Source organism: Frieseomelitta varia, unplaced genomic scaffold, assembly GCF_011392965.1.
Source record: "Frieseomelitta varia isolate USP_RPSP 00005682 unplaced genomic scaffold, Fvar_1.2 scaffold_244, whole genome shotgun sequence".
Taxonomy (NCBI): Eukaryota; Metazoa; Arthropoda; class Insecta; order Hymenoptera; family Apidae; genus Frieseomelitta; species Frieseomelitta varia.
Window position 1 is genome coordinate 717540 of NW_025109973.1, and position 71746 is coordinate 789285.

General features: G+C 27.6%; 2 protein-coding genes and 2 long non-coding RNA genes across 6 annotated transcripts; 3 read left to right on the forward strand and 1 right to left on the reverse strand.

The window, feature by feature from the left end:
- The first annotated feature begins 2263 nt into the window (after positions 1 to 2263).
- On the forward strand, positions 2264 to 4088 carry LOC122528069 (coiled-coil domain-containing protein 130 homolog). The gene is made up of 5 exons (XM_043652787.1): positions 2264 to 2641; positions 2758 to 3073; positions 3149 to 3409; positions 3487 to 3619; positions 3759 to 4088. Exons 2-5 carry the CDS (start codon positions 2762 to 2764, stop codon positions 3995 to 3997), a joined length of 945 nt encoding a protein of 314 aa, XP_043508722.1. The 5' UTR covers positions 2264 to 2641; positions 2758 to 2761; the 3' UTR covers positions 3998 to 4088.
- Positions 4089 to 11497: 7409 nt separating this feature from the next.
- Positions 11498 to 29280, forward strand: LOC122528080. The gene is made up of 9 exons (XM_043652810.1): positions 11498 to 11700; positions 12801 to 13008; positions 15894 to 16151; positions 20240 to 20603; positions 22821 to 23050; positions 23892 to 24215; positions 25190 to 25742; positions 29148 to 29149; positions 29268 to 29280. Exons 1-7 carry the CDS (start codon positions 11609 to 11611, stop codon positions 25502 to 25504), a joined length of 1791 nt encoding a protein of 596 aa, XP_043508745.1. The 5' UTR covers positions 11498 to 11608; the 3' UTR covers positions 25505 to 25742; positions 29148 to 29149; positions 29268 to 29280.
- LOC122528081 lies at positions 16908 to 29657 on the reverse strand. Of its 2 annotated transcripts, none has more exons than XR_006306485.1 (4): positions 29580 to 29657; positions 23878 to 24204; positions 20372 to 20651; positions 16908 to 17478 (listed from the first exon to the last, which is right to left on the reverse strand). It is a non-coding gene; the product is annotated as an uncharacterized LOC122528081 (long non-coding RNA). The 2 variants fall into 2 exon arrangements; XR_006306486.1 differs by lacking the exon at positions 29580 to 29657 and adding an exon at positions 26860 to 26980.
- Positions 29658 to 29740: 83 nt separating this feature from the next.
- On the forward strand, positions 29741 to 42780 carry LOC122528043. 2 transcript variants are annotated; one of them, XR_006306477.1, is made up of 4 exons: positions 29741 to 29957; positions 30215 to 30280; positions 31631 to 32501; positions 42567 to 42780. It is a non-coding gene; the product is annotated as an uncharacterized LOC122528043 (long non-coding RNA). The 2 variants fall into 2 exon arrangements; XR_006306476.1 differs by lacking the exon at positions 42567 to 42780 and adding an exon at positions 39197 to 39824.
- The last annotated feature ends 28966 nt before the right edge of the window (positions 42781 to 71746 follow it).

Genomic DNA, 71746 nt, shown 5'->3' on the forward strand with positions numbered 1-71746 from the left:
ATCATTGTATCTCCACATACAATATCAGCCACGGTACTCTTTTATTTAATTTTAAAAGATGACCGATTTCTCGATACGTTTTTCCTTTTTCTCGGTCAAAAATAACTAATTGTCATACGTCAATAAATCGAAAGACGAGTTAAAACAACGATTAATCGAAGAATGGAAGAATATCCCGCTCAATTACTTAAAGAAAATTACTGGAAATATGCCTAAACGTCTGCGATATGTAATTGAAGTTAAGGGCTACCCAACAAAATATTAATTATTGTTTATATTAACAATTTTCAAGTTTAAATATTATAGTTCTTTAAATGTCCGAATATTTATGCCACACTATATTTCATAATTTCATAATTCAATTTATTGTTTGATATTAAGAAAAATATGTGCAATAAATAAATAAACTTTATGTTACTATAAACTATAATGAATGTTCTAATATATTATTTAAAAAATTAATCCAAACTTACTATTATAAACAATCGAAGTCCACAACAATATTTTGAATAGCATGATGTCCAGATATTAATAAGAGTCACTGTATGTATTTCGCCGATGGTTTTAGTGCTAGAAATATAGACATTAGTTGGTGGAAATGCAATACAGCCAGATTTCCACTATTGTCTTTAGCTGCAAAAAATTTTCTTGCTCTACCTGCCACTCATACTACGAGTGAAAGATTATTTTCCTTATCCTGGAAATATAATAACACCGACTCGAGCGAAATTACTATCACAAAATGTAGAACAATTATCTTTTTTATATTGTCATTTAAAATAAATATTATTACATTTAAAGAAAAAAATATATATATGTTTATTAAATATTATGAATAATTGATTTCGATAACGCAATATAATGCATATCATATCCCATTTGAACTTTTTCCAACTCGATCCGAAATAGACGGACTATCTGAAATAGTTGGGCTACCCGCCCGACTTTGTGTAAGCCCAATCCGAAATTTCGGGTATTCGCACACCCCTATTAGTAATTAACATTTTATGATATATTTCGTTTGTGACTTCGCACGCAATATATTTTTTCGGCCTACGATTGGGGATACTCAGGACCCTCTTATCATTTTCGTGTTACATCCTGTTGTACCGATTCAGACAAGTTTTGCACTGCAGTGCTACTGGTGATGAGAATTAAAATCAAAAAATATGGACAGTGGCTAATCTTCAATGAAGGAATATAACTATATAAAACAGCGATTGATGGAAATTGGAATAAAAAATTTATATTTATTTATTTAAATTATATATTTGATTATTTTATTTATTTAAAAGATTATTTATATTTATTAGAAACAATATTTATTAGAAAGATTATTCATATTTATTTCAAATAAAAATAAAAGATTATTTAAATTTATTAGAAAAAATTGATTGAAATATGATATTTTGATGAGTAACATAATTAGATACAATGTTTTTTTATTTATAAATATATAAATTCACAGTCTAAATTAATTGCCTTTATTTCGCAAATTCGATTTTGTAAAAAATTGGACTTATCGAAATGTTTTTTAAAATGTTTTTATTGTTTGGAATAAAGGGACACATTGTGTACTGTAAATTATTTTTTGCAAATCGTCCGTTTCAAAATTTCGAATTCAAATTTATTTTCTTAAACGATATAATACACATATTTTCTTTTTTATAGTACAATGTTATTTATTAAGACGAATTCACTAAATTGCATTTGGAAGGACCGAGATCATTTATTGTTATAAATAGTTAATAAAAATGATAACAAAATATAAATGACTTAATGATATATAGTAATAAGATTTTATGAGTTTAAACATACAAAATCATCGAAATCGGTGAAAGAGTAGTTTGTTTACACATTCACCCAATTACCTTCTTTGATAAATGAAATGACAATATAATTGCATAATTATAATAAAATTGTTAAAAATTAAAAATAAATTTGAACATATAATATAAGTAAATGAGGAAATATAATAATTTTAATATTTTAATGTTAATTTGGTTGGTTAAAAAGTTTTTAAGAATATTTAATAAAATATAAATCATTTAAACCTAAAACCATGTACTAATAATTTAAAAATTTTAATTTACTATATATTTTAAAAAATGTATATAATCGTATATGTAAAACATGGATAGAGTTTTTTTTTGACATATATATAATAAAGATTTTGATTAGTTACTGTAATGTTGACAACACTGTAATGGGTTCTTTTGAAAGTTGACAACACTGTAATGGGCTAGTTCCAAAAATCATATTCTAGCGCATTCAGTACTTGACCAACTTCTGTCGTTGATCTGTGACTTGGTGTGTTTCCCCAGTTCATCGTTGTTTGAACGTAGAATGTGCTACCAGTGATTTTTTACTATATCGGTATTTCAAGTCATGGCCCACGAAACACCGTAAGATACTTGGTGTGTTCATATGTTCTCGTCTGTGACTGAATCAATAACCTCTCATGTAATATGAGAATGGTGAGGTTCCGTGGAACGTGAAAAAGTTCTATCTGTCCTTTATTTTGTATTTAATCAGTGGTATAATATAAGAAACTGATTCAGTTTTATAGAGGACTGACTTCTGCTTAGCTTTTAAATAAATAAGTGAAGATTTGTTTCTTGAAGACAGTTTAAAAATCAAGGTATGTAGTAATAATAATGTTTTAAATATAATATAAAAATAACATCTTTAAATACTTTGTAAAACATTTAATAGAAACGATGTAATAAACAATTATATTTAATTTTTATTCTTTAGAATAATGGGGGAACGCAAAGGAACAAATTTATATTATCCACCTGACTATGATCCCCGCGTTGGTGGACTCAATAAATTTCTTGGTACTCATGCATTACGTGAAAGAGCAAGAAAATTGCACATGGGGATCCTCATAGTCAGATTTGAAATGCCATATAATATATGGTGTGATGGCTGTGGTAATCATATAGGAATGGGTGTTCGTTATAATGCAGAGAAAAAGAAAATTGGAATGTATTATAGTACACCTTTGTATCAGTTTCGTATGAAATGTCATCTGTGTGAAAATCATTTTGAAATAAAGACTGATCCAGCAGTGAGTATTATCTTTTTATTACTTTATTCATTACATTTTGTTATTCAGAATTTAATATAGTATGTTTTGGCATAGAATTTAGATTATGTAATAGTGAGTGGTGCAAGACGTCAAGAAAATCGGTGGGATCCTAAAGAAAATGAACAAGTAATACCAGAAACAAAAGAAGTATCCTGTAGATTATATGATGATGCTATGTATAAGTTGGAACATGGTGTAGAAGATAAGAAAGTAGCAAAGTTAAGAGAATCTTCTTTGGAAAGTGCAATAGCATTAAATAATGCTACATGGAAAGATGATTATACGTCAAATTCTGTATTACGCTCTGCATTTAGAGTATGTTTAGTTATTTTTTGGTAGTTTGATGTCATGTGTATATTATATTGATTACTAACAACTATTTTGCATTATAGACTCAGAAAAAAGAGTTACAAAAGAAACAAGGTCTGGATTCAGTATTGCTTAAAAAAAATGGATTGAATATTGATTTAGTTAATGAACATGAAGATGATATAAAATTAGCTAAGCTATTGATGCATAAAAGAGGTAAATTTAGACAATACATTACTAACAACTAATGTTTCTATAATAAATTGTAGTATAATGTTTCTATAATAGATTGCAGTATAATGTTTCTATAATAGATTGCAGTATAATGTTTCTATAATAGATTGTTTTGTTTCAGATAAGAAAAAGAATGGGCATAATCCTTTGAAACGATTGATTACTATTGCACGATCTAGAGATAAACTGAAAAGTTCATCACATTCTGTATCAAGCAATATCTCTAGAAATCAGACAGATCAAATGCGTACACTTTGTAAGCTTACTCAACCAGAACCTTCAACATCGAAAACTGTTACCAGCACGTTAAATACATCGTTAGTGACTTACGATAGTTCTGATACAGATAATGATTTATAACACTTTGTATTTATAATGTGTATATACGTACGTGTATGTAATGAATAGAGTTTATATTATTTTGTATATAATATGTAATGTACAATTTTTACAAAAATATTAACATCTTTACTTTTATTTACATTAGTTTAGTATCGTTACAAAAATTTGCAAACAATTTAACTGGTTTGTTTTACATTTTTATTAAATTGTTTTATTGTTTTAATTTTATTTTGATACAAATGGATAGTATTTATTTGTACATCAATAAGAGACTGCTCTACAGTTGCAATTGTCGATGATAACAATCTTTTCTTGATTACATGAATTTTTTTAAAAAACAAATGTAACAATACTCTAAATTTATATTATTGATATTTTATTAAAAGCCTCATTGTTAGGAAATGTTTTGGGATCAGTTTTATTAGTTAGTGTAAACCTAAAATAAAGCAGTTTTAAGATATACAAAGCAGTTTTATTCATATAATTTATAGAGCAAAAGATATTACTATTAATACACCTCTGTCAAATTTGACTTTGGCTAAATTCCAGTGAAAGCACATTTTTTTCCTTAATTCAAATATTAATTTAATCTTTAATATAAAATTTACAAATGGTATCCTCTTATTTTGATTATATTTTAAAATGAAATAAAACATTTTATGGATCTTATTAATTTAATAAGTAAGTAAATAAGTAAGAAAATAGTTTGATATATTTAGTACAAGAAAACATAAAATAGTTAGGAAAGGACATTTATTGTTATTAAATATTCTGACATTCTCAAAATATTTAGATATTAGAATTTGAATAATTCAGATATTATTGTAATATATATTATATTATTATATACTTTTCATATTGTTTTTTATGTAGATATAATTACACTATTATTATATAATTATATTTTGTTAAAAAAATTCTATATACATTTGTTTTTAATTTTAACTGTTCAATACTTGAATTTTGTATTGATGTATGACATGATGTTTTATTAAACGATAGAAATTTAAGAAATTTTAATTTCGTCGAATTTTCATAACTCTAATATTCAAAGTTCTATAAAATAGCGGAAAAAAATCATATGACAAATTTTAAAGGAAAAACTTTAATTTTCAAGACTGTGATGGATTTAGTTTCTAAAAAAGTTTTTTCGTGTTTTTACAGACGTTTGAATTTTTATAATTGTTTTGGACAAAAGTACTTCCATTCACTGTATGTTAAAATATCTTTGAAGAAAGCGAATTCAAGATTGTCAAAGTAGAGGTTTTCTAGTTTAAAATTAGCCCATGTGGATTTTTCGAACGAAGTTATAATAATTTAAAATATCAACAAGCTCCCACAAGTGTATTAACTTTATTTCTCAAAAAATGTTCATGTTTCACATATCTTAATGTTAACGATAATCAACAAAAATTTATGTAAAAGGTATGCTCTTCAGTGTATTAGTCTCTTTTCCTCTCCTTTTTCGAATGAAAGAAAATATGATGAAGCGGTTGAAAAAGGTAACATCTTTGATGAGACTAACGAATCGGATTCTGCGAAAACTTATCCGAGGGCATGATATCGGAGGCAGCAAACCATCAAACTACTTGCAGAGGGTGAGGAATCTGGCTGGCGGCCAATGCAACGATTTCATTCTGAGAGAGCTTTTCATGGATCTGTTTCTTGAGAATATACAGGCGACTTTGGCCATGAATGAAAATACTTATCTAAATAAATTAGCATATAAAGCGAATAAAATTTATGAAATGGCCACTCTGAATATAATAGTGAAACATAAATAAAACAGTTACGTATTGTAGAGAACGTGAAGCAATTATAGATATTGAAGATTACTGCTAATCTAGCAATTCACGTAGTTAGTTCAATTTAAAAGAAAATTGCATTTTTTTTTTTGTTTTTGATAATTTCCGCGAGAAAAAAAATTTGCTTTACCACCTGTTATAGATAAATTTCTTTTCAGATATATTAAAAAATATCAAACATTGATCCTTTTTACTTTGAATATTGTTTAAATCATTGTAAAAATGTATATTATTATATTTGGGTGGGTCATATTAAATAAGAAATATTTGTGTAACTTTGCAATTTAACAATGTTTAAAAAAAGTTTTTCCCAAAATTCAACGATTTTAATATTATTCTGTAAGAATCGTTTATTGAAATATAAAAAAAAAGAAATTAAATATTACTAGACTTTTACTAATATTATCAAAAAATATGATTCACAATGAACGAAGACACTACTGATTAATTATTTATTGAGCCTGTTAACGTGCAATGATTCACAAAAAACAAACTCGCTGATTTTATTACTACATTAAGAAAGGTTTATTAAATGTTAATTTTCTATTAAAAAGTGCTTTGAATTATTCTTCTTTCAAGGATATGCGTAACGACTGTAATTAATCTATAACACTACTAGTACTTACATGACGACCTTTTGGGCACTATAATGTATTTATTTTCCTTTTGGTTATACATGTATTTCTGTTGTATTTTTATCAAATGATGACGTTTTCAACGAACTATCATTATGATCTTGAAGTATAAACATCGTCAATTTTTGATTTCCGCTTTCCTATGGTGATAACTGTTAAATTTCTTTCATGTCTTACATTTCACATTAACCGATTCTTCATTGCATTAATCTTGTTTACGTTTCTTTTACTTATTTCGTATTATCCTTTCTGTCTGTTTTATTACAGCGTCTTAGATATTTTAACTTTAATTTTGTAAAAATCTATCGAATGAAAAACGAGGAAAGATATAAGTTGTATTCTCTTGTTTTTTTATACAATAAATTTTATAATATAAAGGTGAACTTAACAACGTACAACTATGTACAATTTTGTAAGATATAATGAATCTAGATTAGTGTATTAAAAATTATACAGTTTTACTTGAGAAAACATTTATACGATCCCTGTGCGTTTATTTACAGAAAAATTAATTACACCAGATTGTAAATGTCTCGAAACTATTCATTTCTTGTCTAAACTATCTTTTTATACACTTTTTATTGACATAAAATTCACATAAAATATATATATGTAATATGTATATGCAAAAAAGCATCTAAGTAGTTTTTTAATGATTTAAACGATTTAAAGAAGATTGTCAATTACTTAGAGATGACAAAAGAAAAGGACGACCTCTGACAAGATGACAAAAGAGAAATTGCATCAAGATAAACGAATGAATCTGTTCGTTCTCTGTTGTTGAGATGTAATCTCCTACTATCGAGACGGGACATTACATCTCGGATAATGGATAGACTTTTGAAACGAATTCGACGCGTGAGACCGAAGCTTTAACGATGGTTCTTGCACGATAACGCAGCCGCACATTCGTCAATCATCGTCACAGAATTTTCAGCAAAAACGTGTGTTATCAACCACCCATCGTATTCGCCAGATCTAGCATTTGTTGACTTTTTCTTATTCCCGAAAATCAAGTTACCAATTTGGGACCTATTGTGAAGAGGTAAACGCGATAAAGGAGATAGTGATCAAGCAATTGAATACGAGAGAAACTCTCCAAGACTTTCAAAGCACTCTATGAACATTGTACTGAACGTGTAACTAGAGGATGGATGTATGTAGGAAACTGAAAAATGAAAACTCCTCGATTAACACACATTTAATTCTTTATTACATTAGTCTTGGAACTTTTTAAACATACCGTGTATGTGTATCTTGAATAATAGTAATAATAATTTAATTTTAAGCGGAAGAAAACTAATACGAAAAAATACGAAAGGGAAAAGTCGATATAAGTTATAAAAAGATTTATTTCACAAGCAAGATCAATGAGAATTATATATAGAATAGCAATAGAATATAATAGAATATAAAATGTATATAAAATATATATTATTTATATATTATATTATATGTATTATAAAATATATATTTATAGAATATATTATTATTTATATATGTTATATATTTATAGAATATATTATTATTTATATATGTTATATATTTATAGAATATATTATATATATTATTAATAGAATATAAATAATCGATATAAGAGTAGCAAGTATTTTGTTATTGTTAAGAGTAATTACCAATAATAGAAGAGAAGAAAAAAGGACCGTGTAAAATGAATTCACGTAAATTGAAATCGTGTATAAATTAGTATCACATAAAAAGAAACTTGCGTAAAAAAAAGTATTGCGTAAATCGAGAAGTGTCTTCAGTCATATATAAGTCTCAAACTATCATCTATTAAGATATTGATCGTGTCTATTAACAAATAAAGGAAAGTGATGAAAATTTATCTTGTAGAGACATTTAAGTGATTTCATGTGTATTTATTCTCTATATTGAGATATTGTTATGTCTATTTATAAGTAGTCATATTCTTCATAAAAGTTTCCACAAATTCCATGTTAAGTATTTATTACAAATTCACAGGGAACTTAAATAATGCAAATATATTGTTTGTTTCACTTTCAATTTAGAATATCATTTCCTAAGCATTGTAAGAAATGAAGGATTAACAATAAAACATGACTGCATCATAAAAATTAAAAGAATAATAAAAATATTAATCTTCTTATCAATTGTTTAAATATTTATGGGTGATGTATAAATTCGTTAAAAATATGGGAATGAAGAAATACGAATGAGAAATAAAAATATTTCTTCTCGTTTGAGAAAGAGGGAAGAGAGAGAGAGAGAAAGAAAGAGAGAGAGAGTTTACACTTATTTATTTTTTAAAAATTTAATATACTTGGAAGTAATTACCTAGTATGTAAATGTTATATTATAAATGCTATTATAAATAGTATGCTTATACATTTTGTAGTTATGTACGAAGTAGTCTACAATTGCTTTAAGTAACTCTGTTACCAGTCCAGTTAAAGAAAAATATTGAGAAAGATGATACTACATCTTTCTTTTTAAATATCTCGTTAACTTTTTATCATTGTATTCCAATACTTCTTTATTTAGAGAAATTTATCTATGCAAAAAAAAGTATAGATTTAAAAATGCAAATGTTGATTACACATCCACATTGTACTTTTTTTTTTTTAAAGTAGTTCGAATATAATATTCTTTGAATCATTCATCTTTCTCCTTCGATATTTTTTTATAACTACACTAATAATAACTGTAACCTGAAACAATTGTATGTGTTTATATTGAGTCATGAGACTTGTACAACCGTAAATAAATTAATATTACTGATTAAATGATATCATTGATTAAAAGTTCACAAATGTAACGTCCCTTAAAAATATTATAGAAATATGTACATTTCGTTTCCTGTACATTACTTTATACTTTTATTTTTATATTTTTCAATATATCTGCTATTGTTCAATTGTATTTGGAATTATTTGTTATTATAAATATATACAAGAATATTAAAAATAATATATAAGAATAATTATATATAATCTTTATTTGTAAATCTGATATTTGTAATAAATATTAATCTATTATTTATTAAATTATTATAAATAGATATTACAATAATTAATAATAATAAATAATAATAAATAGATATTAATCTATTATTTGTTAAATTATTATAAATAATATATAAGAATAATTATATATAATCTTTATTTGTAAATCTGATATTTGTAATAAATATTAATCTATTATTTATTAAATTATTATAAATAGATTACAATAATTAATAATAATAAATAATAATAAATAGATATTAATCTATTATTTATTAAATTATTATAAATAATATATAAGAATAATTATATATAATCTTTATTTGATATTTATAATAGATATTACTCTGTAAGACTTTTTACGATCTTGTCTGTTTCAATAATATTAAAGGATTGAAGCTTTGATCAATTAACTAACTATACCTTTGATATCAATGATGAACTTCTAGAAATACAACGCGCATGCCAAACAATTCCAGTTGACAACCGCTTATCTACGAAACGTCATCTTGTTGAAAGCGTGGTGATATCTGTTAAAAAGGAAACTGTCAGGTTATCGAACTTTTTTCATACAGCATTTTGTTCCTTCGTTTTTTTTTTTCAACGTCCAACGTCCAACTGTGGTTATCATCAGCAACGGGAGGAGGTTTCGTGCTTCTGTTTTACAAAGTAAGCCTTAGGGGATCAACTTTTCACTGGATTGCTCGAGGATGTATTCAATTTTTACACTTTACTGCTTTGCGACAGACAGACAGGAATCTGTAATTTATTAATTTTTATAAAATACCTGTTTGTAATAGATTAGATAGAGAAGAAAAGGTAAATTACTTTTTTGTTTCAATATTATGTTAATAAATGTTGATTTAATAGATATTATAAATTGTTTCATCAATTTTTACATTTGGCATTTAATATTATGATCGATTGAACGATTGATGAAATTAATGTAACTCTGATACATTAAAAATAAATTTCTAACAAATTTTTTCTAAATATCCCAACATTTTTGCAAATGTATTTATAAAAATTTCAGATTTTTTTAAAAATTCGCTGTCTATTAATAATTAATTTCAGCTAACGTTGTACTATTAATTTTAGTAGTATTATTGTTTTTAATAGTATGAACTTTACTATTGGGGAGGCTGTTTATTGCAACATCCATCATTATTTATCCACAAATTATTTCGTGGGAATTTTAGAAATTTTATTTAAAAAACAAACTTTGTTCATACAAAAATTATTTTAATGTTTGTTTTGTATTTCGCTTGTTGTTCGTTTAATGCATCCGTGAATTTGTCATTAACAATATATATATATCAATAGTAATGTTCAATTAATTTTTTCGATCTAGAAATTAAAATAAATTAATTAGCATATTAGTAATATAGTACTTAGAAAAATGCTCGCTAATTTTTGTTGATTAGAATTCTAGGGATTTTTCTGATTGACAACGAGTTTTTAGAAATGGCAAAAAGCTAAGATCTATTATGATAAAAAAGCCAGCGTTAGTAAACAGGAAAAAGGTTTTGTTTCTTGAAGATAACGCTCTCATGTTACATGTCAAAAATGACTCATGACAAAATAGTGAAACTTGAATAGTAAATTTTTTTTCTATTCTTTAACAGATTTTCACTTGTTTTTGAGTCTGGATAATCATATAAACAGAGATCAATAATAAAAGTGATTTGAAAGAAATTTTTCCGCGGCAAAATAAAAAACGGCATTTATAAGTTGTTAAACCGTTGAAAGAAAAGTTTAAAATGTAAATGTGTTCATATTTTGAATAAATTTATCTTTTTTGTGTGAAAAAACGGCAGAACTTTCCTGGATATTATCCATTAATTTATTTATATTTCGCTATTTATTTATATACGTTTTTAAACTGAACTAATAAGATTTTAATTTTATTAAAAAAAAAAAAAAAATGTATCAACTCCGATAAAATATTAAGAACTACAAAAATTTAGTTCTTCCATTTAACAAAATTTATTATACCTTGTTCTTTAATAGTAGTCTTGGAAATTCAATTTTTTTTCAGACACTTGAGAGAAAGAAAGTTTTAATCAAATGCAAGTGGTCTCTGTTGGCGCTTCTCTTTGATCAAGACGACCAGATGAGGAGACGAGCTTCTTCTACAGCGACGCAGGTGAATGACCGACAGGTGAAAAGGGAGTTTGAATAAAGCACGAGCTGAATTACGCGAGGATGACCGATGCAACCTCGAGATCTCCTAAACGCTGTCAGATCGTCTGGAAGAAACCAGCCTCTACCAAAAAGTTTCAAAAAGACTTCCATAGGTAAGAATCCCTATAAAATGACAAACGTTTAACCTTTTGCGTTAGTAACTGGTTCACGGACCATAACGAGTGACCAAATCAATATACAATAATTCGTCTTCTTTCTGAATTCATCGGGATGTCACTGGATAGAAATGACTAAGAAGTAATAAATTTATTATTTGTTTCGCCTGGGTTATGTCTCAATATACTTAAAACTAAGAAAATATTGCAATTTTGGGCCAAATATTCTCGACGTGCGATGCACGTCATTCCAGCGTAAGAGGTTAACTCCTTGCGCTGGCAACTGATTGCGGACCATAACGAGTGACAGAACTATATACAATAATTCGCCGCATTCTTTTTCTTTTGAACTCGTCGGTATGATATCACTGGATAAAAATTATTAAGAAGTAATCAACTTATCGTTTGTTTTGCCTGGGTTACATTTAAATATACTTAAAACTGAGAAAATGTTGCAATTTGGGACAAAAAAATTCTTCGACGTGCGTGGCACGTCATTCCAGCGCAAGAGGTTAAGAACTTCATATTTAAATTCTTTATACAGAATGTTTTACGCGGACGATTTAAAAAACGTATTAAATATATAATTTAATCTATTCTTATACGCGTTATTGTATGTTACCGCTAAAAAATAAACGTATTTATTTTTAATAAAGCTGCTCTTGAGTTTTACTGTATTTGATTAGTGATTCATAAAAAATAATTTTTTTTTATTAGTTACAACGATTAATATCAAGAAAACAAAAACTTTCGTTTTTAATTTTTTTCTTAAAATTTAATTTAAATTTAAAGAGAACGACAAATTTGATGTAGAATATTAATATGAATAATTTTTATAATTAATAAAATTATATCGGGGCTTTTGATAAATGTAATTCTATCTTTCATTGAGATAGAAATATTATGTTATAGATATGAAATATTTCTTTATTTTGATATCACTTTATTTGTAATTTGATGCATTTTGTGCACTTACATTTTTACATTTTTACTTTTTCATAAATATATGAATGTAGTTTAATTATTATAAAAAATAGTTGGTTCAAATCCAATTGTTTAATGTAATCTTTTACATTATGATCTTTGAATGTTTCTAGATCACAGTATTATTTTACCAAAGGTCATGAACATTTGGGAGAATCTAGAAATGTCCTTCAGGAACAATCTCCGTTTGTTTATCCTCCTTGTTCGCTTATGTTCTCTTATTTTCAATACTGGAAGGCGAAAAAGCGTACTTCAGATAAAGAACGAAGAAAGGGTGTCTTAAAAACGACAGATTCGCATGATCTTTTACGGAGACTTCGTGTAAGTATCACAACTCTAATATTAAAACATACAGTGAGTTACGAAGCTATTTGAATTTTTGTAATTATCAAATACGACGATTTCTTTATACAATATATTCACTCACAATTTTTTTTTTTTAATTTAATATTTGCAAGTGTATGAATATTCTTATGAGCAGCAGAATTCATTTTGATTGAGACTTATTCAGAGTTGGGCATTATAAAATTTCGAATAAATTCTTCGAATAAAATTTTATTCGAATAACGCCCAACTGTTTGTTCGAATAAAATCGTTATTCGTAAATAACAAATAATTTTCCCTCGTTATTCGTTATTCGAATAAAATATGCCCAACTCTGTTCTAATTAAACAGAAAAATTGAAAATTTTAAAGTTGTCAGATCGTGAATATTTATTTATTATTACACATTTTATAGAATACTGTTTGAAATGTTAGTAAGTGGATGAATCTGACGAAGTTAGGAAACTGTTAGGATTATCGTAGCAAATACATGGGGTCTCATGTAGATTTTCCATAATCCAGACAATAGAAAGGCCCAAAAGCAAAACTCTTTATAGTATAGAATAGAATTCTAGCAATGTCTTCGATCTGGCGAGAGCAAACGATATGCAAAAGTTGACATTTATAATAATTTCTCTCGAATCCGCTGTTCCTTGATAGACGCGAGTAAGGTACAAGAAGAGCTAGAGCTTGGAAATATGTCACAAAAACGAGATACTTTACTGACTAATGAGTCATCTGTGTCTGTTGATATTTGCAACGAAGACAAATCTCACGAAATTAGGGAATTTTTAGAATGAAGACACGTGAAATCTGACGTGATAGTTGTAGGAAGGATTTAGTTTGCTCGAATGAACCTGATACGAAATCAGAGAGTTGCTATTACGATTAGACAAAAATTCAAGAGATCCTAACATTTCGTCAGCTAATGTTCAATTATTCTAATATTCAAAGTTAAATAAAAAAATTTTTAAGAACCTTCATGGATCTAGTTGAAAACTTATGCTTTAAAATTAGATCAAGTGGATTGTTACATAGTTTTTCTCTACGAAATCGATAATTTTTCATTATTTTCATTATTCATATCAATTATGATCTTTACTGATATATATTTCTACTGCTTGACGTTACTTTTTTGAAATATTCACAAAAAATATCAGCTAAATTTCCAAAAATGTATCACTTCCGATTTGATTGAAATTTTGAAGATACTTTCATTTTATACTTTACATTCCTTATGATACCTCCTTCATTTTATATTTTAGTAAATGTTTATGAAAAGATACTACTCTCTGATTACAGTGACTTTGATAAATATTTTTTATATATTTTATATAAAATTTATTTTATATATATATATATTTTTTTTTCTCTTTTGAAGAAATGTCAATTTCAAATATTTCATATAAGCCAAAAAGTTTTTGTCATTCAAAGTTGTCGAATGTCTGAGGAATAAGATACTAAACTTTTCTTGTTCATTCATATATTCACGAATTATTAAACTTAACCGGAAGTCGAGAGATTTTATAAAATGTATTATCCTTTACACCATGATAAAATAATCGTTCATTTATTAATAATTTGTATATTTTTTTAAAAAATCGTGTAAGTTCTTGAATATTTTTTAGGTAAGTATGCATTACATTTCTGTTTTTATTTCTTTATCATACTTATCTATATTGTTATCAATATTTATAGATAATCAAGTTTAGTAATTCTTTTACGATTATATAAATTCATTAACGATTTTATTATATTTCTATGTGAATTCTGATTTTTTTTTGGTTTTATTATATTTCGTAGAGATTTTTGATTATAATTCAACAAAATTTAATTCCGAATTTGTCCAGATTGAAGTTTTATAGCTAATTTAGTATTTAGATATAATTTTTATAATTTAAATGAAAATTGACGTTGGTAATAGAAAAATGATCTTAAAATATAAATTTTGTCATTATAAAATCAACATTTACATATTTTGTATTAAAATGATAATTTAAATCATTTAAACATAATTTACATACAAAAATCATATTTTTCAACTTTTCAGTGCAAGCACTCATTAATCGTAGCAATTTTTCGAATCGAGTCGAGTTCACGAAAATATCTTATAACAACAATGCCAGGATTCCTGAAATTTTGGGACTAATTTTGTTGAATAACTCTAATGCATGCAGTATTCTTGAACGATTTACGAAAACAGTTGCAGTAGAAAGAATAATAATTATTACTAAAAAATATAAAAGAATTATTTTTTCTGCATGATAACTTGACAGAAAATATTACATCGTTTATTTACACATTATTTGTATTTATTCTGTATTTTTATATTTCATAATTTTATGGCATGTAATAGAATTTGAAAAGTGATTCAATAATTAGACAATCACAGCTCACAATTCAATTCAAGAAAGTTTAAAATTAAAATATTATTTGAATTCTCGAAAATTCGTTACTCCTTATATTCTTATTAGGATTATATTTTCTCGAATTTGTTACAATATATATAAATATATATAGAGTTTATTACAATATATATATACAATATAGTATATAGAGATACTATAAAATATTTTTGAATTTTGGCATATTTTTAATATTATGAAAATTCAAAAATTACTGCAGTGTGATAGACTGTAAGTTTATCGTACAACACATGTGTCAATTTGAACGTATAAAAAATAACATCTTACGGTTTTTTAACGTTTTCAAAAAATGATATCTTCGTGATAATTTCTACATGAGTAGAAAACTTAACTATTATCTAATTCCATTACGGTGGTGTCTTTCCCAATTATTCTTTTGAAAGAATTTTGGAAAAAGATATTCTTCATTCGCAACATTGATTAAACTTTGATTATTCGACTTTGATTATGTTGCAAGGTGGACGTGGACATCGAGGCTTTAGAGGCGAAGAAGCACAAAGATTTGGAGGAAGCTATAGCCATTACTGACATAGATCCACAATATTTCTCGGAATTAGACGACAGACTGGTCAGAGAAAAATTTTCCATACGCAATTATATAGAAGACACTCGTGAGATTTTAAAGGCTCGCTTATTAGCTGGACAAGAAATGGACGACTGTATTCGTATAGATCAACAATTTGTTGAGGAGCAAAAACGACTCGATCAGATCAGGGTTTGTTTTGATGAATCTAAAATTTTCAATTTGTTATTAAATAAGAAAATAACATTCACCTTAAACACCTCTGTTGTTTTTAGAAATATAAAAAGCTTTGTTTATTCGATACAAAGATGGCTCTAACATAGCAGTAATGATTTCTTTTGTAGAGGGAGGGACTGGAGATTTCAAGGTCACTTTTATTTCTTTAAACAGAATCATATATTTTTTGATCTTGACTATTAATCGATGCAGCTTGATATTCTCTATAAAAAAATGTTATCTATATATATAAAAAAATTGTTAGTTTAATAAATGTTTTAATTTTAATTTTGTAAAATGTATTGTATATGAAAGACGAGGAGTAGTATTCTGAAATTCATTCACTCTCATAAAATGAAAAATAAAATATCTACTAAACTTGACACAGATTATGCAGATTAATATTTTTTATAGAGAATCTATTTAAAAAAGTAACTTTGAAATTTCCTACTGAATAATTTGCGTTAATCAAATTTTTCCATACTAAAAAACAACAGAGATATTTAAGGCGAAGAAAGTTATTAGGACATCCTGTTTTATAATTATATTACTTAGTTTTATTATACATATTATACAAATAATCTCCATCATATTGAAATAGTTGGTATATTATATTTTTCATTCATTTTTTTCAATTTTGTAGAACAATACAAATCTTTTTTATTTATACTTTTAAATATTCTAAATATGAAACTGAACATGTTTTTTTCAATCATTTACATTCTTATTTTCATAATTGGTATATAAAGTTTTAAATTATAGCGATAAAAGAGTTATATACAGGATATCTCAGGGGTTAACTATATAACTTTCTCTTAAATTATTCACTATAGAGAAAAATGTTTCAAATAAAATTTATGTTGTTTCAAGAGAATATCTTAAGGCCTGCACACACGTTGAAACATGTGGCGATGCATGCATCGATTTCATGAAACTTGCATTACAGAGTTAGTCTGCCTCCAAACTACCGATTCTTCAGTTTTTTGATGCCAACGTGTTTTAAAATATCGGATCGTCTTTCAGCTCCAATATTACTGTTGGTAATAGAAGGTTTATTATTACTTACAAAAAATAAGAAACTAAATACTAAAAAGAAATAGACAAAAAGATAGTTAAAGACCTAAAAATAGATTTTCCAAATCCGTGTTATTAAAAGAGTTAAATAAGACAAATAAACCTTGTGATTATAGAAATTGTCAAATTTATAATTCTCTTCTCTTTTTTGTTATGCATTATTATCTGTAATTGAGTTTTCTAAAACTTGTTCTGTATTTTCTGTATTTTCCGTAGTATGTTGTATTTTCTAAAACGAAAAATTTAATACATATTAAGAAAAAGTATCCAGTTCATTTTTTCTTATGTGTATATATATATATATATATAATCTTATATATCTATTCTCTCTTCTTATCTAGTCTTATATATCTTATATATATAAATAGCAATTAAACAAACTGAATGAAATGAAATATATATCGTATTATATTATATATCATTGATATATCTTTTATAAATATTTATGACAAATTTTATTGCGATATCTTTCACGAGTCAAGAATTATTTAAAAATGTCGCAAAAATTCTCGATTCGACCCGTTGTGTGTTACGACAGTTGTAGCGACCAGGATAGCGAAATCCGAAACGGATATTCTTTGTTCAACTAATGCTAGGAGTCTCATTCTTGCATCGCTAACAGTTGCTTCTAATGCCGATTCACCGGTGCCAGAATTGAGCATTAGTCGAATAACATTTCGAATAAATTCTTCGAATAATGACCAACTGTGGCTGCAGAGAAGAGGCCGTGAAGCCGTTTCGTGTAAAACCTCGAAATAATCAATTCGGTATACGGCTACATTTACTCATTGAAGTCCGTATAATGAATAAAGTCATATTCGAATAATTTTTCCTCGACTAAAATCGTTATTCGTTATTTACGAATAAATTTGATAGATTTATTCGTTATTCGTTGTTCGAATAAAATATGCCCAAACTCTGGCCGAGCTACATACATTGTAACATGCATCATGAAACCTAGAAGTCGATGCATGCATCGCTGCATGTTTCAACGTGTGTGGGGTCTTTTACGGTAGCCACAAATCTTATTTAAATGGTCATGCTTTCGAGATTTCAAGATAATCTTTGTTATATATTATTATATGTAGTATATACAGGATGGGTGAAAAATTGTAATACAACCGGACAGGGGGTAATTCTACGTAAAAAAAAATAAGGAAAAAATATGGTATACAATTTTTTCATCCGAGGCTTCGTTTTCGAAAAAATTCAGTACGAAAAAATGTTTCAAACAAAGATTGCAACATATAATATGTAATTGTTTTGTTATTTTGTTTCTTTTGAGCTAGATATTTTTTTGAACGTAAATAACTTACGAGTTATTTCAAGTTATCATATTATAAGACTCACTTTCTCTCTCTCTCTCTCTATATATATATATATATATATATATATATATATTTTTTTTTTTTTTCATTTCATTGATGAATAAAACTATTTAAAAAGAAACAAATAAAAGAAAATCATAGCGAACATTTACTGTTTTATAAGATCTCGCATAATTTTGTCCTACAGAGATTACAAGTAATATAACAGAATATCATCTATTTTTGTTCACGCATGATTAGAAACACAAAAATATGCCATATTCTTTATATAGTGCTACCGAAAGTTTACAAGCAGATACAAAATGATTCCTTATAACAAAATACGAAAAAATGTAGAAAAAAATCTTTTCGTTAAAAGTTTAAGAAAATTTATCAAGTATAATTACTGGCTAATTTTAGATTGGACATTATTTTGTGCATAATAAACATAATGAAAAATACAAACAATATGAAAAATATGGAATAATATTTTTCCATTTAAAGTTTTATTTTCAAGAAAAATAATAAATTTTGAAATTTTAAATCAAGAATTGACTTGGTACACGTGTATTTTTCGTAAATTTTCGAATTTAGTTTTCTCAAAAATGCTTGCATTTAATGAGAAAATTTTATCTCGTCTATTATTCACTGTTTTCCAAAGTCGATTTTCTCAAAAACTAAGCCACCAAAGAAAAAATTTTATTTTTCATCTTTTTCTTTTTTATTTTTTCATAAGAAATTACCTTGTCTGCTTATAAAATTATTTATAAAAATTATTTATAAAGATCATCATAGCGTGATGATTCTGTGTCTCCGGAGATTTGTAAAAACAAGCGAAATTAACCTTGAACAGGATTTTCAAAACCGATTTTTTTTTTGTTGTATTATATTTCACTTATTATGAAAATAAATACTCTAAAAAAAATCATAGATTTTTAACTCAACCGTTCTCTTGGAAAAAGATGTTGAAATTTTAATTTAATTTTAATTTTCGATCTTAATTTATTTGTAAAATACCCACATTTATTGTAAAATGCAGGAAAAATGGTATTTATTGTCGTACTTAAATATCTCTAGATTCTCCATTATATAACATATCCCATGTTTTTCTTTCTTTCTTTTTTGTTATTTAAACAATTGACATTTCTATATTTCATCGAAAATTCTGTACTAATGATGTAATTGATTATTAATTGTTTATTGGATGCAATATATTCATTTGGACATTTCGAGACTTTTCCTCTTCATAATGAGCAGAATACAAGTAATAAAAAATTTAAAAAAAAATTTGGACCTTGAAAGTATGACTATGTAAGTGTTAAGTATGTAAATATTGACCTTTAAAGTATTGAGCGTTTAATAAAAAAATTTGACCTTGAAAGTATGACTATGTAAGTGTTAAATATGTAAGTATTAACCTTGAAAGTATTGAGTATTTAATAAAAAAATTTGACCGTGAAAATCATAGTCAAGATAAATTTTGTATGATTTTGTAAATCTCCACCAATCTAGAGGTGCGGAATTACAGAAGATTCACAGCCTTATGTATAATTTTTGGTCACACTCTGTTCGTTGAACGAACTTCGTTCAACGTAGCTTAACTTCTTAAGGAAAACCAAGACGAAACAGAGAAATATGAAAATGTCGCAAATATTTCAATTTTACATCTTTCAATTATATCAGCGACGATATCGTCAGTACGTGAATGGTTTCGAAGAGTTCCTTTCGAAGGACCATGAGGAAAGCATGACCATTCTACAATTGGCCGAGGACGAGATAAAAAAAACTAGAGACATCACAGACAGGAGGAACTACCTTTCCACAGAGTATGGTAAGGTCAGATTGGAAGTATATCACTGGGAGGAGAGCTGGAGGATGGTGAAGATGTGCCAAAGGTTCCTCTATCAGGTGTCGCCGATTGCTTGGCGCGCGGATTACGACTGGATTCATCGGACTGATTCCGGAGAAAGCATTCTTCACCATGCTGATGATTTATTCGGTCGATATAGAATGGTCGAGGAAGTTGCTTCATTGGACGTTCTCATAGGTGATTTTACATCTTTATTTCTTTTTCTGATCAAAAGATAGTAGAGATCTGTAGAGAAATAAACAATTTGTATTAGGAAATGTACGGAGTGTCCCACTGTTGAAGGCACAACTGAGAGGGGAGTGATTTTTGACATGAAAAAATATATAAAAGAAAAGAAAAGAATAAAATTTTTTTACTCAAGTCATTTTCGAAAAATCAAAGTTTGAAAATGTATCAGATACGTTTGAATTTTACTAGTTCTGGACTGAACAAAATTGATCGATAAGAGGTTATTTTTTGCGAAAATGAATGAAAAAATATAAAAAATGATTTTTTTCGTTCAAGGTCTCACTTTCAAGAAAATAGAGTTTGAATATATGTTTAGCGAAAAATTAATTTAATGAACGTGTTTCATAAGGTTTTAAAATTGAGTTTTCTCAAAAACGAAATGTCTTGTAAAAAAATTGTATTCTACAATTTTGATTTATTTTCACAAATTAATTTTCTATTCATTACTTATTCATGACTAGTTCAGAATTAGCTAGATTCAAGTACAATTAATAAATTTTTGAACTTGATGTTCTTGAAAACAAAGTCTTAAATATTACTAAAAATTTATTTTTTATTTTCGACTTATATTTTCATGCAATATCGTTTCCTCCTTTGCTATATCTTTAATACTAAGACACTCTGTACAATATTATTAATTTACAAATAGTCAATCATAAATAGCTATTTATACAGTTCCATATTAAATTTTCATCTTAGCTGTATATTATGAAATTACTTTTTAAATATTAAATCTCATTTAAAAATAATTGAAAAATATAAATATTTTATAATTGTATTATACTATTATGTTTATGTTGAATCAAAGAAATCTACCGTTGGCTAAGCAAGGATTAATGTTTTGCATAGAACTTTTATTAATTATTTTACATGAATAGTTTATTCTTTCAAGATTTATTTTAATTCATTAATATAAAAGAAGATTTGAAATAATCTTAATTCTAGCTAGATTATAGATGTTTATGCAGTTAAATTTTTAGCTGTAAAAATACGATACATAAATAAGAAACAGGATATGAAAAAATATTCGAAAATAATTTTTAACTTTCTAAGTATTAATTATAATATGTATTTAGTAAAAAATCTAGTAAATGATATGATATTTAACATTTTGCGATTGGTGCATATGGAATATCACTTCGCTACAGTTTTATGAAATAATTATAATAATTTAATAGATGATATTTATTAAATTTTTTTTATTATGCATTATCACATCAAAAAAAGAATGTACTGTATAAATCATGTATAATATATTTAATTTGAAAAAGATTTATGGTATTAATATTAAAACTTCAATGACCATAACGAATAATCAAAATATCTTCATATGATTTTATCAAAATAATGTCATGAAAGTTATTGTATATGGATATAGAAAAAATTAGTAGTATTTTTTATACTGTGTAGATAATTTCTTGTTTAATGGAAATTAATTAAATTTAACGAATTGCTTATGAAAAAAACTGTAACAGCTCCATTTGAAAAGTTTTCAGTTAGAAAAATGACAATTAACTGGAGCAGCAAAACTAATTTGTTAGAAATATACACAGTGTTATACGAAAAAATTTATCTATAAAAGTGCTATATGTAACGACAAGTACTGTGAGTAAAAATATTTATTTTTATTTATTTTCACAGTAAAATGAAAGTTACTTTGGATTATACATAGAACTGTGTAATTTTTTTTTCAGAATGTAACGAAATTAAGTTTGATACAGAATATTTTTCTTATTACGTTCTTGCAAATACTTGAAAAATTTACAATACTGAGCTTGTATGACATTCGAGGTCATTGTTGTACATCGTTGTACGTCTTGACATATATTTTATATGACATAAAGAAATCTAAGATTAAAAATATAAAGAAGAACATAACAAAAAATTAAAGATGAAAAAATTAAACTTTCATTTCAAAAAAAGTGAGAAATATAGAAAAATTTCATGTACTATCGTGTTGCTTATAATTACACACACGCACACACACACACACACACACACAATATATATAGCAAAAAATTTATTTGGAAAAACAACGTTGTTATTTATTTATATTTATAAAAATATGAATTTGCATAAATATCCGTGGCTTGGTAATAACAGTTTTTTTATCTAACTTTAGAAAATTCGTGTCTCTCGATAGAAATGATTGCTTTATACTTCTAGATTTATTCGAGCAGGACATTACGGATGCAGGTCCAACAGATTTGTATTTCAAGGATCCGTTCGAGCTAATTCGCGTGTTCAGAGCAATTGAAACGCAAAATTTGAACGCATTGATCCATTTAGAGACTCTGGCAGAACCATTAACTGATCTGGTGATGATGATTGATACTGCTGAAGGACAAATCATGGCTGAAGTTACGGAAATAACCAACACAATCAACGAATTACAAGTAATAATTTAATTAATTATTTTAATTAATTAACTTGTTAAGAGTAAGAGTTAAAATTTATGTAGATTGAAGTAATAGTGAAAAATATAAAAAATACACGTTAATTGCCATGGCCGATATTTCTATCCTTGTAAATAAATTTTAAATAATTATAATAAAATGAATATCATCGATAAAACAATTCTAAATGATATAAATAACTAGATAATACAGTGGAGCCTTTCATACTGGAACTAATGGGAAGATAAAAATGTTAATAGAATTTTCGGATAATAAAACAACTATTTTTCTAATATTAAATTTCATACAGTGGTCTATTTAAGCGAGTTTTCGAATTGTGATGATATAAAAAATATTTTTTTCCTAATATGAATGGCTACTAAATCCAAAAGACTAATAACTGGTAAGAACTATATATTTTTCAAGGATTTTGATATTTTTTCATTTTCAGGTTATCGATATTTTTTTTTCCATATAACTATATATATATATATATATTTTTTATTATATCGTATAGCTGATAAAAAAATGAAAGTCTGAAATCATATATTGTTCAATTGTTATAGTGTTAAAATAATAAAATTGTACAATTATTTATAAAACTTCCGTAATGATAGTTCTAACAAATGATACATATTTCTTACGCGCAACTCTCATTTCGAAACGTTTGCTTTTAATGGGTTAAGAGCGAGTAAAAAGAAAAGAAAGAAAATGTCCAACAAAAATGACTAAAATTTATCGATTTTAAGAATCAGAAGATATACTTACGACGGTAGAATAAAGAATATTAATATTTATCAATTTTAAGAATTATGAAATATACTTACGGTGGTAAATTCAGGATACCATTCGCAAATTAGAAACCAGAGCTGCAGAATTGGAAAGCTATGCAAACGAGCTTCTGGAAACGGTATTCCGTGATTCCGTTTGTTCGGAGGAAGTGCTTCGTCTTCAAGTGTTCGTCGAAGATGCGTACGAAAGCTGTGTGGGACCGAACGATGCGAATCTAGACAGTTTCTTTATGATGAAATGGATAGAGAAGATCTACGAGGAGTTAAATTTGCAGCTGGACATTTTACCACCAGAAATGATTCAAGCTTACGAGAAGGAAGGCTTCAAGCAGGAGCTGAGGGCTATGAAAGAGACGGAGGAAGCTGCCAAAAAGGTTAAATTCAAAATTACATAAATTATGAATATTTTATGATTAGATTGTACATATTTATACATTCGTGGATCAGAATTCAAAAATGCATTTACGGAGAATTTAAAAATGCAGAAATACGTAGGATAAGCATAACACGTAAAACTATACAAAACGTTCAAAGTATAAATTGAAAATGAAGGCTAATTTTTTTCTACATAAAATTTTTATTCTTTCATTTTTTACTCTACATAAAATTTAAATATTTTTGAAGTGCATTTGATTTAAATGTAAATTAGTTTATTCCGCATTGGACAGCAATAAATAACCAACAGAAACACGCGAGAATAAAAAATTTAGAATCAAATTTCTTCGTGCGGGATTTCCGAGAAAATTGAGTCTGAAAATTTATCAAGTACACATGTATTGTATTGTAGCTAATTTTTAATTAAACATGAACAAAAACTTTCGTTCTACATTTTTTACTACTTATTTTCATATATAGAATAATTATGTTATATCTAATCCAGAATTAGCCAAATTTAAGACAAATTTTCAAACTTAATCATCTCCAAAACGAAGTCTTAAATACAAAAATGTTATTCTTTCTTTCCGACTTATTTTTGCTCTCTATCCGATACAGTTCATTATCAGACTGCGGATTGTTATGCATCTTTAAATTTTCATGAGCATAATTAAAGATAGAAAATTGTTTCTTTCACATAGAATTATAATTAATATTCTTCTTTAAATATTTCATTTTTGCATATTATGTGCATTGTGCGCATATTTGCATCTTCAAATTTTCCATAAAAGCGTAAAAATTCGTAGTCTACTTATTATAGTATCTCATTGACGAAAATCGTCACGTTACATTAAATCCCATTTCTTTTCTTATACTTGCAAAATTTACACAAATGTCTACTTATGATCATTCCAATATACTTCAATAGTCTTGGACGCGTGAAACGATATCAGTGTTACTTTGTTCGTTACAGTTCGAGCTTATGATTCAATTGCTGGTATCTTTGCAACGCGCTATGGAACCACCTCCGATAAAAAGACGGCCTTTAATGTGGCGATCGATTCCAAAACGCCAAAAATTGAAATCGATAGCACCCGCGCCGAAACCAACCGAGGAGGAGATGCAATATTTGATCTTCACCGACTGCAAACAGGTGGATTTCACTGCCTATCGTGCTCAATTTCCGGACGATTTTCACCTGACGTTCCAGGAAAAACGTGCCGAGTCAGTTGGAAATATAGAAGTCACCGAGGACCAGAGGAAAGAAAGAGATTCCAATATCAGCTGATCGAATGATTTTTTTAAATAGAATATTAATAAATATACCAAAGTTTTTTATTTCGTTACCACGTTTCGATTTAAAACTTATTGCTTTCTATTATGTAAAAGTCGGTTATGGATAATCAAACCGAACGACTCGCTCATTGATAATTAGAATCGAGTCACTATGCTAAAACCAACAACGATTTACCTTAGCTGAGTCCAAAATTCTAATCGAGATAAAGGTTTGCCTCTTTTCATTTTACGTTGTCACAGATTTTTGTTATATGCGAATTAATAATCGTGAGGTTAGTCTTGTAGCGTGTTTCAAAGCTAATTGTTGTGTGCAAAAATGCAGTCCTAGAATGTTTTGAATAAATATGTATCGACGACGTTCTCACCCAGTCAGGCAACAAAAGTAATTTTATAAATTACTTAAGTACCAATGAAATTCGTCATAGTAAGATTGAATCATAACACGTATAATATTTAGGAGAGAGTCATATAGCATTGAATACTTCGAGTTTTTTAATGATGTTTAATGATGTTTTGAGTTAGAGTCGTAAACATCAAAATTTGAAAAAATAAGTTTGTAATTTAAATGAAGATTTGAACTATATTTTTGTTGTTGCGAAATGTAAAAATTATTAATTCGTAAAAGTAAAAAAATTCTGATTTGTAAAAAAAAGGAAAAATTATCACAAAGTACTGATCAAATATTAAATTAATAAATTTAAATGATTAGAAATATTAATTAAAAAAATATTTAACTGAAGACGGGAGATTTTTATTCAATTTTTATTTTTACTTTTACAAATAAAATAATAATTATTTTCTTTTACAAATAAAATGATAATTATTTTTCAATTGGTACGTTTGATCTTTTTGTTTCATAATTTGAGATAACATTTCTATGAAAGAAGATAGAATGAACAGGTAATTCAATTTCAGTTGTCAATACTATAAACTTACAAATAAAAAAATTTTATCTCTACCAGTTGACAGTTCGTTGATTGGCATTGAATAACAGTTGAATGATCGATACTGTACGACAAACATGTGGAAACATTACAGGCAACAGTGTATTATACATATATACTGTACCATACATTGCAAAACTAGGCATTCTTATAGACTAGAGATAATTACATACTTGAAAAACAAAACATCAACTTTGAAAAATAATTTTTAACTCACTAAATATCATTATATGGATATAATCAATCGGTAGATCCTATAAAAGCCTGAAGTAATAAATCATTCCACTCTTGAACTAAAGCAAATAACAATCAATTTTATGAAATTTTTATTTTGGAAGTTTACATACTATGCATGTGTAATATAACACACATATATAATATAGTAGAAAAGTTTAAAACTTACGTTAGGAGTGGCAGTTCCAATGATTTTGATTTTTACATTTTCATTTTCAGTCGTTCTTCGTCAAGGATATTCTTTTGTGTAACCCTCAAGAAGAGTAGTCGTGTCGCTCATTTTTTTAATTAAAAACTTATTGATGAAAAATATTTGCAAAATATAGCAATTGTTCTGAGCAAAGTTTATACAAAAATACATAATTTTCCGCACAATGTTATGTATAATATATATAATATATAATATTATGAACATATACATGTTATGAAACAAAAACTTGAACTTCGAATAGTATCCTGTACTAATAGTATGGGAACTTCGAATAGTGCCTTGATTTATAGCAGGCCAGGGTCGAGATCTCACGCTATTTTTGAAGAAAAAACCTAGCAAGAGGACTAAGGCCTTGTTGGCTCATTAAAACTAGAGAGTCAGATTACTCGAAAGTTATGTCCATCCAAAGTTCAAAAGCGTACAACATGCTATAGGCCATATGCTATCTTCTCAGGGGAAGACATTTAAATGAAATATTTAAACAAAACATGCTCTGCGCGGAGTTGACAAATAGTGTCAATGATTTGCTCCTATCTGAGAATTCAAAACCGATGAAAAAAGAAACGAGAAAGTTTTCCTCAATTTTCCATCGGCTAGTTGAAAAATCGTCTGACCTCCAATTGAAGCAGATCGACTCCTGCCATATGTCTTCTCTGTACTCCTGAATTTAAGTCGAAGGAATATTCCCTTGATAATCAGCGCCAGTACCAAACAGTATAATCTATTTTCATACATAAAATCGCGGCCTTCATTCGACTTTGTGTGCTGTAATAAACCAGCACACTGCAAATGATTAGCACCCCCATTCCATAAAAAATCTAAGCAAATCAAATCCACTTTTGGATAAATTAATTTGAATTTGGATTGATTACATTGATTGATATTGTGCGAGAAATTATGTATTTTTGTCTAAATTTATACAAAATTTATAGATTATGTAGCTATGCTATATATCTATATAGTTTATATAACAAAAATATCTATATATCTATATATTTATACAGCTATATCTAAATATGTATACATCCATACTATATCTAAATACTATATACCACTATATTTATTATATTTATATAATTAATCTATATAATTAAGCAGAACAATTTATAAATCAGTCTGAATTAATATGAGTCACTGTAAAAAATAATTTGAAATAAATGATAATCATGTTTAAGACAAATGGATTGAATTGAAGCATTCTTAATGCTCTCATTCAATTATTAAGTTTTCAGATTTCTGGTAATTTGAAGCATTCAAAGAAATAATTAATCTTGATATATTGACAGTTGAAGGTCAATATCTTGATGTTGAAAGCATAAATAAAGATTTACATTTCTTCGGTAATTTAAAAATTCCGATCTTAAAATTTTGTAAATTTTTAGTTCTTTAAGATGAAAATATCCCTTGAGTAAAAATAAGAATTATTTTGTTTTCCTTTTATTAGAATGTTTTAACACGAAAATTGAATAATTTTTTATTTTTATAAATTTTTATTAACTGATTTTTCTGACTTTGAAGGATCGAAAAAAAATGCCCGATACTTCTTTTAGTCTCCTACAAACTTGCGAAATTTAAAAAAATGTCGGAATTTTCGAATTACCGAGGAATCTCTCATTTAATAAAGGTTTTAGCGAAAATTACAAAACCATTCTAAATTTTTATTTAAGTTCTTTAAAGAAAAGGAGTTTCTTTAAAGTAAAATATAATCTTTCATCCTTGTAAAATTCGATGCTTTGCAATTTAAATAAAATAGCAAAAAGAAACGCAATAAGTGATTACGAAATAAATCTGAGAGTAATTAGAAATGGTTTTTGATTAAAAGATCATGCAATATGCAAATAATCATTACGTGAGTAGAGTAACACTTGAAAGGAACGATAGTTATTTCTTAATTCTCATTCACGAAGTTGAACGGAAGAAACAAAAATAAGAAGCAACGTAGCGAATAACTGAAGGAAATTATTGTTTTAGACGGAGAGTTCACCGCAGCCCTCCAATTATTCATAGTCTTGCACAATTTTGATATTACCGTCGTGGACGAGTTAGTGAATAATTCACGAGGCTTCCCGACTCGAAAATCTTCGTCGTCCAATTAAATAATTGAATTAATCAGGAAACGCACTAAACGAACAGATAGCTTCTGCGTATTCCTTCTCCTTTCGTCTCTCTCTTCTTTTAATTGAAATACTTATGCAACGCGAAACATTGATCGAACTCAGCATCAAGGACTTGTTGCAATTGCGAAGATGTCGAAGATTTCATTCGTGCTGCATCTGTTTTCCATTTTTTAATCTCTTCAGTCTTTTTAATTTGACTTTTAATTTTTTATTAAGTGATTTAATATTTTAATCTTGCACGTAGGTTAGTCAATAAATACATTACAGCCCCCGCGAAAGTAACACACGTAAATAAAAAAAATACTCTTTATTGGTAATATAAATATATCTCCTGAGTATTTGCAAGTATTTATCATAGTGAGGAAACAAATGACAAACTATGTTTGCGAAAAATTTGCGGCCGATTTCGCGATACTACTATAACACGTTTAGGAGTTTTATATATAATACATACATATTTTCTTTAGGAATGACTATAATTTGAAATATATTATACTGTAACACACATTTAATCTTGTTGTTGGAAAAATAATTTAAAGAAGCATCAATTTAAGAAATTACTTTGTTTCACTGAGCACAGCATTTCCTCATACTTTGGACACACACTCTATACTACACTCTTTTTTCCTAACTCGCAATACGCCACATTCACTCGACACACATACATACATTACCAACCTTGGTTGCTTCGTTCGTCGACATTCGTAATGTACCAACTTAACAAATCTTTTGTGTTGTTACAATTCTTTAGTGCGTAAAATTTATTTTATCTTCTATTTATTAATCTTATATTAGTTTATCAGTTTTAAATTTTTAATTTTAATTTTTCTTGATATTATTTAAAAAGTAATATCGGTTTCGTGATCGGTGTTAAGATTGTCGTGATACTCATCAATGATATTCTACGGCCACTTTCGAATGCTTATTATGTAATGACTGGTACGTATTTATCATTCAATATGTGAATTAAATTTGCAAAATGTTTTATTAATATAATCTCTCAGATATAGATATTCAATTTTATATTACGATTTTATACATTTTATATACATTTTATAAGAAAAATGTATCAAATTTATACACATTTTTATTTTACCATTCTCTACATCTATTTTACCATTCTCTTCATCTATTTAACCATTCTCTAACACATCTATTTTACCATTCTCTAACACATCTATTTTACCATTCTCTAGGTAATAATATGATCATATTTGCCGAGTTTTATTCAAGATTGACAAAATATGCCAAATTTTTTTATGGTAATATATATTTAAATACTATAATACAATGTAATGTTTTTGTAATTAAATAATATAATACAGCAGAATATATATTACGTATAAAGTAAATGGAAAATCTAAAACGAGATCTTATATTTTGACATTCAACTTTTGAGAAAATCGAGTTTGAAAACTTGTCAAGCACGCATAAACTAATTCTTGACATATTCAAACTTAATTTTCTTTAAAATGAAAATAACTTTTTAAACTCGTTTTCTTCAAAAATTTAGTTTTAAACGAACAAGTTCTATTTTACATTCTTATATTTATTTTTATTTGTATCATGATTTTTCGAATATTTTGTGCGTTAAAATAATTTTATATAAGTTTTGAAAAAGCTAAAAATATTAAATTGGATTAAAATTTATTTAGTAAAGTAGTCGAATAAAATAAAAATTCAAATCTAATTCAACATGAAAGAACTACTATGCTATTATAGAACAATTATTTATTTAGTTATACTATTTTAACTATTAGTTTTAGATTAAGTATTATATGATATCTCAACGTGTCATACTATCTATTTTATATTTTAATTTTTTTATCAGTAAAATCTTATAAATTGTTTAGATAATAATATGACATATAAAATATGTTTGTACCTATTATATTATTTATTATTTATATATAGTATTATGCCACTTGGAACCATTTAACTTTTGTCTAATATTTTCTATATTGTCAACGATTTTGAAAATATTCGAGTAGGTCGAATTACCCAGTATATTTATTCTTTATTTTTTCATATCCTACATTTAGGTACATATTTATAGTTTCGTAAATACAGAATAATCAATAAAGTTTATTTTTTAGTTCCATATATAAACAAATTATTACTGAAAATAAAGGATAATAATAATATTAATACTAATTAATAATAACAGTAATAATATTCATTCACGTGCTTATAGTCATAAATATTTCTCATGCAGAAATATTACAATTTCTTTGAGTTTTGAATAACAAGAAAATCATTTTGAAAAAAAAGTGTTTTGTATCTTTTTTTAACTGTGTAATTATTCAAGTAGAAGCTAATAGCCAATAATAGTTAATTTTTTCTACATTAAAAGTGGGAATGTCCTTTCTTTCTTATTCTTTCCAATGTCACCATATTGGATAAATTTTAACATTAAGAATGAAAATGAAAAATATTCAATAAACTATAATTCCAAAAGAAGAAATAAAAAAGAAAAAGAAAAACAGTAATATCAAAATGAAATTCAGTACAATTCAAATCCATGTTTAATATACCTAACGCCATTACTAATTATTTTCATTAACTAAGTAACAAAATTATAAATAATAATTATAATTTTCACGAATTTCCAGGTTGATATAAATTGCCACAACAGCCACTTTAAAAATTAACAACCGTGGAAAAATTGACAAATATGGCAAATTATACTACATTCAATCAACTGTCTATTGATACAATCTTTTACCATTGTAAAAAGACTTGTTAACGTGTTTGAGAGACAAATTTCCCATAATTCAGAAAAGAAATACGTATGTTTATGCGTAGTAACCAATGTTCCAACTTATGAAACTTCTGAAAGCGAGTTATAATAATTCTTAAGTTTCAAAGTCATTTAATTTTCATTAGAACGCTTTGTACAATCAACCATTGTACAATCAAGAAGAGTCATGCTGGAACTTTTACAACTTTTATAGTCTTCTCAAAACTTGATGATCCTCGACTCTTGTATTCGTTTCAACATGAAATTCATTGAAAGTACAATGAAGAACGTCGTTTGTTTTAATTACAGTAAACAATCATTCGATTCATTGAATTATCAACGGAAGAGATAGAATGAAATTAAAAAAGGACAGAGAGAAAAAGAGAGAGAGAGAGAGAGAGTCAGTGTAATTGAAAAAAAATTGAATTAAAGAAAGAAGAAGAAGCGCTGCTTCTGAAATTCTTATGCAAATCAACGAGTTCAATAATTGTGAGATTACTTTCACAGAGTGGTTGGTTGGAGAATGCTCTCATACGTTTCTCTTTCGCATTCTCGTTTCCCAAAGGACTCTGGCCAAGAACAAGAGAATCTGAATGAAGAAGGTAGACAGAAAGCACACGTGTATAAACTATGAAAGAAAAGATCGACGGAAGTGGAAAGAGGGAACATGTAAAAGAAGTAATTTCTCGAATGGCATGATAAAAAATGGAATGGAAACGCAAACCAAGAAACAAGAATAAAAGGTCGTATGTTTTTTCTTGTGGAAAATCAATCTAAAAATTTGCACAGGACAAGCGGAAATTAATATTTAATTATCTTGTTTATTAATTCAATATGTGTAACCTAATTTTACAGAGAATGAATTTTAAGTTTGACCTTCATTTAAGTATCATTATAAAACATACATTATATGAAAATACAACGATCTGCAACAATCAACTAAAAAATGTCGAAAAGAAATAACGAAATTATTTTTAAGATCTCGTTTTCGAGACAATCGATTTTAAATATTTTTTTAAACATTCTTGAATTAAATTAATTTTTTCGTAAGACAAGTTTCTGAAAAAATTAAATTTGAAAATTTATTAAGTACACCAATTTTGTTTTACATCTTTTACTTATTTTTGTATATTGAATATCCTCGCGTCGATTATTTGTTACTGTTTAGTACGGAATTAGTCAAATTCAAGTACAATAAATTTTCAAACTCGATTTTTTCGAAAACGAAGGCTTTAGTGAAAAAATTTTATTGTTTCTCTTCGTTCATTTTTATATATAGAATTACAACATATATATTCTTCTTCTTCTTGTTCTATTTTTCTTTAATGTCACATTAGCGACGACGGTGCCATTAGATATGTGTGTAGTAGTTTATGTTTTTGAAATATTTTTATATTCTTTGTATGCCATTTTGAGAAGTCAGGTTTATGTTTGCGTTGATTTCATATTTCTGGCTTTGGATTTCTGTGGTGTGGCATTCGTGCAGTATGTGGATTATTGTCAGTGGATGGTTATTGCAATGAGTGCAGGTAGGTGGTGTAGTTGTTTTAATTTTGTGTTCATATATCAGCTTGGTATGATCGGTTCTTAGGCGTGTGGTAATTATTCTTTCTTTCCTGTTGTTGAAGTTTGGTGTTTGCTAGTGAAAGTCTCGGATACTTTTGTGTAGTTGGATGCTTTTAGTTGTTTTCCATGTATTGTTCCATTCATTTTTTGCTACTTTTTTGGATTATTTGGTCGTCGCAGGGGATTGGTTGCGATTGTTAGTAAGTGAGAAACTGGAAACAGGAAACTGTGACTTCTTTCGCTGCTGTGTCGGCTTTTTCATTTCCTTCTATTCCTTGATGAACTGGAATCCAGATGACTGTGGCGTTTGTGTTAGGTTGGTTGTGGTTTAGTTCTTGGATGGTGGATATTAGTTGGTTTTCTTGATCGTATAATTTCGTTAGGGGTTTTTTAACGCTCATGGAGTTGGTATATATGACGATCTGGGCTTCGTTATTTGAGTGTGCATATTTAATGGCTTCCAGGATGGCATAAGTTTCGGCTGTGAAGATGGATAAAGGGAAATTTTGTGTTTTTTTGGCTTTTTCTGTGATAATGGCGTATCCAGCTCCAGTATTCGTGTTTTATCCATCAGTGTAAATCTTGCTGTGTTGGGAGTAGTTGTTATTTAGTTCTAGAAATCGAGTCCTGTGGTCAGTTGGACTGAGGATTTTTTTGGGGAGTTCGGCAAGACTGGTGTTTGGAATGCTTTTATTGTCCATGGAGAGATTTGTGGTGGTTTATGTTCAATGGTGGGGTGGATTTTGAAAGTGGCGGATTGAAGGATTTTGGTAAGTCTGATATGGAAAGGGGAGGGAATTTTAGGATTATTGATGTAGAAAGCTTTGTATCTATTGGAGAAAATGTTGTTGTAGGAAGGATTATTTGGAGTGGATAAGACTTTTAGGGCGTATTTAATAGTTAGAAACTTCCTTCTGGATTCAAGTGCCATTTCTTTAGCTTCGAATAGTAGGCTGTTTATGGAGCATGTTCGGTGCGCACCTGTGGCTAGTCTAAGAGCTGAGTGAGAGATTGGATCTATTATTTTTTTGGTGGAGCTTTTGGCTGAGTTATAAACGGTAGAGCCGTAATCTAGTTTTGATCTAATTAACGCTCTGTATGTTTCTAGAAGTGTGTCTTTATTCGCTTCCTAGTTATTATTGGAAAGGGTTTTTATAATGTTAAGTCTTTTTATACAGGACTCTTTTAAGGTTTGGGTTAGGCGCCCAAGATAATTTTTTGTCGAAAATAAGGCCTAATATTTTTATGGTGTCAGTGAACTTTATTTCAAGATTACTCAGATATAGTTTAGGTGGGGGATAGAATTCGGTTTTCCTAGTGAGTAGGATGCCTTGGGTTTTTTTGGGAGAAAATTTTAAGTCCAGTTCTTTTTTACCAGTCCTGAAGGGTTTTGATGGCTGTTTGTAAATGTTCGTTAATGGAGCTTATATTTTTCCCGCTACATGTGATTGTTATGTCATCCGCAAATAGCTGGGTTTTTATTGGAGGTTAATGATGATGTCGTTGATTCCTATTAAAAATATAGTGTGGTGCTCATATATCATCATAACATATATATTATTGTTGTTGAAAAGTGTTTATTGTTAAGTTCTTCCACGAATATATATATATATATATATATATATATATATACAGACAAAGATATTCGTACACTAGATAAAAAAATGGTCTATTTACCTTCATAAGAAATGGTCAACAAACCAACAATCCAGTTTTTTAAATCTTAAAATGCTAAGACTTTGACTCTGCGTTAGCTTTCTTTGAAGATTTTACACCATGTAGCAAGTGGAAACGTAAGTTTACTTCTCAAAAAATTGTAAAAATTCAAACTCTGACAAAGTTAAACAATTTTTTTCATGATTAAACCTACGATAATCTTGAAATTTCTCTTTAAAATGATCTCTTAAAATCGTATTTAACATTTTATTGAACATTATTACTTTGAACATTAGGATTAAATAGAAAAATGTTAGGATTTCTTGAAGTTTCGTCTGATGTTCAATAAAATAGCAAAATAGATTATATAGTAAATTTAAGGAAATTATGTAAAAAGAAGTTTTAGAAGTTTAGGAATTTATCTAGAAAGAATCTTCAAGATTATAATAGATCTAGTTATGAAAAAAATCTTTTCAACGATTTTGAAGGCGTTTAAATTTTTACAGTTTTCAACAATAAAAATATCTTTGTTTTTCCACCTATTGCGTGATGTAAAAATATCATATTTAGGAAAGAGAATTTCAGATTGGTAAAGTAGAAACTTTCACGTTTTAAAATGAAGCTAACTGGAGTGTTGTCCAATTTTATAAAGTTTAAACGATTTAAAATTTATCAATACTTTTTTTCATCGAATACTTTTGTCCACCTTTTTCTGTAATATATTTTAATGATAATTAATTATAAATAGTCATCTCTATTAATTAAACCGTTCAATGCGAGTGATATCACCGAAAAATTAGCAAAAAGTTAAATGACCATTGTTAGTATAATGACAACAACATAACGATAGATTTGTTGTAAGTAAGTATTATATAAAAAGAAATATACCAGAATCTGTACGCGATGTACAGGGTGTTCGACGTACAGTTTCGACGTTAACTCATTTGACAAGAAAAAGGTTTTGAATAAAAATTGCTCAGTATCGAGTGTGCAACATAATAGCGATAATAAAAATTCGAGAACAATCTGTTTTCATAGCGAAACTAAAATCACTATGGGTTTTTCAAAGTACGATTAAATATTTTTTCTCACCACATCAAGAGATATTAAGATGAATTGAACATACTTTATATTTTTATAAATACAATACTAGATAATAGTGTGGCTCATTTAAGTAAAGCCAGATCTGTCATATTTAGAATATGGCAAATGTGGCAGGAAAGTGCATATTCAAAAATAAAGTTATATTGAGTACATACTGTATATTTATATAAACTTTTCCCTTATTTTAATATTTAATGCTGTTCTCATATATTCTGAATCACTTGTATTTGTAGTGGAATTAATTTTTCTTGGAATTTAAATTTTGGACAATATGAATATATTTAGCTTTAGATTATTAGATTAGATGAAAACATAGAACTTTGGTTTGAAATATTAGATGAAAACATAGAAGTAATTATCATAAATATTTATAAATTAACATTAAAAAATCATGCTTTATTATATGCGCAGATGTATGATCATTTTTTATTATCAGTGAGATATTTAATAAATTATTCATAAAATATATTTTCTAGTACGATATAAACGAGAATATATAGAATTTAAAATCAACAATTTTTTAAATTAAAAATCTCATATTCGTTTTGTGAGACAATGTATCTATGTAACAAAACAGGAAATGATATGAAAAATTCGCAATATCGATATAAGATTTGGAACTACTTGGATAAATGAGAATTTCGACCTTGACTGACAGGCTGTCTGCAGACTTGTCATCTTGAGTGAAAGAGTTACAAAGAGAACTTGGAAAGGTGAGGGCTACAGCAAGTCAAGTGCTACCTGTCTGCCATTGATTCCACTTGTAAAGCAGAGTTGGCGAGGGTTGGTTAGTTAGATATCGTTATAAATGATCTTTCCTTCAATTTCTAGCAAGTGACGATACTTGCGTGTGCTCGCGATAACAATTTGTTGCACTCGAAAGAGAAAAGGAGGAATTTGAATAGAGGGTCTTTTCTAAAAAATAATGAAAACAAAAACCTGTACAAAATCATACAAAATGAATTTTATGTGAAAAATATAGTAGAAAAAAATAGTAAAAATTAGTCAATGCTACATGTTATAAGAAATTTAAAATGCATAATTATACATATATCTTGGATATGGTGGGAAAATTATAAAAAATAAGCGTAAATTTCGGAATATGAACTTGTTCAGATAATGATAAAATAATGATTAAAAAAATTTACTAAATTGTTGATTATATTTAAAAAATTATGATTGTTACGTAAAAGCCAAGTTAAAAATTGATATATTTCTGTGTTTTCTTTTTAAAACTTCATTTGTTATTGAAAATTAAGTTTAGAAATTTGTCAAGTCTTCAAGAATTTGACTGATTTCGAACTACATAAGAATGAATAATTATAATCAATAGCAATTATTTAATGTGCAAAAATAACATCAAGTACACATGTATCAAGCCAATTCTTAACCAGATATGTTTAAACTCTATTTTTTTCTTTTTTTTCAAGACGAAACCTTAGATGGAAACATTTTATTTTACAGTTTTAACTTACTTTCGTAGTTAGAATAATCGCTTCGCTCACATTATTCACACCTCTTCAATTCGCCAAGTTGAGCAAAACAACTTAACAGATTCTCAATTTTACTCGATTTTCTTGAAAATGTCATTTTCAATGAAACAATTCTTTCTTCTTCATTCTTTCTTTTAGAATAGAATTTTTTCATGTAAAATTATTTTCTTTTTGGTTGTATTTTGGAACATATTTTTTGGACATGAATCTTTCATAAGAAAACGGATCAAATGCACTTTTTATCAATATGGTAGATTACATAATTATATTGGCTGCAGATTAGAAGAATTTGAATAATCAATATTAATGTTCTTAGTTTAGACCAGAACCTTAGAATATTATATAGGATGTCTCATATTTTAATATTTAAATATTGCCACTCGAATACATCGAGTGTAGTTTTCGAGTACACCACGAAATGTATTTAGCGATATGTATGTATGATTATTTGTTGAATCGTTTAGACAAAGGATGGTTTAGGATGAAGAAATTTATTAATTTATTTTTAGATATTTATGATCAAGGACAATAATTCATTCGTTTTTTCATGATTAAGATTAAATTATTACGTAGAAAAAAGTCCATAAATGTTTTATTAAAAAATTATAACAAAAATATAAAATACAAATTTTTTTATTATATATAAATTCTTTTATTTCTACAATCCAAATTTTGTATGAATACCAAGTAAAACTAATTAATTTTCAAAACTAAAATTACTATCCGAATTATGACAAAATTACCTATTATTTTGTTTTTTTTTATTAAAGAAAAACGTTTAGAGGACCTTTTTGCTCTATTTTACAAAAATAAAGATCATATATACAAACAAATAATAATAAAACAAAAAAGTTTTAATTTTCTCATTCATTAAGTTTATTTAGATTAATCAAATTAAGAAAGTAACTGAGACATCAAATCGTAGCTACAGAGCATCAAACATTGCTGCAAGTCGCTAGTATTTTAACAGTATCTTTATTAAATAGATGATAGTAATAATATTATAAGATAATATATAATATTAATTCATATTAATTAATATAATAATAATATTAGATGATAATATGAATGATAAATGTTAACATGAATAAGTGTAAACAAATAAGCATATAAAACCATTTTGCTTCTTTTTTCGCGATTTTCTCCAAAATTGAGCAGAAACGAAAAAATCTTTAAAGAAAAAAATCTCTTTTTTTTTCTTAGTCTAATTTAAATTCGGAACATTAAATAAATAATTTTTGTATTTTTGTTATTTTGTCATTTTCTTACACATTTATGTAAACTATAATATTTTTAAATTATATATACTGTATTCGTATTCAAATATTTTTAGATAGAAAGATTAATTTCAATCAGTTTGAATTTTTCAGTTATATAACTTAAGTTATAATTATATAACTGAATTATTAAGTTTCAGTTATATAACTTTTAGTTTCATAAAATAAAATATCATAGTCCTATGTGTACATGATTTTGTGCACATGATTCTATCTTATCACAATTCCGAATATTCACGAACTTGTTTTAAAAATTAAAATGTCGCAGGTAGATCTAGAACTTTATAGTATTGATTGTGTATGGATTTTGTGTATGATAATTTCGTAAATATTATGTTATAGAATGAAAATCCCGTTAAAAAGTGAAAAGTGAAACTATTTTTTCCTATTACGAAAAAAGCATCAGCTGTCTGTACGCGGTCTGAGAAGAATAGACGGCATTTCAGTGAAAATCGCCGAGGGAAAGGTCGGATTTTGCGTACTTCGAAGAGGCCTTTCGAGATTATCCCCATAGCAACGAGAATTGCTCGATAGCAGACTGACTAGGTGCTCTTCAGCAAACTCCTCTCTCCTCTTTTGGAAACAGAGAGACACAGAGGAACACGAGATATAGGGTATTTTGCCCTTTATCATTTTTCTTGGTCCTCCTGCGCTATATTGTTCATCATTCAGTTGTCCGTGAACTCTTTTCGAGCAGAAAGAATCCTTTGTTTCGCGTGCCACTCATCCTCGCGTTCGAACGCGCTCGGCCCGCTTTACATTACACCAACAAATTTTTCCAGATTCTTTTCTTTCGCGTACCTATTTACAAATACAAATCTGTCAAATTCTGTAATAATATGTACAATTTGAAAAATTTTTCTGTACTAGCACTTTATTATAGTAGTTAGATGTTGTTTTTACATTACAAAAAGAAATGCATTGCTTTTCTCTGGAATTTTCATATAAAAGCTCCAATATTAATAAACTTTGCAAGAAAATAAAATTTATATTACAAAAAGAAATGCATTGCTTTTCTCTGGAATTTTCATATAAAAGCTCCAATATTAATAAATTTTGCAAGAACATGGGAAATATGACAGTTATGAATTGTATTTACATAAAAATGAGTGTAAAATATTGTTTATAAGATTTTTAATAGTACGTCATATACGATGACAAATGACTGATTAACAAAAATAAGTAAACATTCAAATTTTCACAATGTAGTTTTTCGCAAAAATGATTTATTAACATAACAATAAAACTGAAGGTTGAAACAAAATTTTATCGTCTGCGTGATTTGTATGCAAAATTTGCAATGATAGTCTCTTTTTTGACATTTTAGATATTCTATCTTTCTTAGAACAAATAATGTATACATATTTCATACATACATCCTTCTGATAAATTTTTAGATAAACGTTGATTTTAGTCGAGACAACTCCGATGATATTGATCTACGCATATCGAGGACACTCTTCTGACTGTAACTCCAAGAGGTTTCAGTCATCGTTATTACTTACAAAATTGTTAAAAATAAAACATATTCTAAGCGAATATTTTCAACTTCTATATCTCAAAATTAAGTATAAGTGACAAATTTTTTGAAATTATTCCATCCATTTCCATACATCGGAATGACTAATAAAATTTGTAGCAGAGAAAATAAAATGAAAGAAAGAAATTTATAATACAATAAAGAACACAAGTTTCTATTTGTATATTTTGCTAGAAATCATTTGAATTTTTAAACAATACATTGCGACAAGTATATAAAATTTCCATAGGAAATTATAAATTAATCATTTTAGTAGTTTCAAATCCATACTATTTTCCATGCATTTACATATTATGACAATTTATAGCATTTTTAATAAGAAAAGTATCTTCATCCGCTAGATGATATAAAAACATTTTAGAATAAAATAAACAACACATTTTACTATACGATTTCTTTTTACAAAATTATAACAGTTTCAATATTCAGTATTCAAATATTTAAATATCAGAATATTAATATTAATATACATTGTGTCTATGTATTTGTCACATTTAGAAGATTCCAAAACGTCTTTGAGAAATTAAAGATATTTGAGTAAAACTTCGATTATTAAAACATTTACAATTAATGGAAGATTTTTAAAAAAGATAAGAATAGAATTTAAAAGAAATTATTATACTTCTTACACATTTAAATTGAAGACATTCTATAGAATAGAAATCTTTTTAATAAAAATATAGCAATATCTTTTATTTATCCTTATCTTTTTTAAACAACTATCCCCTAATATGAATATTTCTCTCGTATGAAATAAAGTGGTTTAATTTTCTGAGCAGGAGTCATAACATTCGGACATCTACCACATTTCGAACCTACAAGTTAAAAAATGTAATACAACATTTCCTGTTGTATAATACAACATTTCTATTACGCTAGATCTTCAAATGTTGAAGTTGAATTTAAAGTTACAGAAGTAGTATAATATGATGAAATATGTTCGTGAATTTATCTAAATGCAAAATCATTGCACCATATGAAGAAATAGTAAATTAACATAACTTATGTTAGGGAAAATTTTTCTGGCGTATTCTATAAAGTTAAAATTGAATTTAAAGTTTCTCAAACAGTATTTATATAGTATTTAGTATAATAGTATTATAGTTTAGTATAGTCTTTAGTATAGTAGTATTATAGTTTAATATAGTCTTTAGTGTAGTAGTATTATAGTTTAGTATAGTCTTTAGTATAGTAGTATTATAGTTTAGTATAGTATTTATTTATGTATATATATATATATATATATATTATAGTTTATTATAGTATTATAATATTATAGTTATAGTTTAGTATAGTATATATGTATATATATTATATAATACTAAATACTAATATACATATAATATTTCCGTGTGTTGATATAAATGTAAAATCATTGTACGATATGAAAAAATATATATTAAGAAACTATAAGTTGTTGGAGGTTCTCTGAACAACGATGATCTTTGTCTAAAGTGGTACTCATTCACGTGTTTGAGGAAGCGACGAAGTTCACATTCAGTTTCTATTTAATGTATCATAAGTAGATAACGAAATTTTTATTCTCAATCAATTTATGGTAATCATCATATCTGTTAGTCTTTTAATTTTAATTAATAATGACATGGTTGTCCGTGGGAAGTGAAGCAATAGGTGATTCTATATGTAAAAATGAATCGAAAAGGAAGAGTAAAATTTTTTCATTAAAGCCTTCGTATTTCGAGGAAATCGAGTTTGAAAATTTACGGAGTATACTTGAATTTAGTTAATTCTACACGTGACAGAAAAGAATAATTAAGAGGAGATTATTCCATGTGCAAAAGTAGGTAAAAAGTGTAGAATAAAATTTTCCTGTTCGAGAAAAATGTTCGACAAATTTTCTTAAAACAACAAGTAAATAAACAAAAAATTTTATTCTAGATATTTTATATATTTTTGCGCGTGGAATATATCCTCTTGAATTATTCGCGCCAGTCCAGTGAAATCAATAAAATTCATGTACGCTTGATAAATTTTCAAACTTTTGATTTTCTCGAAAACAAATAAAGTTTTTTTTTAATAAATGAATTTTATTCTTTCTTCTCGATTCATTTTTATATGTCACCCATATAAGAAAACACTCTGTATATTATCAGAAATCTATGCCACGTGCACACGCGTGATTTCACATTTCCCCTCTGATTTTCTTGCTAGGAATAGAAAGAAGAGAAAAAGGAGGAATCTGTTAATCCAGCAGCAGCCGGGCAATTTCAACAATGGTTCTTCATAGTCCTGCTGAACTACTTTATTAGCTATTCAGCCGTCCGTGAACTCTGGAATAAAAGAGACCTTTGTCTCGAGTGCTACTCGTCTATGCGTGAGGTGTATATATATATATATATATATATACCTCACGAGCTACAACTGTTTACCAACAAAATATTACTTAAGAATGGCTAAATATTACAAAAAACGAGTGATATCTATTCTAACAGTCCAGAAGAGACTACGAGTTAATTTGTGTAATTTTTCGTTGCGCAATAAATTTACTAGATAAATTTTTGAATTGGACAGACAGTAATTTTAATTCCATTTGAATTATTTGTTAGATTTAATCTTCTAATTTTTCAATTTCTGTCAAGATTTAAAATTAAGTCAGATTGAAAGTAAAAGAACTGGAATTGGGATTAAAAAACTTGACAAAGAATCAAAGTGAAACTGTTAAATTTTACAAGTATAATAAAAGATTTTAATTTTTACTTGAAATAGAATAAAAAGAGAATGTTCTCAATATTTCTAAACATTCAGCGCTGTTTCTGAATTCATTTTGCGCGCATGGTGATCAATTAAAGGGAGTGCAAGTAATCGCGAATTTTCTCGTGGAAAAAGCTTAAACAAGGTGTGTTGTTAATGGGAAGAATAATTAACGAACGTGTACACTAGTTGCTCTTTCGTATCGTTGTTTCTCTCAACTGACTTATTCTGCCATGGAGAATTTAAGAATAATCCGACACACTAATTTAAACAGTGCAAAGTATTATATGTAATTGGACGTCACAATGTTTGAACTGTTTTTAAAAATATTTTAAATAGAAAGTATTAAAATTAAAATATTCATAGGAATCAAAATATTTCTAAGAATACCTAAATCTAATATTTTTTCATAAATAAATAAATCATCTTGCATTAATGTATAGTGTATAATTCTGAATCAACTTTTTTTTTCATATAGTTTAAGAATGTGAAATGAAAAATATTCAGTGTTATTTAAAAAAATAACTGGAACAGGGAGAAGATGAGAAAAAGTTTCACGAGGAAAATATAAAAGAATGATACATAATCTAATGTATGTATGCGTCTATTCTAAATGATGGCGTTTTGAATATTTTTGAATCAGTTTTATTTTTTTTAAAGCACAAGAAAATATTAAGGCACGTGGATCAAAAATTGATTAATTTAAAAAGTAATTCGATTTTGATTTTGTAAAACTTATTGTTTAAAAGACAAAAATGGTGCAAAGTAAATACCTTAAAATATTCTTATGTTTATATTTCTTTCATTTTTCAATACACCCAAAATTAAATTGAAATGAAATTAAAATTGAAATATTTTTTAAACTAAACATTTTCAAGTATTCTAATTCTTCTAATATTTTTGTATATAAAATCCAAAAAACGCATCGATTATTCTATAAAATAGTTTATAGTTTTATTAGAAAGAATAAAAGAGACTTAAAAATCATTAAAACGCTCACTAAAATTATTAAAATGCATAATTCGAATCTATTTAATTTTGCCTAATAAAATTCTTTTTTATCTTTTATTTACAGAGCTAACTTGTTGTATGGAGAAAGGATATTTTAAAAAATTTGTTTTGCACCAGTCGACATTAATACTAACTAATAATAATAACCAGTAACCAACGTTTCCAGTCCTATAAATATCCTATAAATATTTTACAACAATTAAAATAAGTTGAGCAATATTATTGATAAAAAACTTTTATATAACATAAAAACATAAATAACAATATTTACTACATCAACTTGCATTTTTCTTGTAACATAATATTTTATAAAAAATAAATAATAAATTTTTTTATAAAAAGAAAATATATAAAATTTTACATTACACAATTGATTACATTAAATATACTTAATGCTATTTAATTTTCATTTGAAATACCTTTTATCAACAGAGATTAACCAAAGTGGTTAAAACGACTTACTCCTAATTTTTCATAGATATATTATTTATCAGATTAACTCAAAGTGAAGATTTGAAATTTGTCATAAAAGCTTGTACTCTTTATGGAATTAATTACTTTTTCCTGTCCTGTGGACAGAAAATATTTGTACTTGAAAATGTTTAGTTTAAAAAATATTTCATTTCAATTTAATTTTGAATGTATGAAAAGAGAAATATAAACACATAAATAAGAGTATTTTAAAATATTCACTTTGCACTTTTTCTTTTCCTCTAGATTTTTATTTCTTTGATAAAAATTTTACATTCTAGTTGCTAGTGACTCTAGTAAACTATCAATTCAAATTATCAACTACTATAAATGTCAAATCCAATTACTATAACTTCAAAGCCAATTTATGTTGTTAAAGATCTCATTTCGCATTAAAAATCATCATTGAAGATGTTCCGTCAGAATATCTTCTTTGAACTGAACGGGTCATGAACTGCGATCAATTTCTTCCACGAACCAAAGATCGTCTGGTTTCAATCGAACGAAGTTAAATTGGATGCTGTTAAACTCTCCAATTTCGAGTCACTGACTCGGGCAGTAAAACTAATGCCATCTTGTCCCCTCATGGATACACATTCGGGTTAATTAGGTTCATTAAAGTGGACGACAAACAGAGGCCTGTTAGAGTCTTCTTACTCAGAACAACGTCTTCGACGAGAACATCAAGGGAGATTTTAATTGCATCGTACTTCGTTTGTTTCAGCCTCATCCGTAAACCTGCTGAATAATTTCAATGCAATTTTGATGGTTATTGATAAATTACGGGTTTTTATCAGAGAGCTGGGTAAAATATTGTACTATTTGTAATAATATAATAGAAATAATTTTATTTCTTTCAAAGCATATGTATAATTTTAGAAATAAAATATTTTATTTGCTACGGAATAAGGTTTTAAAGTAGTATTTTAAAATAATATTTTATTTGAAGAGCATTGAGTATATTTGGATTTTGTCTTGAAATATTTCATTTCTTACAATTTATTTTCTTTATTCTAAATACTACTGCTGAAAATAATGATTCACATTCAAAACATTTATGAGTATAAATAATTTCTTAATCTTTCATTAGATATTGTGTATTGAAAATCGTGATACAATTGAGCAGAAAGATGATTTTGTTATGTGCAAAAATAGAACAAAAGAATACAATAATACATGTGCCTGCTAAAATAAAAAATACTAGATCACTCCATAAGTACTACATTTTAGAGTTTTGAAACAATACTAAGAAATAGAAATTTAAAAAAAATAACTTAGAATAGAAATTCTAGGATTTACGTGAAAAAAAACGCGTTACTTATAAGATGACTTACAAAGTGCTTTAAGCAAGTTTAAAGTATTTTATTATCATGCTAGATTGTTAAAATAAAATATTTTATTTTATGCTTTAGATTATTAGAATGAAAATAGCTTTTGTTTGTTGAAATCTTAAATCCTATTTAATATATTATTTTATTTAAGCCAAATAGAATCTCTAATTTGTATGCATTCAAAATAAAGTGCAAAATTTTACAAGATGTACATGATACAAAAATACAGAGTCAAGAAATAACACTTGAATGTCTCTGTTACCTTTGAATGAAGATATTGGATAATAATATATATTATATTAATATATTAAATTTCTTTATAATATTATTTCTTTAAGTACCAAAGAATAAAAATGAGATTCTATCATCTATTCTTACAATCAATTGTTAGAGAATTTTGATGGGATTTTTTTAAATTCTTTCATCATTTTTTCATTTAAAAATATTTATTCATTAAGTATGAATTAAATATTCTCGAATGTTTAAATTTCTAAATACCCCTTTAATCTCATAATTTCCAGATTATCGAGTATTATAATTAAAATTCATGGAGGAAATATTCCACTTGAAATAAATTTTGAAAAATAATTATACCTGAAGTTTGATTAATTGTTTTAGAAACTCAGTTTCAAAATTAGTCTTTTAAATCAATAAAAAAAATTTACTTGTTTTAAAAAGATTTGTAACGTAAAATTTAATCAATATTTTCTATTATGTATCATTTAAATGGATCGAAAACGACGTAGTACATTAATCATTACAATTTTTATAAGTGTAATCTCTGTTACTTGAAGCTTCATGATTTACAAATTAATAAACTTTTATAATTTTATACAACAAATCGTTGTATCTTGGAACATTATAAACCTAGCATTGTTATGATTAAATTACTCAATACGTGATGTTTTATTTGGATTCTGTTGGAAGTTGTGTTTGCACGTGATGGAGAATGATTGTTCACTCAATGAAAAGTTTGTAATATATTTTTAATTAAGATATCAACATAACATTAAAGAAAAAAGTAATCTATGTTTTACTGTAACACAAAATAATAATCTTTGGTTTAGTTTTACTTTTACTTTCACCGAAAGTGCTTCTATATTTTCACACTTGTACAACACTCTCTCTCATTCTTTTTTTTTTTCTTTTTATCTTTTTTGCCAGTTTTCACTTATTTCAATGAGTCTGCTCTCATCATTCATACCAACTGATCAAAAATCAATTGTTACCAACAGATTCCTTTGAGGAAGAAAAATTACTTCAATTCAATGCGATGCAAGTCGACGTCCGTAAATGTCGAATGAAAGATTAATTTGAGAAAACAGTACGTTGCCTTATACGTGCGTACGTGCAATCTTGTCCCATGGAGGAACACGCTGCCCTTTTCTATCGTCGTTTCTATACATGGAGCGAACTATAACGTGGGGCGCCCACGAATCGGCGCCCACGTTGATTTTCAGCACTTTTGATTCCGGATGTATGCGTGAAAACGATAGTATTCTGCTGGTACCTACTCTTATTCGTGTTTTACATTTGTGCCACGATAGAAGGCTCTTTGTCTATTATCATTCTTCTGTTCTAGATTTGTAATTATTATTAAAAAGATTATTATAATAAATATTTATAATAAAAATAATTATTGAAAGATTTTTTTAATAATTAAGATAAGTGATTGTACAGAGCATTGGAGCATAAACAAGAAAAGTATATAGAGCATAAACTAGAAATGAAACCGTTGTTAACGTTGAAATGAAATCATATGTTTTTATCATGCATTAATCGATGCAGTTCGATATTCTCTATGAAAAAATATTAACCTACATATGTCGAAAAATTAGTAGTTTAGGAAATATTTTATAAAACAATAATTTTATAAAATCTACACATAAAAGACAAGACTGCGCTTGTTCTTCCTCGTCTTTTATATTTTACGATAGATTTTACAAAATTGGAATTAAAATGTCTCCTAAATTAATCATTTTTGAATGCAAACATGCAATGTCGAGTTTTACTAATTAAAGCATAAACAAATATATGATTCTATTTAAAAAAAAAACAAAAAAAATAAAGGTGACCTTGATATCTCGGAAACGCTTTCACCTTGAACCTAGTGCTCATCATAAGATGTCCCCCTTGAAGCTTTATTTAAAACATTTTTTGCAACAATGAATACTCTGGAGTTAATTACGTGGAATGATTAAACTGGGAGAGTTTGATGTATAAAATTCGACAGCGAACACTTTGATACAGAGTTATGAACAAATATTGTATAAAATATATAAGTAGCGATGCATTTTTCATCATATAGAAGACTCTATTATTATTGTGTCGTTAATACGTTGAGTGTCGCGTATGTCACTGAATTTGATATACGGTGAACCTGTGAACGAATGAAATTTCTGCTTTGTGCTTTTACTCTTTCGTTATTTTTAGTATAAATAGAATTACTTTTTTTTTTGTTATATAGTGTATTTTCTGATTTCAACATTTGTTGCAATAAATAAAAATAAATTTCGAGCTTCCGAGAAACTAAAAACATTACATAATTTTTACATATTTCCACAAATTCTACACCGTGTAGCATTTAGGGATAGTTCACTCAAAATTGCCTCGACACTCAACCTGTTAAGTATTTTGTACAAGTACTGTGTTAAACTGTTTGCGCACGGTGCGCTGATTTATTGCTAAACACAAAATCGGACAAAAACCGATGATTTTATATAGTAGATTAGCACCTCAGCGCGAGGTGCATTTTTGCGAACCTCACCTAAGAGAATTATGATACCCTGTATGCTGCATGCATAACCTTCGGATTTATCCCCCAGTTTTAATGAACCACCAGGGCCTAATCCTCTTGCTGGGATTTCTCTACAAAATTAGCGTGAGATCTCATAAATTAGAGCACGAAGTTCCCGAACAGCTAACAATTTCGTCATATGTCATTAATTATAATAATACAAGAAAAAATGATTCCTCATTTTGAAGTGTTATGCTCGGACACAAGATATCGGTATTTATAATAGAATTAATAATACTATAAAATTCCTGAGAATTTTGCAGAATTGGGGCTTTAATTCTTCGTACTAGTTCTCCATATAAAGTTACTTCTGATGAATAAAACTTTTGTTTTGTCAAGTACTTTATAAGTAAAAATCGAATGATAAAAAAAAAATGCGTTGTTATCTATTTCATATGTACAATATTCGTTTATAACTCTGTGACAAAGCAAACTTCATATAACATTTTTGTTTCTTTTTGCTCGTAAATTAAATTTTTGCAGTTCTTTAAGTTTAGAACACTGTAGCTCTGACAATGAGATATAAATATATAATACATAATGTAGATATATAATACATATGTAACGTATAAGGTATATACATAGGAATATAATATAGTTATAAAACAATCAATGAAAATAATATTATATATATAATGTAACATACACATATATATATATAATTTAATGATTATTATAATTTGTTATAATTTTCTATAGTACACTATAATCGTCTCTATTTTTATAAAATTTAGAAATGTTTATGAAATGTAAAAAAGAAGATCATGACATTTTATATATCTTCCATGAAATTTTCATTCACTAGAGTTATTAACTTTTGAAAAAGTTCTATTTTCAAGGTCATTTCGTCGACGAAGACATAATACATTAAAATTTGAGATGAGTTCAGGTAAAAATAGTCTTATACTTAACATCAGAATTACCGACGATCAAAGCATAATACAATATTTCCATCCAAAGACATTAAAGCAAAAAGATAGAAAAGCTTTCCAACACAATAGAATTCGTAAGCCTTTATTTACGTATTTTATGAAAGATCATTTAATCTCTAGAAATATACCATCCATTAAATATTTAACAACAATTATACAATTGGTCATTTTGACGGTTTTTCGTTAGTAGCAGTATTAATTAATAATTTGTTGCAACGCGATGTTTCAATTTTTTTCATGGATATGCAACGCCTTTAACAGAAAAGCCATTTTCAATTTCAGCTGCAACGTTAAAACGTTGACGTTAAGCTGATGTCTCCTTGTTACAACGAATACAGTTCTCATTCTCTCTCGTTTTTCCTGCGATCATACACACATGTGCATTTAACTTGCGCTGACAACTGATTGCGTACCATAACGAGTGACCGAACCGTATGATAATTTGTCGCTTTCCTTTTGAACTCATCGGTATGATATTGCTGGATAGAAATTATTGTGAAGTAATAAATTTATTATTTATTTTTCCTGGATTATACTTAAAACTGTAGAAATATTGGAATTTTGGGACAAAAGTTCTCGATACGCGTAACACGTCATTCCAGCGCAAGAGGTTTCTTGTGTTAGCAATTGATTGCGGACCATAACGAGTGACCGAACCGTATACAATAATTCGTCGCTTTTCTTTTGAACTCGTCGGTATGATATCACTGGATAGAAATTATTGAAAAGTAATAAATTTATTATTTATTTTTCCTGGATTATACTTCAATATACTTAAAACTGTAGAAATATTAAAATTTTGGGACAAAAAATTCTCGACGCGCGTGGCACGTCATTTCAGTGCAAAAGGTTAAATACACGAAACATATGCTGCACTGCCTATAGCTTGCACAGTATATCGTGCACACGCATTTGACGATGATTCAAGAAAAGCACTCATGTCTCGAGAATACTCGGTAGGAAAAGTTTTCTAGAAAAAGTAGTTTGTCTTTTTTTTTTCGCAACGGTTCACGTTTCCGTTGCGTTCAGGTTAAAAAGTGCGAGAACAGCGTCGTTGCCCTCGAGGAATATTAAAAGTGAGAGATCTCAGACTTACAATTAGACAACCAAACTTAGCTTGTAATTTCTTATCGACGAAAGATTTAATTTTTATACTGTTAATTAATTTAACGTGACGTGTTGTAATTTTCTAAATGTGAAATAATTCTTTTCATTTCTAAATATGTTATTCCTCTCGGTGCAATTATCTTGAAAATGTATTTAATTTTAATTTAATTTTATATATATTTTTCTTGTATTAATGGCTATTAATGCAATAGTGACTTGTCTTTTAAATTATTGAATAATTCAGCACAGTTATTTAATGTTAGCGAAAATATTTTAAGGTGGACTATGAAATAATTTTTTGTATACATGAAGAATATGTTAGTCATACTTAATTTCTCAAACGCATGAATTCCGCGTGTCTAACAAGAACCGTCATCATTTACTTAATCGTGTTGAAAGGCTACAAAATATACACAAAGAGTAAAAGTTTCATAATTTCGTTGAGAATGAATATTCTGAATAATAAAAATATTCCTAAAGTTATTAACCCATTAACCGATTATTATTTCTTAATCGGAAACATTTGTAATTATTAGACTGTGATTTTTATGTAATTTCATATTTTTGCGAACGTAATTAAAGAAATAGTAGCCTAAGCACAAAATTAATTTTCTAAATTTTACAACAAGAACTCTGTGTTTTATATGTTTTATATGTTTTATTTTTGCACATTGTGTGTGTTTCCTGCAATTTCCCATAAGTGTATAAAAATCCACAATTTAATAATCACAGAATAAATAATTAATAATGAATCAATATAGATCAAATACAAATATAATATAATTTGAAACTTTTACTCTTTTTGCAGAAATTAAAGAACACATAAAAGAAACACCATGTTTCATAAGTTCGAGATATTAATAAGTTAACCATTTGCGCTGACAACTGATTGCGAACCGTAACGAGTGACCAAACCGTACACAATAATTCGTCGCTTTCTTTTTGAACTTGTAGTAATAAATTAAGAAAAAAGTAATAAATTTATTATTTGTTTTGCTTATTTTGTTTTACTTAAATATACTTAAAATTGAAGAAATATTACAATTTTGGAAAAATTCTCGACAAGAGGTTAATGGCGAGTTAACCGACCTTTACCAATCAACTTAAGTAAGTATAAAAATATGTTATAATTTTTTTTCGGCAGAAAATTGAAGCAGAAAGATTTAAAAAACAAAATTTTCTCTGTCACTCGGTCGACACGTGTTAGGTCACTTAAGATCTGTACTTATTCGCAAGCACACTCTTCTTCATTTCGAATGCAAAGAGACTGCTTTGATCGTTCTCTTCCGGCAATTATGCCCACCGCTTGTTCTTTCAAATGTTAATAGAGAAACGAATGTGTACAAGCTGTAAATGTAACTGATATTTCAATCCGTAAAGGGTGATTTTACAAAAATAAGTCGGAAGGGAGAATATCAATTTTTCATTTAAAAATTCATTTTCGAGAAAATCGCGTTTGAAAATTTCGCATGTTTATATACAAATAATTACCAGTTAATTATTCATATAAACGATAAATCAATTCTGTTATCCTACTATCTACTATCTTTTATTATCCGAACAGCTTGTTTATTCAAATGGCTTTGTTCACCGATGCGTTCAAATCAGAATTGAGCAAAACATAATCTAATTAATGATTAACAATCGTGGTTAATGCGAATTCAGAATATTAATCACGATTATCGATTATCAAATAATCAATAATTATTGAATAAAGATAGTTAATAATCATAATTTGTAATCGTTAATCATGAAATAATCGCACTTTTGATTATACTGAAAACACATATTTATTATTTTTATTGTTTTAAAGAAACATGGTAATACATAGTGATCGTAATACTATTAGATGTGCATTTTATGAAAATTTTCTTGTGTGGAAAAGTTTCTATATATTCAAAAAATTTCCCATCAACTATAATTCGACGACTGGTTTGTATAATCTTTAAGTCGTTATTAGCAGTATTTTCTATACAGTTTGATGATGATGGACTATGATTACTTGCCGAATCATTAAAATTATGAGCCCTTTAATATGACATCAATTCATTTTTATATCAAAGTTATAGATGATTGAAAATATTCAATATGTCCACCTCGGTTCATATTATTACATATGCCTAAGTCTTATCCAAAAAATATCAATTGATATAAGTTAAACAAAACTTTATCAAATTGTTTGATTCAACTCTTTTTGATGCAATTTAAAATTTATTGTATATTGTGCATAATGTACACGATTTACAAGAATTTAAATTAGTATTATATTAATTTAAATTAGTATTATATTTTTTTAATAAATGTAGAATTCAATGTAATAGCATTGAAACAGATACATTGAACTTTTTTTTTTCAATTATCTATAATTCGAAAACTAACGTAGATAGATATAATATATTTTTTTTTATGTATTTTGATGTATAGATTCACTACTCAAAATATGGACATGCATTTAAGAATCACCTTGTATATTATATCTAAAATTAGAATGAAAAACATAATCGAACGAATAATTGTAAATTTCGCCATCGTTTTTCACTGCTGTTAACGTTGAAGTATACAAAAAGATAAATACTACAAAAACATTTTGCACACGTAACATTAATTTAACCAATCTTTCAAAATTATAAATATATCTTTTGTTTGTCTAAAATGAAAAATATTCAGGTGATTCAGTTGTTTTTTCTACATCTAGAGGTAAGTTTTATGGATATTGATTCATTGCACCAAATATGAATGGTATAATAAAATGTATGTATAAAGATATTTTATAAATTAATTAATTAAATTTAATTGAAAATATGCTGTTTTTCGAAAAAAGACTATTGTATTTAAGTCGGAACAAAAAACATGCAAAAAACATCCAAATTAACTCAGAATATAAAAATTTATATTTATATTACTGTCGCTTACACAGAGTCCCGATCTCAGTTTGTGGAAATTTATAGCAATTTTTAAAACAAAAAGTACAATACTGATCCACCGATATCGATTCTGAATTTCTGAAGAGACTTGGAAAAACAGTGAAATGAATTTCATCCTGAGAGTTAAAAAATCGCAAAGTAAAATATTAGTAAATTATTGAAGTTGAAAAATTTGATTATGAAAAATATTATACAAAACTGAACAATACAGGCAACTAGAAATTCGGAGTATTAAAAAATTATTTATATTAGCTTTAATAAAACGATTAACCGACGCATTAGCATTAAATATTCTTCGACGACCGCCGCGTACAAAAAAAGAAAATTAAATTAATATTAATCAGATACGTATATTGTAGATCTACATATTTTATTTTTGTTAATAAATTGCATTTGTGTATTATTTATTGTCATTTTTTAAAATTAAATTAATATTAATATTGATCAGATTAAAATAAATATTTATTTAAATAAATAAATAAATATATATAAATATATATATATACATATAAATATAAATAAATAAATAAATATTTATTTAAAAGAAAATTAAATTAATATTAATCAGATACGTATATACATCTGCATATTTTATTTTTGTTAATAAATTGCATTTGTATATTATTTATTGTCGTTTTTTAAAATTATTTTCTTTGTTTTTATCATAGATGTAGTCCAATTATCTAACACTGCCTCGGTTCTCAGTTTTCTAGTGTATTATGTTTATTTTTGTATATCTTAATATTAACAATTTAATTAATTTCGAAAAATATAAACAAAAAACGTAGAAATTTTTGGCATAAATTCGATACATCAAAAATAAATAGCTGCTATTTTCATAATTTTCATAGAAATGAAAATGTTGGATCGTCAATCCCTAGAGAATATTGTTTACTTTTGAACTTTTCTTGCCTTTTTGTTGCAACTAATCCTGTTTGGCTGGAATCATGCACACCGATAGGCAATATAAAAAAAAAGTTACATAAAAGGATGCCGTTAAAAAGTTAAATAAGAGCCCTCTTTTTTTCTATTTTAATGTTGCTTTTTATAGTTCACAATGTGTTCAAAATAAACCAGAAAAGCTCATGTCAATCAAGTGTGCAGTTTTTTTTTTACTAGCCCTCCAAAGTATTCGTAATTTTTAGACCCGTCAAACTATCCTGCCCCCTTAAACAAGTTTAAATCGATCCATTTTTTTCAGTCATTAATGATCACCGAGATATTCAAGTAATCTGTCTTAAATGTCTCACTTTATATTATTTTATATTATATTATATTATATTATATTATATTATATTACATTACATTATATTATATTATATTATATTATATTATATTATATATAATATAAATATAAATATAAATTAATTATATTATATTATATAATTATATAATATATAATATAAATATAAATATAAATTAATTATATTATATTATATAATTATATAATATATAATATAATATAATATAATATAATAATTATATTATACTATATTATATGAAATGAATTATATTATATGATATTATTATATTATATGATTGAAGATATAATCTAGAATTTCTGGTTAACGAAACGTGAAAGGCGTTCGCGTGTACTATGCCAAGCAGAGATATTCCTGAGATGGTATATAGATACATATCTACTATTTCCGTGGTACAATAAACGCGGCCTGTCATTCGAATGCACATTGTTCCCATTGTAACGCAAACTTTCTATCATTGTTTCCGTGCCCGTTCGCAGACTTCCTCTAACAAGCCAATGTTTTACAGCTTCTAAATGCAAACGCTTTCCACCTTGATGGCGTGTTATCGACGTTTCCACGTGATAAAACTGGATCCATGAATTCTCACTATTCCATAAATTTCTGTTTCTGACAAATAAAATGCAATAACGCGATCACTGTATTAAATGAACGTAAATTTAGCGGCTTATTATTCGCAACTTCGGCTATTTATAATTTTTTAATACGACGTTTTCTTTAGCAACGTTAGCTACATAACTTCTTCGATCTTCCCCGATCGATTTCTTGTTTTGGTGATAAAATGAACTTCTCCATTAAAGAAACGGTAGACTAGAAATTTATCTTAAATGAATTACTAGATTTTTGAAAAGAATTAACATTTATTAGTTTTTGATAGAATAGAAGGAATTATTAAACGAAAAATTTGCATATCTTGTAACACTTGAGTTTTATTACCTATAATTGTGTTACAGTCCTTACTAGAAATTTACCTTAAATGAATTACTAAATTTTCGAAAAGAATTAACATCTGTTAGTTTTTGATAGAATAGAAGAAATTTTTAAACTTTTAAATTTGCGTATCTCGTTAGACTTGAGTTTTATTTCCTATAGTTCTACAACAATTGTGTTACAGTCCTGAATGTCTCATCTGAGACAAGACTGACAGCTTGATTTAAAGCTCGTAACGAAGTATGTCTAAATAAAAGTTGCATGGCTTCGAAAGCAATCTGACATTATTAGTTTCTTCTTTACAGGGGATCGCGTAAAGTTTATGTGAAAGTGCTTTGTGAAATAGAATCATATATTTCTTAATGCATTAAATGATGCGGATCTCTATAAAAAAATTTCTATAAAGAAAGTGTTAATACATATATAAAATAATAAAATAATAAATAATAAAAATAAAACAAATAATAAATGAATAAAATAAAAACTATTAAATTTTATATATATATTATAGTTATATATATAAATTAATAGTTTTATTTTATTTATTTCTTTATGTATATAAAAATTAATAGTTATTTTATTTATTTACTTATTTATATATATAAAAATTAATAGTTTTTATTTTATTTATTTATATATATAAAAATTAATAGTTTTTATTTTATTTGTTTCTTTATTTATATATATAAAAATTAATAGTTTTTATTTTATTTATTTATTTACGTATATAAAAATTAATAGTTTTTATTTTAATCCTAATTTTGTGCAACGTCATATGAAAGACACTGTAATTCCTTCTTTTTTTCATATGATTAGTTACACAAAATTAAAGGGAAAATATCTCCCAAATTAATAATTCTTCGATGTTGAATTAATGCTCTTGAACCATATATATTAAGGAACAATTCTATTTGAAAAAATAGAATTGATTTTCATATGACTTCCATCTGACTATCTACAAAGGAGCTAAACAATATCAAAATCTTAAATCCATTTAACTCTGACCTAAATATTCTTTAATCTAAATGATAATAGTGCAGTAAATTAAAATGTCGATATCAGACAAGATATTCAGTATACTACGTATCTTTGTGATATTAAAATATTTCAAATAATTGAAAAATTATACTTATTAATTACTTAACAATTAAATTCAGGATGGATATCTCTATTTCGTTGCATGTGTCTATTATAGAAAATTATTACAAGAATAATATAAATAATAAAGAGCGACAAATATTTCAAATAAAAGTCCAATACTTCTCTTTAATAGAAAAAAAAAGAAAAAAAAACAGTTGTACCAGTTACAGTGAAAAATTAACGATAATTTAAACTGGTATAATCATTTTAAAACGCGAAATCTCTACTTTAACAGTTGCGAGTTCATTTCTTTCGAAGATGATTTTACATCATGTAACAAATGGAAAATTTAAACGTATCTAAAAATTTTTTTTTTTCATAATTACATTTCGCTATTGTCTTGGAAATTGAAATGACTGCTTGATACTCGTTGTGCGATTTTCTTTTCACCATTTTATTGAACACTAGGGTTAGAAATATTGAGATTTCTTGAATTTTTATTCCTAATATTCAAAGTTCAAATAGTGAAAGGAAATCATGTGACAATTTTTAGGAAATTGTTTTAAAGAGGAGAAATGATGGTGGATTTGATCACTGTCATTTTAAAAGAAATTTTTTAATGCTTTTATATACATTTGAATTTTTAAAATTTTTGAGAAAGAAATATTCTTATCTTTCCATTTACTATATTATGTGAAACTATCTTCGGGAAAAACGAACTCACGATTATCAGTGTAGAGACTTCATGTAATAAAATGAAAACCAAATGGATCGTATAATCTTTATTTACGAAGTTAAATTATCAATAATTTTTCATTGTCATTGGTAGCATCATGCTCTTTACTATAGCTTAACAAACTTATTGTTAAAATCTGACATTATACATCTTTATTTTATAACGAAAAATGAACTAAACAATTGCATCTATTGAAATTGTATTCTATCTGTAGACTCCAACTTTTTAGCTGCAATAACGCTTTAAATATGGTCTTCTTAATGAGATTCAGATATATCTAAATGATAAGTAATTTTATGAAAATCTTCTTCATTTTCTTAAAGATATAAAATTGTATCACCAATTATAATTACTAATTGTATTATGTCGTGTTATGTTAATTTAAAATTAGATTAGATTTGCATATTTTTAAATGCATAAATACTACTATTGTGTTCCTTAATTTAATTTTCATTTATATTCATATATGTTTATTTATGTTCATATGTGTTCTTATATGTTCATTTATGTTTATATGTTTTGTTTCTTTTACTTTTTATGACTTTTGTGATGTATTTTGTTAGTTACAGTCGCCAATGATCATATAAATGGTTCATGCGACCTTAAATAAAATAAATAAATAATAAAATAAAGAATGATCACTCCTATTTATTATATTGTTGGGTATGAAATTTCACAAGTGTGTAAAATTATTTAGAATGAAATGTTTAAATAACAGATGTCGATTGAAATCCAGTGAAACTTGCCAAATTCAACATAATCGATGTTTTCATCATAAATTTTTTATACAATTTGGATAATGTTGGTCGTAACATATTAATACGTACAAATTACTGAGAAGATTAAGATTACATCAAAAGAATAGATAATCTGCCATTCACGTGAAAAATTTAGATTAGAAAGTACAAATGCGAACAATGAACGATAAAATTATCAACAATACTAAAGACTTTAATTATAATAATTACGAAATTGTTTACAAATGAAATATATCAAATTATTTTAATATAAATATTATTAAATTATTATTATTATGATTATTAAAATTATTTCAATATAATTATTAAAATTATTATTATTATTATTATTATTATTATTATTATTATTATTATTATGATTATGATTATTAAAATTATTTCAATATAATTATTAAAATTATTATTATTATTATTATTATTATTATTATTATTATTATTATTAAAATTATTTCAATATAATTATTAAAATTATTATTATTATTATTATTATTATTATTATTAAAATTATTTCAATATAATTATTAAAATTATTATTATTATGATTATTAAAATTATTATTATTATGATTATTAAAATTATTGTTATTATGATTATTAAAATTATTTCAATGTAATTATTATTAAAATTATTAAAATTATTTCAATGTAATTATTATTAAAATTATTAAAATTATTGTTATTATGATTATTAAAATTATTTCAATATAATTATTATTAAAATTATTAAAATTATTATTATTAAGATTATGAAAATTATTTTAATATAATTATATTAATTATTAAAATATTAATTATAATATAATTATAATATTTTAGATACTCAATACAAAATTACTAGAAAACTTCAATAACGAGAAGCAAAGTCACATTGTGATATCCCAAATAGAAACTACTATTTTCACACTTCACATCTGTTTCACCGAGTCATCTGAAGACAAGAAAAAAAAAAAGAAATAGCCAAATTGCATCCGGAAATAAAAAGAATGCCTTAACAATGAAAATTCCTCAACGTCGTGTATAATGGCGGTGTTTCCAGCAGGAATATTGTTTGTGCTATTCTTCATCGCAATGCACACTCTCGGTGCACATTTTTTATCAATGTACATACATATGTAGCTGCGCTCCACATTACACAGAAACGACACAATGTTCAAACATTGGGAGCATCGCGATGCCGGTGTTCAACAAGCCTTCCGGTAATTACGTCGCACCGTACGAGCTTTCTGCCATGAGCTTGCACGAGGACAAAGCCGTCAATACCTAACTGAACGTATGAATTCTGAACCACGTTTTCCCAATTAACAGTTATTTCGATACCATCGCGTTTGCGTGAAGTAAATTTTACGCAAGAACCATTAATTACTGAACAATGCTGGACATTAGCATCTGAAACAAAAAGTAGTAATTGAAATATTCTTACTGAAATAAAATACTGTTTGAAAATTTACTTTATTTGACAATAATACATAAGTATATTAAAGTTATTTATTTCAAGCGTAATAATAATAATTATTTAAAGCGTATTAGAAATGATCATTTCATGCATCGAAGCTTGCATTAATTATTTCGGAAGAAAATTAATTTTAAAAAATTTTTTAATTTTTTTTTAATTAATTAAAAATTAATTTAGAAAAAAATAAATAATATATCAATTAGTAATATATCACTAATATATCAAGTATTATTTCTGAGAAAACGCTACTGTTATTTGCTCAATCTGCGACGTGAAACATAAACTTTAAGACAAACATACAGGAAAAAACTACCTCGTAGATAAAATTTCATACGTATACAAAAATAAACAATTTTACACAATAATATTCAAATATTTTGTTGCACGAACGATGAGAGAAATATTCATTTCAAATAACTGTTTCAAGCCCATCATGAAAAATACGTAATTGAAATACATTTTCCATTCAACTTGAGAAATGAATTTCAAATAATATTTCAATCAATAGAAAAACTTTTTAAAAGTAATTACTTCAAATCAACAAATAAATCATCGGGTAGAAAATAATTTCTATAAATATATTTATGTTTCATTTGAAGTACCATTTTATCCAGCAGTGTTAGAGTCGTACAAGTGCCAGACAGAAGTAGTTCTTTGTTCTTGTCGTTAGTCTGCATTACTAATAAAGAAATAAATTAGTACTATTGTCCCTATTGTTCTTTTTGTTTCGATATTACCAGAGATATGAGATGTTATACGTTTACGCTGTTACTTTGTGCGACAAAAGTTATTCTTCATTCCTAGATTCCTTATTTTTCAGATAAGTAAATAATTTTGTTACATCATAGATAAGTAATTATTTTGTTAAAAATTTTTTCCTAGGTCCTTTCTTCTGCGTTTTTACACAGAAAATTTTCGAAAGAGGAAAAAGGAAAATTGGAAGGAAAAAGGAAGATTGAAGAGAAAATGACTGCTATGAGGCAGGCCATTGAAGTTTTCTACATTCTAAGAAAAAAAAGAAGAAACATTGATTATTTTGCTTGTGATATTTGTAAATACATTTTCTTTAAACACAATTAAGTGTCTTTCTATTATTACATTATTAACTACATACACCTTAAAATCTACTATTTGTGTAGATGTCCAATACTAAATGACAATTGCCAATCTTTTTTTCATATAAATTGTCAATCCTTACGATAAAATTCAAAGAATAAAATTAAAGAATTGACCAAATTGTGATAGACAAACTTGGAGTGCACTGTACTGTACAATTCTTGAATAGAGAGAAAATATTTCCCACTTATCCTCAACTTTTTGAAAAAAGGAGATCATTATTTTTATAGAGAAAAAGAGAACTAAACTAAATTGAGACCTATCTCCATTTCGCGTGGATCAGTTAGTAACGAGTAGTCTCATTGAACTCGATAAGTTCCTGGCGCAGAATTTGAAAACGAAGAAGACCCTTTGAAGTTGGGGCTGTGTTCATTGTACACATGTGCATGGCGTAAATGGCTGCATCCGCGTGCCACGTGCCGTGTACCGACCAAAGAGAAGAATAATTGCGAAACATTCTTCTTTCTCCGTTTTTTCTCCCCCGTTCGACGGCTTATTTGCCTCTTCGTTGCTCGTCGTTGGAGCTGAACCCCAAGAAGTAGCCACGATGATCAGACAACATAGGCCTGCAGGAGAAAACAAACGTTCGGCAAAACACGCTCCGTACGACGCACCAACCGATCGTTATTGACCGGATGAAAGTAATTTCAAGGTTCGAGGTGAATTATTCCCTTGCTTCAGCGAAATACCGCGTAATCGAATGGACGCACAGGGTGTCCATAAAGTCTCTTTACAATTTCAAAAATTTGTTACAAAGGCAAATGAAAAGACAGGTAAGTGGAAATTATTACAAAATGAGACGTATATATTTAAGTTTTTTCTGTATCATTTAATACACCTCTATGTGGGCATCATTAGTGGCACGAAGCACATCGAGACGGTACCCGATTTCTTACACGATCGATGTTTTCCTCAAATGTTCTTGGTCGTCCACTCCTTCCTTTATCGAACACTGTCCCCGTCTCCATAAATTTCTTGTGCCGTGCACGAATTTATGGATCTTTTCCATACTTAATTCTGAAGTTTCGCTGAGTTTGCAGATCCGATTTGGTTTCAAGAAATGATACGCACTGTGCCTTCTCTCGAGGAGTAGCCATTTTGTAAGGGGTTCGTTTAAGTATCTTATTCATCAACAGGGTACCTGAAATGTAATGTGATAAAGACCTTGATAACTACAGAATATATAAAACAAACCTGATGAAGATATCTCATCAAGTGCCTTTGTAATAAATTTTTGAAATTGTAAAGAGACTTTATGGACAACCACACGAGTTACGTTAAAGATATTGTATATCGAACAAAAATAAGGAACATCATAAACAGTAATCTAAAGTAGAAAATCACTGATGCCTCATTAATAAGGAACAGCATAAACATTTACTCAAGGTTCCTGAATTGAATGTAATTTCGAGTCTTAATAATAAACACAAGTTATTGTCACCCATTCATGCTGATTGTCATTTTTTGTTGAAATTTTCATTTCTTTGCCTTCAAGATCATTCGAAGGTATGCTAGGTCGTTGAATTCGCCTAGGTACGTGCTACAATACTATTGAGTCAAAAATATAAAGTGCCATTTAAAAAAACGAAGGTAACCTTGACAATTATCGAAAAAAAAAAAAAATTTGAATTTTTTTTATTGCACTGTATAGACAGTCGGAAACTGATCAACTTTTGTTTAAAACACTTTTTTGTGTCAGATTGTCGCAAGTACTCGAAAAATCGTGAAAAGTGTGGGACACCCTGTATATATAAATATATTATATAATAAATTTATATATAAATTTTTAAATAATATAAAATAATATAATATAATATAATATATTATATAATATAAATATAATATAATATAATAATATAAAATAATATAATACATTAAAATTTTTAAATAATATAATTTTTAAAATAATAAAAAATAATATAAAATAATATAATTTTTAAAATAATAAAAAATAATATAAAATAATATTAAGTATATTAAAATTTTTTAATAAACATATTAAAATTCCATTATAAATATAATATACACTATAAATATAAATGATTATTAAATGACTGGAAGTGACTTCATTCAAAACTCGAAGAAACAACCAAATTTTATATACACCAAATTTAATCGATTACCAATTTCCTCAAACATAAATGAAGTAGAGAAAGTATAGTACCAAAGAGAAATATATTAAGTGTAGAGGCAGTGGGCAAATATCATTCTATATTAGTCTAATTAATCTATGTTAAAGCATGCAATACTAGATGTAAGGGAAAAGTAATAAGGGAAAACTTGACAACCGAGGGAATTAAAACGGAAAACAAAATGTAAAGAATAATGTAAGGCACTAAGGTCTATTTCTAGGCCGAAAGGCTGAAATAAAGATTCATTCATTCGCCAATTTTCTCAAGTCTGAGTTTTAAGGGGCTGATGAAATGAATAACAAACAATTAAAACATAACGGAATTAGCTGATTTATTTGAAAAAATCCTCGCTCACAGTCGAAAAGGGTCCATTCAGTCTGGCAGAACGAGCCTGCACGTCGCTGCATTACAATCAACATTCACCTGGTGCATCTACTGCACGCACGCAAGAGAAGAGCGGCGAGTCTACTATATAAATATACGAATATTGAAGCGGCGCGAGGACGAATGACGATATAATAATTGTTCTTGTTACATAGTAAAAACACAATCTGCTCTCTTCCATTTTTCTCATCTTTCCACCCTTTACAATTATCTCTCTTCTCATCTTCTCTTCTTCCACACACGCTTGCAACTCTGCGCACGAATTTTACCACTTACGAGAATTCATCTCTCTCGGGTTTAGTTGATCGTTCACTATGGTTAGTCGTTTACGTGATTAATTATACATAAATACGCGTAATCTATCGTTTTGATCGAGAAGCACAAGATAAAATATCGAATGGCAATAAAACACAACAAGGGGCAAGTATAGTATACAATAGAATTTTTTTTTTCTTTTTTCCTTTTTTTTTTTTTTTCGAACGACAGTCGATATAAAAAAAACAACAATCATACTCGACAGACATTGGTCGATTTCCTTCTTAAGCGTGGAATATTTTGCCGGCGTTGATCGGAAAATCAAGCGTAAATTATTATTAATTTAATTATTACTGATATGTCGGTCAGTCGTTTAACCATTTACGATGGTTAACTGTACTTTAACCAATTATCACGTTCATCGATTACACATTTAACACAATTAAATATAACTACTCTTATAGATTCAATGCTCAAGGTAATTAACACTAGAAAGACCAGTTGGATTACCAAAAGTTGTTCTTTCCATTACAATTCAAAGAAAATATAAATATATTACATTAGTATATTATATAAATATATTATAATATATTATATAATTATATATTATATAAAATCATATAAATATATTACAATATATTATATAATTATATATTATATAAAATCATATAAATATATTATAATATATTATATAATTATATATTATATAAAATCATATAAATATATTATATTATATAATTATATATTATATAAAATTATATAAATATATTATAATATATTGTATAAATATATTATATAAATATATTATACTATATTTTATTATAATTTTATATTAATATAGTATAATATATAATTTATATAATATATTGTATAAATATATTATATTTTATTATAATTTTATATTATAATATATTATATTAATATATTATATTATGTTTTAGTATAATTTTATAATATATTATATAAATTTTATTATATTATATTTTATTTAAAGTAATAAGAGATTGTTTTCCAGGTGTAACAAAAGTTGATATTCGAGCTGGTATTTCTCGTGTTAAGTCGCGATCGTTTCAAGCAAAGTTCCTCCATATACGACGCAACTTTGCAGTATCATTAGCTATCTACACACATTCTTATTCAATTTTACTAATCTTATCTCTATCCTCTTCTCAAGTATTACTCGATCGAAATAATAATTATAGAAGGACTGAGGGGATCCAGGATACTCCGTGTCTCGATTAACTCTTAATTAACTAATTAATCCTTACGTCACTTCGGCTACAATAATAATCATTTCTCTTAACAAAACAACGTCAGAATAAACTATCAAAGCAACAGAGCTCGCTAGAACTCTGTGAAAATGAACAGCAAACATCCTCAAAATGACCAGAAATTATACTTGTACTTTCCTGATCCAAGCCGAGGGTTTCCACGCTAGTCAAGGAAATCCTACGAAAACCTACAGCCTGCAGTCGCCTATTTACAATCTTACAACTTACTTTAAACGTTTCGTTTCTTTTTTTTTTTTTTTTTTTTTTTGATTTTTTTCATTTTTCTTCTTTTCTCTTCTTCTTCATTTTTTTGGTGTACGCTACACGTACTACTTGTTACCTCTCGTCTCTTGGTTTCTCGAAGTAATTCTCGACTCGACTAGCATCGACATTCGTTATTATACTCGTCCTATACGTGAATCTTCGTTTCACTTCTCGTTTTCGTTCATTTCGCAGTTTTACATGCATTTTACGGACACTGAAGCGGATCGTGTGCTCCCGTCGCGACGCCCTTCCAAGTCGTCAAGGACCAGGAGGACACGCTAATTAGAGACCGTGGTAATTAAGTTGTCGGTCGCGGGCGGCGATCGGTGCCACCGGAAGTTCGCCGCAAACTGGGTTAAGGCGAGTGTCGCGCGAGCGGGGTTTGGCTGTTTGAAGGAACTTCGAACGACCGAGGGTCTCCCAAGTTTCCGTGGACTTTCGCGAAATTTCAAGAGGATTGGAAGTATTCAGGGGGGAGGAAACATATTGGCAAAGCTCGATGAGATTTCTTGTCGAATCGATGACTTGCAGCGATAATGATGAAAAGTTGAAAACCCCGGATTAGACAAGTTGTTTGACGTGTTATTTGTTAGTTGATCTGATGAAATCCTCTCGAGTAATTGTATTTTAGCTGACTTGAAATGCCATTTTAAGGTAGAAATTCACGTTATTTTCATTCGACACTTGAAATAACTTGGAAACTTTATAAAAGTACATGTCGTTATTTCTTGCTTGAAATAAATTTCGCTTATTGATGCTTTAGCTTGAAATATATATATATATATATATTGCTTGAAATCGGTAAAGAGTCAAGTAACTTGACTTGTACAAACACAAACTTGAATTCAGATTACTTTATTCAAGTGCAATAGAGATTTAAAGCAATCAATATAATTAATTTTATGTGTACAGATCAATAATTTGTATTTTAAATGGTAAATCATTGATATAATATTTTTGTATTTTATAATAATATATATTATTATATTTTGTATATATTATTATTATATACAATATATAATAATATATATTATATATATAATAATAACAAATATTTTTGTATTTTATAATAATATATATTATTATATTTTGTATATATTATTATTATTATATATTATATATATAACAAATACTTTTATATTCTATAATAATATATATTATTATATTTTGTATATATTATTATTATATATTATATATAATAATATATAACAAATATTTTTGTATTTTATAATAACATATAATTGTTATAGTTTGTTGAAATAAGCACAACATAAAACCAATCAATGAGTTCGAATCTACTGTAGCTCGAAATGATAAAAATATGAAAAAATAGTTAAGCGTTTCTGAGAAACGCAACGTGTCACAAAATAGCGAAAGAACCGCAAGGAAATGCAAGGTGTTCGACCATTTATCGATCCATTTTCAACGCATTCCAGCACGCGTGAGTTGTAGGAAGTGTATGCAAGGGAATCGTTAGACACGCCGGGCAACAAAGTGTGAAGAAACTGGTTCCATCTCGTACGGTTCATCTGCTCTTCCACGCGAAACACATTCGTACATTTCATTCACGTTCTTGGCGTTTACGATTTATACAAAAGGAATTGCTGCGTCCGGGAAATATTTCCCCGACTGCAAGAAGAAGATTTCTTAAACGCTTCCAACAACGAAAATTTATGGTTCCTAATGAATTTTTCTTACAAAAGCTTATGCGGCTTATGAAACTGTGGCAAGGGCAATGTGTTTGTTCTGAAGCAGCTTTAGCTGGTGGAAAATTGTCAGGGCTCTCTAAGCAACAAGATACAAGTTTCGTCCATTTCGTACAAAATATCTGATAACACGCGTCATCATCGTTCAACATCCATTTCCCAGTTTCTTTCACGCGTGTTTATTTTCTCTTATCCACGACATTCCTTTCTTGCTACCGAATATCGACGGGATTATGCATTATGCATACGCGTCGTTCCTCATCGCGACAATTCTTGTAAATATTCAAAAATCGCGTGACTAGTTTACTGACTCGCGTTTTCTTCGGCGATCAATCACACGTGAGCCGTGTCTAGCTGTGACTCATTGCACCTTTATCGATCCTCAGCTCCTTCGATATTTTATTTAAATTCAAAGGGAATGAGCGGACAACTGCGCGTTTTCTTTGTGGATAACAATAAGAAACACAGAGAATCGATATAATACTTCCTTTCTAATCGAAATTAAAATTCTTTTACTATTTGAAAACAGTCAAGACCCGAAGAAAAACTTTTGAAGGAATATAACACGTGCAACTGATTCGAACAAATCGTTTTATTTCCTAAATAAATTTCGTTGTCTCGAACGAAGTAAATATTAAGGAAATACAGGTGGAAGATATGCATATCTTATTCATAAATATTAGAACAGTTACTGGTTTCAGATGTGATCATTTGACAGCGATCGTTTCCAAATGATCGTTTCCACTTATCGACTTGTGTTATCAGGAACACGATTCATCGATTGTTATTTTATCAATTTATGATCAAAGATGAAATCAGATCAGTTGTTTGCAGAGATTATGAAAGATGGCTTTTCATTTGAAACACTTAAATAAAATAACAAATTGTTCAATTTGAAAATAAAATTGCTTCACGTTAGTCGAAAACAAAGTTAATGAAATAATTGAGTTACGTAACGTTCACATCTTTTCTCTTGATTTTAAGAGGTCAGGACAGTTTGGAATTTTCAAGAAATCGATTTCTTTTTTTTTTTCGTCTTAAATAGTAATTTGAAGTATCTTGGGAATAAGATACTAAAGATCCTAGTCTTTAAAACAACTTATTTTGGGGGGTGTAATAATAAATCCGCGGATACAGAATAATTGAATTTGCATCACTGTTTACAAAACTTTAAGCAGTATTACAAAGTACAAATCGTGTGATTGAAATATTATTTTTGGCGAAATGAATACTAGGGGACTTGGATTCAATTTAGCTGTGAATTGTAAGAACTGTGAGCCGCGATATATAAGTAAAAAAAGTAAGTAAATGATACATATGAAGAATGACGTTCTGAAACTTTAAACGCGTTTTTCTCGAAACTAGATTTTTAGAAACGGTGTGCAAGATATCTCGGAATCTAACCAACCGATTACTGCGAAACTTGGTACGTATCTTTAGTGTAACATTTACTAGGGATTGACGATCGAACATTTTTTAATTCTTAACAATTTCGAAAAATATAAATAAAGAACGTAGAAATTTTTGGCATAAATTCGACACATCAAAAACAAAATAGCTGCTATTTTCATAATTTTCACAGAAATGAAAATGTTGGATCGTCAATCCCTAGAGAATGTTGTTTACTTTTGAACTTTTTCTTCCTTTTTGTTGCAACTAATTCCTGTTTGGCTGGAATCATGCACACCGATAGGCAATGTAAAAGGATGCCGTTAGAAACTTAAAATAAGAGCCCTCTTTTTTTTCTCTTTCAACGTTGCTTTTTATAATTCAGAATGTGTTGAAATAAACCACAAAAGCTCATGTCAAATCAAGTATGTAATTTTTACTAGCCCTCCAAAGTATTTATTATTTTTAGGCCCATCAAACTGTCCTGCCCCCTTAAATAAAATTATTCTAAACCTATTTTCATAATCGAAGGTCTCAAATAAGACGGTAATAATTTCCCCCAAATTTCAACAATATCCTTCAGGTTTTCAAATACTTCGTCAGTGTCCCGTTACTTGAACGAAAATCACTCGAGATAAAAAAAAAAAAGAAAAAGAAATTGGAAGTTCTTTCTTAGAGAACTCTTTGATATGTAATTTGTTAAAGGATGCATTCATTTCCTGGCGTTTCTTCTGATTTCTTTCTATCGCGGGGCACGCTTCCGATTTCACGGCTACTTCCGTCACAGGAGGTCATTGTTCCGGATAATGTTCTTGTACATCGTTCGCCGCAAACCACGATTTCCGGCCTCGTGTTGCCCTCTCTGTCACTCAGGGTAATATCGATCCGTGCGCCGCAATAAATAACCAGTTAAATTAGCTCGGCCGACATTCGTGTGCCCAATTTTCTAAACCTCGCTCGCCCGGAAATAAAACGCGACATTTTTCGAGAGGGAAAACTGCTATTCTTTCTCGATTCCTTCTCCTCCAGTTCGCCGCTAAATATACGAGAAGAATTCCATTTAATTCCTTGTTTGTATTCCTTTCATGTTTTTTTTTTATTCTCAACAAAAATATTGTCTCTTGATGCTTGTTGAAACTCATTAAATGCACGATCGTAATTCTTTCATATTCCGGTGATCCCAGAAGGAGGAAGCACTTTACGTTGAAAGTAGACGTAAAGTATCCTCTATTTTCACGTAAAGCGATATTCAGATCGCTTTTCTTTCACGAGAGGAAGAAATTTTTATGGAAGAACTTGTTTTTTTTTTTTCCTAAGGAAAGCACGTTGAAACATGAGAAATTCATATAAAAGAATAATTGAGAGAACGAAGAAGGAACGGTCACGAGAATACTCGCGTAACTTTTCTTTTTTTTTCGCGACAAACTTATGTACTTTTGATTGAAGTAAACTCTTTTTTTCAACGATACTTTCTACAAACAGGAATCACCATTCAAAAATAAAATAACAGATTTTTGACATTGAACGTTTCTTCAACATGCGTACAAAGAAACTATAATAATTAACTCGTAACATTCGTTACGAATATTAATTGTTAAGATTTAACCGCTTGCGCTGGCAACTGGTTCGCGGACCTTAACGAGTGACCGAACTCGTTGTACAATAATTCGTCGCTTTCCTCTTCTTTTGAACTCGTCGGTACGATAATCGCTGGATAGAAATTATTGAGAAGCAATAAATTTATTATTTGTTTCACTTAAATATATGTGAAACTGAGGAAATGCTTTTTAAAACAGCTTTGGAACAAAAAAAATTGTCGACGCGCGTGGCACGTCATTCCAGCGCAAGAGGTTAAATTGTGAGCTAAACGAGAAAGGAGTGACGTGTTTTCCGCGAAACATGAAGAAATATATCGTCTCGTACGATGGTGGTCGATAGGAAACTGCACGTACCGGAAGTCCACACGTCGAAGGGACTGTCAGAGACATAATACACTAGTAAACACGAGCACCCGTCGTTTTCAGCCGCAATCATTGCTTAAAATTCTCAAGCAGAAGTAGATTAATTTCCTAAAGGACGTCCTTGAAAGCTAATCAACGGATAAACTCGTAAAATATACGTAGAACATCTAATTAATTCACGATTCAACGAATTATACGTAACTGAAAGATACAGGTATATCGTGAAATTTTTACTCGTTCTATGAGCATAAGAACAAAGTTCACGCGCAATTTATATCCTTTCCAGAAAGTCCCTCAATTCCTAATAAAAAAGAATATCACACTGAATCATTTATTGGACTTGCTCGAGATATGTGTCGGTTCTAATCAGGCTCAGGTTCGCTATAGGGCACGATACAACGAGTACAACACAGATTCACATGTACAGAAGTATGATACAAGGATACAGGCTAATTGAACAGGGAAAAGTAAAAGGGTATATATATAGGGTAGGGATTGTTATCACATCGTTTTTTTTTTTTTTTTTTTTACAAAAAATGCCATTCGTCGGGAAGAAGCAACGATATACTATTCACGCCTGACATTAACGATTTATCTCTCATTACGTGGTATAAAGGTGCAAAAAACTGGGGAGGCACGATCATCGTCTGGCCGACGATACACCTCCAAGCTTCACAAACGGCGTGAAATACGATAAATTCACGATGGAGGATTGTCCACGTAGCAAAAAATCGTCTATCAAAATTCTCCTCTACTCGCTGCAAGAATCCCCCGGCGTGTCCATTGGTCAAGTTAAAAAAAAAAAAAAAAAAAAAAAACAATCTTCGGTGCCGTGCCACTCTGGTTAAAAATCATAGTCAGGTGTTCCCCATTGCGATGAATTTTTCAGCCAATGCCGATGCTTACGGTCACAGTTATTAATATATCCAGGGTTTTATCTTGGTCTTCTTCTTGACCCAGACCCGCGTCAGCATTATTTATACGACTCGACGTCATCTTTATCAGCAACGAAGTCGTCGATGAAGCTCCGTTTATCGCTGAGACTCTCGATCCGAGTCCTACCCTCTTCCGAGCGAGATATCTTTCTGCTTCCCTGTTCTCGATTCAATTTTTCACGAGTGAAACGATCGCCTCGGATCGCTGAAAATGCAACATTTCGGGGGGGAAAATAGAACAAGCACTTGTTTCGTTGTCGTCGCAGACATTCATCTAAATATCGTGACGAATAATCTTGAGCTTCTCTTCGATGAGAGAACACACGTGTTGCATTCTTTAGGACCAACGTAAAATAGCTACCGGTAAATGAGCAACGCCTAAATTCTCAGCCAAAGTATCCTATTGGAAAAGTATTCCGACTGATATCGCCTCCGT

Coding starts and splice junctions, on each gene's coding strand:
- LOC122528069 (XM_043652787.1), top strand. CDS start 2,762: ATGGGGGAACGCAAAGGAACAAATTTATATTATCCACCTGACTATGAT. Junction 3,074..3,148: donor AAATAAAGACTGATCCAGCA/GTGAGTATTATC, acceptor GTTTTGGCATAG/AATTTAGATTATGTAATAGT. Junction 3,410..3,486: donor TATTACGCTCTGCATTTAGA/GTATGTTTAGTT, acceptor TTTGCATTATAG/ACTCAGAAAAAAGAGTTACA.
- LOC122528080 (XM_043652810.1), top strand. CDS start 11,609: ATGACCGATGCAACCTCGAGATCTCCTAAACGCTGTCAGATCGTCTGG. Junction 13,009..15,893: donor ATCTTTTACGGAGACTTCGT/GTAAGTATCACA, acceptor TTATGTTGCAAG/GTGGACGTGGACATCGAGGC. Junction 20,604..22,820: donor TTCATTGGACGTTCTCATAG/GTGATTTTACAT, acceptor TTATACTTCTAG/ATTTATTCGAGCAGGACATT.